General features: G+C 45.0%; 1 protein-coding gene across 4 annotated transcripts; it reads right to left on the bottom strand.

Moving 5' to 3' along the window:
* Positions 1 to 2154: 2154 nt before the first annotated feature.
* LOC135554153 (sphingosine 1-phosphate receptor 2-like) lies at positions 2155 to 35076 on the bottom strand. Of its 4 annotated transcripts, none has more exons than XM_064986253.1 (2): positions 34915 to 35076; positions 2155 to 5674 (listed from the first exon to the last, which is right to left on the bottom strand). In XM_064986253.1, the coding sequence occupies exon 2, from the start codon at positions 5505 to 5507 to the stop codon at positions 4386 to 4388; it is 1122 nt and encodes a 373-aa protein (XP_064842325.1). In that variant the 5' UTR covers positions 5508 to 5674; positions 34915 to 35076; the 3' UTR covers positions 2155 to 4385. The 4 variants fall into 4 exon arrangements, with proteins under 4 accessions (XP_064842325.1, XP_064842322.1, XP_064842324.1 ...); XM_064986250.1 differs by lacking the exon at positions 34915 to 35076 and adding an exon at positions 34317 to 34907; XM_064986252.1 differs by lacking the exon at positions 34915 to 35076 and adding an exon at positions 18417 to 18626.
* Positions 35077 to 50714: the final 15638 nt, after the last annotated feature.

Here is a 50714-nt window from a genome sequence, read left to right as displayed (position 1 = left end):
ATGGATAGCAGTCGGATATATTAGCCACGATTTACCGTTCTTTGTGCAGCTACAAATGTCGAACAAAGTTGGAAATTGTTACACCTCCGTCTGTAATTTTCTTCCCGCATGTTTTGCAAATTGCAATCCGTATTTTGTTGATACAGCGTCGTCTTTATACCCGAAAATAATACTTTTGGGTATCATCATTCCAAGGGCTCCATCTGAAATCACCCGCTGGCGTTCCTCTGCACTGCCACACACAATTTGATTGGCTGCTGTCCGATTCACACTGTAATCCGTTAAATTAAGAGTTGATGCGCTGCGCTGCGCTGCGCACTTTTTTTAATAGCATAATTTGTATATATTTGGGTTTGGGGAGGGTATCAAATCAGGTCGAGTCATAAGGCTCAAGTCCACAAGTTAAGTCACGAGTCATTGGTGTCAAAGTCGAGTTGCAAGTCATCATATGTGACTTGAGTCTGACTCGAGTCCAAGTCATGTGACTCGAGTCCACACCTCTGGTACATAGTGTATTTGTTGATATTAAAAACGTGTTCTATATTTAATATAACAGGCTTTTAAAATGTAATATTGGTGCACAATTTCTACTTAAAATATCAAAGAAACGCAAAAGGGACTCATTTAGTGGAACGACCAGTACACAATAGCAACATTGTCTATTGTCGAAAAACAAACCTAAATAATTGCAGGTGTGTGCAGTAAAATGTCATTAAAATCATCACAGAACCATTGAGCACATAACATAAGCCAGCATCTCTTCGTATTTATTTTGGGTAGGACAAATGGAACGAATAGATAGATATAGATCTAAAACTAAAGTTAATCATGAATGTGTAGAAATAAATGATCCATTAATAAAAAATAAAATAATATTAATACATACTCAACACATGACAAATTAGTGCTGTGAATTAAAGTGAAATGTACAAGTCAAATTAGTCTTTCACCACAAGGTGGCACTAGTTCTATACGGTTGATGTACAGTGAATTTCTTGAGGCTGAGCGCATATGAGCTCCTTTGTGTGTGGGTTTTTTCCTGTGATATATCTATACAGGAATGTGCAGCTGACTCCAAGTGCCTGTATGTTTTAAACTCGCAAGTGTGCAGTCTTGTTTTTCCCAATGTGGATGCCTGTTTGTGGGTGTGGCTGGCATGAGTGTGTTCATGTCTTTTTAAGCATATGCAGCTGTTTTAGTTGAGCTTAATGCACAGCGTAACCCTTTATGCCTTTTGTGTTCTTCACCTACAGGTTTCTGGACTCTGTCTTATCTTCCTGCTGAGCGCGCTGGAAATTCTTGGCCACGTTCCCAGGAGCGCAAGGTCATGGCTAAAAGGGATCCAGCTTTTGTCAAATGAACTTCTAAAGTACATTTTCGCATTTTACCAAACCCTCCTAACCTTAACCTAAAAGTCTCATAACCTGCTACGTTAATTATACTAACCTGCTGCGTAAGTTCTAACCTGCTACGAAAAGTCAAATCGGACATTAATTTGACAAAAGCTGGATCCCTTCTAGCCATGACCGCAGCGCAGCCTCCTGGGGCTGATTTAGCTAATGTTCCCACCCAGGAATCCAGGACTTCTGACAGCAACCAGGCCAGACTCTCTTTCAAGGCCACACTCCGTCAGCCTCTCCCGGGCTGTGGCCCAGAGTCTGCCCCCGAGGCCAGCCAGAAACCCATCTTCCTGGAGCTCCCAGAGAAACAGCCACTCTCTATTAAATGACAAATACTCAAAACTAAGACTGCCACACCCCATTTTCTTTCTCTCCCTCCCTGACCTCTCTTGCCCCACATGGTCACCCCTAACATTTCACACAACAGAACTCTTTCTCATGTTAGTCTGGAAGCAGTTAAAACCATGCTGTTAGATGTGAAGGCCAAGGTTAAATGGAGGAAATATAATGGCAACATTTGAATAGAGCTTTTTCATGTTGAAACAAGTATTTTTTTTAGACTTTGTTAGAGCATGTTTGGATTAAATATCAGTTTTCGATTACACCTCATGCAGCCATGTGGGATTTTGAAAGATGGCAATAGGCCTGGAAAGTGAAACGTATCAGAACATGTTTTTCTACATACAATACATGCACAAATATGAACTTTTGTGTGCACACATTCACTCGTTTAAAAACACACACACAAAACGCATTGGATTCTTCAGATATTTCATTTATTTTATAAAAAGGAATGCATTTAAAAAAAACAAATATGTACCACTATTAGTGTTTAAGCTGTACCGTTTTGACACAGGCATCGTGCTACTGGACACACAAGACATTCCATACATGAACACAGTTCTTACACACATACATACATACATACTGTACATACTTACATACATATTCATATATTTATACAAATAATACAGGGTTAGGCAACACATGAATGAAGTGATAGGTATGTTTGAGCTGTCTTTGAAGAAACCCGGGAGAGAGTAGGCAGTTATGTGATATGGAATCTGCCAAAGTGCTTTCACTATTCCTACTGGTCTGGCCTAGCCTGGAATCTAAATGTATATGCTCAGTTTATTTTGAAGTGAAACAATTGTGTAACAGAGCATATTAGTTTGGATTCCAGGCTAGGGCTCGCTGTCTAACTAGCAGGCTGTAAAAACCTGCATGGAAATATGATGAGGACCAGAAGCGTGGCCAAGTGAGAGTGAGTGTGTGTCTGTACAAAGGCAGATGAGGTTCTTCCGGAACAACAGGAACCACTTTATGAAACACAGGACTTCCTGCCGTTAGAGGAAGTAGAGTTTATTTAGGCATCTAAGAGAGTAAAGAGGACGACCTCTCGTGTGAAGGGAATGGAGACACGTGCTCCCCTTTAAACGGGATCTCCTCTCGTTTATGGAGAGGGATTATTGGGATTGGGGAAGATGACATGCGTCTACTCTGGACTAATCCCATGTCTTCCTGTGTTGAACAGGACACTGTACTATTTTTCAACCATTCTACCTGGACTGGCTTGGGGGGTGATGTTCCTGTTATTTTGTTGTGGTCTGTTTTTAAGACTTCGCAGTGAGATTGACCTACCCTGTTAAATCCCACTCTCTGCACATCAATGACAAGTCAATGATCAATAATACTGTCAAAAATAGAGCGGTCTCGCTCCAAACACTTCATACTTACATTCAGGCCCATTCCCCTGGAGCAACAACCAATAATAACAGAAAGCACACTGCCACTGCATTGCTATAACGTCGTTAAGACAACAGTCCTGTTGGTTATGGGCTGCTGGGTAGCTGTCATTGAGTGAAATTTATCAGGGCCAACTCACTTCAGGAAATGTGTTTTCTGATTGGGCCTTCCTCTTAGGAAACGTTAGTTACAAAAGACAACAGTAGAAGCGAGAGGGACAGATTTGAGAGAGAGAGAGAGAGAGAGAATGTTAATGAACAAGCTGAACTTACTGGAGTACACCAATACACATTAGTTCTTACAAAGGAGTTAGAATGTCATGCAATATACGTAAGCAGAGTACTTTTGTTTTTTGCAGTTAATCAAAGGGATCTATGCAGGTTAATATATGAGGATATATAGCCCTGGTTTAGAGGGGTACTTGTAAGGGTTTTGGCCTGCATGGAGTGCAGTACTGAGTGAGGACTAGTCACTGCCTGGGTGCCTCACGTCTCTCTATATGAGCAATGGCCTATGAGTACTGTATGTATGGATACATATATAATTCACTCAGGGAAATGTCTGTGGTTTAACCTTTCAAGGGGGTGACAGCCATAAACAATCACACAACGCTTACATGTCTACAAAGTGCAATATGTGAAAGCGTTACCATTATCAGGGCGCAGTAAAACACTCCAACAACTCAGCATCACGATTATGTATTATGCATATGGTGTCTGTGGATTTGGCTTTCCATAAGAGAGTCCGCATACATGTAAAACAAGCGGACATGCAGAACATGAATTCATGTATCGTTATAATCGAGACTCCCTCAACAAAGATTGTGACTCCACCCTGTGAAAGTCCCTAAGAAAATGTTTAAAAACATTGTTAAAAGAAAGAAAAAAAGGCTCAGCTATGATTGTGAATTCATTGAATAATAGTGAATTCACTCGAGGATGATTGTGTTATCACGCTCTTGTGGTGAATCGGTTGAATGCTGATTGTGAATTCACACAGGTATGATTGTAATGAGAGTCAACGATGTTGTGACATCTCTCCAGACAAACGGTCTTCTATGTGGCAGGTCTGGAGTGGGGATGGGGGGGGGGGGGGTTCACAGGTGTGCTTTCCTCTAAGTCTCTTCACCTGCACACAGCCCCATCACACACACTATCCCTCTCACACACCCAGTCTAACAGACATGCACACACACACTTTCACATTCAGAAACACACACTGTGTGATTATAGCATCGAGTCAGACACAGGTGGTGCACTCTGCCTGCATGATGGGCGTGGTCTGGTGTTCGTGTTTGTTGGTACAGTGCTCCATAGAGCTGGAGCTCTTGAGGGGCACCAGGCATCGGTCAGTGGGGCGCCCGCTGGTCAGCAGCCCCCAGCAGCACAGCACACGCAGGAACTCTTTTCTCATGTCCTTACTGCGTAGCGTGTAGATCAGCGGGTTGAGTGCCGAGTTGAGCGTGGCGATGCCAAAGAATATGTCTGCCTTGGAGAGGACGGGGCAGTCCATCCTTCGGCAGGAGGTGTCCAGGAGGAGGACGGTGAAGGCGGGCAGCCAGCACACGATGAAGACGCCCAGCACGATGGTGACCGTCTTCAACAGGGCGTAGGCCGGAGAGTTGGTGGCCTCCTGGTGGCTGGAGCGCACAATCAGGTAGATGCGCACGTAAAGGATGCCGATAGAGAGCAGGATGATGCTGAAGATGGTGACCACGAACAGGATGTACTTCTTGGAATAGAGGGGCAGCAAGGCCGAGCACTCAGGCAGGTTGTTGATGCAGTTCCAGCCGATGATGGGCAGGCCCCCCAGGAGGATGGAGGTGACCCAGCACGTCCCGATCAGCAGGAACATACGACACGTCCTGTTAGAGCCGTAAACCCTGACCTTGGTGATGGCGATGTAGCGCTCGATGGCGATGGCCAGCAGGCTGAAGACGGAGGCGGCCAGCGCTATAAAGGCTGTGCCCTCCCGGATGAACCACTGCACCGGCACCAACTCAAAGGTCCTCGGCCCTGATAGGAAGATGTTGGCGATGTAGGCTGAGCCAGCCAGCAGGTCGGAGAAGGCTAGGTTCCCGATGAAGAAGAACATGGCGGTGTGAAACTTCTTGTTGCGGAACACGGCAATGAGCAGCAGCAAGTTCTCCAGAATGATGATGCTGCAGATGATGACGAAGACGATGTTGAGGGAGCTGAGCTGGGCCTTCCCGTTGGTGCGCTCCTCTAACTCCTCCCAGGTCATGTCCTTGGCAAACACATAGTAGGCATGGATCAGGGTCCGGTTGTAGTACTGGGAATACTTGCTCTTCATGGCAACAATGGGGTGGCAGAGCACGGTGGCTTTTCGGCAAAGAGTCATTCACACAGTGGTGTGGTGACGGTAGAGCTGGTCTGGGCCGATGGTCATTCTCTCAAGAGGAGACGTCTGGGAGACAGGGGGAGGACGCAGGGCAGGCAGGCTGAGGGGAGGGACTGTGCCCGTCCCAGAATCACGTCTCAGTGGCCCAGGAAGCCTGGTTGGGTCACCTGCAAAGAATCAGAGAGACATGGTCAGGATTAACAACAGGGCATATAGTGTGTATCGTTTGATTTTAATCAATTATGAGTAGGCATTGCCTACTAATTGGTTGATGATATCATTGGAAACACTTTTTTTACTACAAAACATAGAAAAGCACAATTTCCACATATGTTGATGTTGGGGTTGTGCTGGAGATGATGACTATGAAGCAGAATTTATTTTTTATTTTTTTAAATGTCCCTTTAAATAGACATTTTAAAAGAGGGGAAAAGGTTGATTCAAGTGTCGACTATCTAGGGGAGACAAAGTAATGAGTTGGTCTGTTTTACAGTGAAATAGTTTAAGGTCAGACTTGCTTAAGACACAAATCACAGCAGTTGTGTGTGTGATGTGTGTGTGTGTGTGACTGCTTTGGCCTGTGAACCTGGGGTGATCAGACATTTCTTAGGGTTCAAAAATAGATCCAATCTGGACAGATCTGGCATCTGCCTTCAGGCACAACTCTCCCCTGAGCATTACACAGAAAGGACTGTGTGTGACCACATGTGCAACTGCTGCAAATACACTGTGTACTTTGTCCCTTTGCTACATCTCCAGCTAAGCACCCACACAGGCAGACAGTTGCTGCTTTTGTCAGTGCAACAGGATTAGAATGGCAGTAAGGAGATAGTTTATTAGTGTTGAGCATTGAGAGACTCAAGGGCAAGGTTTACGTCATCATAATAACCTATCATGAAGAGTTCCACTCTTTGACCAATCTGGAACTGTAATTCCTAGGAAAATCAGTACGAGGAAACATTGGAAACAGAGATTTTTCTTCCAGAACAGTAGCCTAGACAGAGATCACCTGTAGGCTGTAGCCTCAGAACCTAATGGTCCATCAGGCTAGAACAGACAGCAGCTAGGTCTGTCCGTCTACCGAGGATATTCCGCTCACCATTTCTAAGCACCTTGCTGTCAACACTCTGCTCCGTCGCACCATCGTTGTCCGGACTGAGCAACATTTAACTCCATTGAAGTCCCTCTAACACCAGCATAGCAGCATAGATCGTGGATCAGCCAGACTAGGGCCAGGGGCAGGCCACAACGTGATGTCCCCCAAAACACTGGAGGGCATCTCACACCCCTACCAGTAAGTAAACAACAGAAAGATGGGGACTTTCCAGACTTGTGGGAAGTATATTATTAACCAATCTAAAGTGAAAGAAAAAATCTATTCTCATGATCATTGGTTAAGATAGTTGTAAAAAGCCACAGTTGGGTCATAACATTTTAATTAGCAGATGTGTGTCACTGGTTTTCAGATCCACTCTACCCTTAAACATTTACATTCAATAATGAATTAAAAATTAAGCCGTTTGTTCATTTGAATGGTACAGTTTAAAAAATAACTTTCAAACAAATGCATGCAAATAACACACTGGTCCACAAAGAAAGCTTGGAATCAGTAGTCAAAAGTCAAAACAGTGTTGAAAGCAAAAGGAGGGTCTGTTAAAACAAAAATAAAAGCTGTCCAGCAGTAAAGAGGTTCTGGAAAGCTGATTAGAGTCTGAGCTCTTAAATACGTCGACGGTAACGAGATGCCACTGGAGAGCAGCTCATAGTAACCTGATCCTGATGCTTTCACTGCACGCCTCCTCTCTACAGCCGGAGCTGCTGCTGCCTGCCTCATTTCCCTAATCTAAACGGTTTTACTGCTGTTTAGGTAGCTAGCTAGGTAGTCTAACTGCCGTCCTGTCTACTGGGCTGTGACAAACCTCATTGAGGGTGGAGAGAGGGGCTGGGGAGAGTGGAATGAGCGGCGTGCCCATGTGGAATGGCATCTGGACACAAAGGCAGGAATCTGAGACGTCGCTGTGACGCACACAAAATCCTCATGCACTCGTGCACACACACACACACACACACACTGATACCAGCACACACAGTCCCCCACATATAAGCTGTCATGGAAATCTTTCAACGTCATGTGCCAGTCCATGCACCGTACACAGGAATGAAATGTACTGAACATAGGCCTATACACTCTTTCACATACACACACACCTAAGAGTATATACACTCAACACAGAGAGCGGAGGAGAGCAGCACACGAGTCCAGCTGCACACACACATAGGTTGAACACACACACAGCTGCTCTTGGCTACCAATAATAACCAGCATGCTCTGCTGTTTCCTCAAGCAGGAACAAAAGAACAATAGCCTCCTTCGGCGTGGAGCTGCTCTGCCTTCCAGCCTGAATAACACAGCCACACCAAGCCATGCTGGAGTCACTCCCTCCCCGGTCAGACTACTCCCAATAGGGCTGCTGCAACTGTATTAGCCGTTGGACGTGTGCTGATGTATGCGCATTTTATGCTGGGGTCAAATCCAATGTCCCCTCTGTGGAACAATACAGTTGATTCAATTCAATTAATATATTCCTATTTCCTTATCGGAATCATAGCATCAGGTCTCCGCCCGTCCCCCCAGTTTCCTGTGTCCGTAAGTAGAGAGAAATCAGGGCTTGAGGCCGAGTGGCTCTGCCAGCCGCACCAGTGTAATTACATCAGGTTACATTACTACTGCAGACGGTAATGATGTTGTTATTGGAGGAGTCAATATAAACCAGCTCTATAAAAACTGCTGAGATTGAACAGAGCAAAGAGGACATGTGGTGTTTTGGAAGCAGCTTCTTCTTTCCTCTCAGCTCATCTTTCAGTTAGTTCTCTTCAGATTTCTAAGGAGAGTTTCCCAGACTGTTTTCCGACTTGGCTCGTAGACAGCAGCTCAAGTCCCCGTCAGACTGTGCATCACCGTGGAGACCTTGGCGTGCCACGTGACATCTCCGTGATCAGGGGATTTGACAGCGTGTGAAACCTGATGGGCTGGTTTACCTGCAGTGCTGTTGTCTCGCCCTTGATCTGCCCTGTGCCACACAGGCCCAGACGTCTCCACGGCAACTAGCTGACAGACAGTACAAGCGAGCAGCAGACTTCCTGCTCCACTGCTCTGTAGTCCAGAACATCATATGGCACGAGACAAAGCTGTGCACTGTGTTGACCCCTCATACATCACACATCACTGTCATATCCCTGCTGCTGTAGCCCTAACAGATAAACGCATGCTCAGCACCAAGACACACCTGCCACGATTCCTTCCTTCCCCCCCCCCCCTCTCTCCCTACCTTCATCAACAGGATCTGATGAGAGTGACTGAGTTTATCCATTACACAGAGGTAGGCCGAGATCCAATGAGAGAACAAGTCTGTGTGCCATGTGAGATTCATGTGGCTCCACTGGCAGGTTTTACACTGGTGCAAGAAGCTAAAGCCTGAGGCTTCTGTATTTCCATGGCTGAAGGCCCTACTCTAACCCACATTAGTGTTCAATGGTCTACTGCAGGACCAGGAACCTTGGTCAAACAGTACAGGCTGGAGAATCGTGTCTCCATTGTGAGTGTGTAAGAAGAGAGAGCGAGAGCAAGAGAGAGAGAGATGGAAGGATGGATGGATGGAAAGAGTGAGAGGAAATAAGAGATAAAAGGCAGCAGTGAGAGACAGGAAGACAAGCACCAGACATATATTTCTCAGGTGTCATTCAGAGAGACAGGAAATCAAAAAACGCTTCAGGGAGCACATTTACATCAAGATAGGAGCCGAAGACGAATCACCAAATGTGTATGCTCATGCTGCATAGCCTAGATATAGGGTCATTATCAAAGCTATGTAAACTCGGCAAAAAAAGAAACGGCCCTTTTTCAGGACCCTGTCTTTCAAAGATAATTCGTAAAAATCCAAATAACTTCACAGATCTTCATTGTAAAGGGTTTATACACTGTTTCCCATGCTTCAAATCCAAGTGTATTTGTCACGTGAGCCGAATAAAACAGGTGTAGACTTTACAGTGAAATGCTTACTTACAGGCTGTAACCAATAGTGCAAAGAGGATGAACAATAGGTAAGTAAAGAAATAAAACAACAGTAAAAAGAAAGTGAAAAATAACAGTAGCGAGGCTATAACAGTAGCGAGGCTATATACAGACACCGGTTAGTCAGGCTGATTGAGGTAGTATACATCTGCACCATTGAGAGCATCCTGACTGATTGCATCACTGCCTGGTACGGCAATTGCTCGGCCTCTGACCGCAAGGCACTACAGAGGGTAGTGCGTACGGCCCAGTACATCACTGGGGCTAAGCTGCCTCCAACCAGGAACACTACACCTGGTGGTGTCAGAGGAAGGCCTTAAAAATTGTCAAAGACCCCAGCCACCCCAGTCATAGACTGTCTCTCTACTACCGCATGGCGAGCGGTACCAGAATGCCAAGTCTAGGACAAAAAGGCTTCTCAACAGTTTTTACCCCCAAGCCATAAGACTCCTGAACAGGTAATCAAAATAGCGACCCGGACCATTTGCATTTTGTGCCCCCCACCCCTCTTTTTAAGCTGCTGCTACTCTCTTTTTATCATATATACATAATCACTTTAACTATACATTCATGTACATACTACCTCAATTGGGCTGACCAACCAGTGCTACTGCACATTGGCTATCTGCGTTGTGTCCATCCCACCACCCGCCAACCCCTCTTTTACGCTACTGCTACTCTCTCTTCATCATATATGCATAGTCACTTTAACCATATCTATATGTACATACCCTTTTGAGGATCTCAGGACCCATGCCAAATCTTTTTAGTTTCCTGAGGGGGAATAGGCTTTGTCGTGCCCTCTTCACCACTGTCTAGGTGTGTTTGGACCATCCTAGTTTGTTGTTGATGTGGACACCAAGTAACTTGAAGCTCTCAACCTTCTCCACTACATCCCCGTCAATGAGAATGGGGGCATGGTCGGTCCTCATTTTCCTGTAGTCCACGATCATCTCCTTAGTCTTGGTTACGTTGAGGGATAGGTTGTTATTCTGGCACCACCCGGCCAGGTCTCTGACCTCCTCCCTATAGGCTGTCTCATCGTTGTTGGTGATCAGGCTGTTGTGTTGTGTCGTCTGCAAACTTAATGATGGTGTTGGAGTCGTGCCTGGCCATGCATCATGGGTGAACAGGGAGTACAGGAGGGGACTGAGCATGCACACCTGGGGAGCTCCAGTGTTGAGGATCAGTGTGGCAGATGTGTTGCTACCTACCCTCACCACCTGAGTACGGCCCATCAGGAAGTCCAGGATCCAGAGGGAGGTGTTTAGTCCCAGGATGCTTAGCTCAGTGATGAGCTTTGAGGGTACTATGGTGTTGAACGCTGAGCTGTGGTCAATGAATAGCATTCTCACATAAGTGTTCCTTTTGTCCAGGTGGGAAAGGGCAGTGTGGAGTGCAATAGAGATTGCATCATCTGTGGATCTTTTTGGGTGGTATGCAAGTGGGTGGGAGTGGGTCTAGGGTTTCTAGGATAATGGTGTTGATGTGAGCCATTACCAGCCTTTTAAAGCACTTCATGGCTACGGACGTGAGTGCTAAGTTTCTGTAGTCATTTAGGCAGGTTGCCTTTGTGTTCTTGGGCTCAAGGACTATGGTAGGACTATGGACTATGCTTGAAACATGTTGGTATTACAGACTCAAATCAGGGACATGTTGAAAACGTCAGTGAAGACACCTGCCAGTTGGTCAGCACATGCCTGGAGCACACGTCCTGATAATCCGTCTGGCCCTGTGACCTTGTGCATGTTGACCTGTTTAAAGGTCTTACTTACGTCAGCTACGGAGAGCGTGATCACACAGTCGTCCGGAACAGCTGATGCTCTCAAGCATGCCTTAGTGTTGTTTGCCTCGAGGCGAGCATATATGTGACTTAGCTCGTCTGGTAAGCTCGTGTCACTGGGCAGCTCGTGGCTGTGCATCCCTTTGTAGTCTGTAATAGTTTGTAAGCTCTGACACATAAGATGAGCGTCGGAACAGGTGTAGTATGATTTAATCTTAGCCCTGTATTGACACTTTGCCTGTTTGATGGTTCGTCGCAGGGCATAGCGGGAGTTCTTCTAAGCTTGCGGGTTAGAGTCCTGCACCTTGAAAGCGGCAGCTCTACCCTTTAGATCAGTGCGAATGTTGCCTGTAATCCATGGCTTCTGTGGGGACGACGTTCTCAATGCACTTATTGATATAGCCAGTGACTGATGTGGTGTACTCCTCAATGCCATCGGAAGAGTCCCAGAACATGTTCCAGTCTGTGATAGCAAAACAGTCCTGTAGTTTAGCATCTGCTTCATCTGACCACTTGTTTTATAGACCGAGTCACTGGTGCTTCCTGATTTCATTTTTTGCTTGTAAGCAGGAATCAGGAGGATAGAGTTTGTCAGATTTACCAAATGGAGGATGAGGGAGAGCTTTGTATGCGTCTTTGTGTGTGAAGTATAGGTGATCTAGAATTTTTGTATGCGTGGAGTACAGGTGATCTAGAAGTGTTCCCCCTCTGGTTACACATTTAACACATTTAACATTTGGTAGAACTGATTTAAGTTTCCCTGCATCTGGGTGAGTGGTTCCCTGTTTGCTTATTTCCTTATACAGCTGACTGAGTCCGGTCTTAGTGCCATCATCTGTCGGTGGTGGTAAATAAACAGCCACGAAAAGTATAGCTGAAAACTCTCTAGGCAAGTAGTGTGGCCTGCAATTTATCACAATATACTCTACTTCAGGCGAGCAAAATCTAGAGACTTCCTTAGATTTCGTGCACCAGCTGTTTACAAATTGGCATAGACCGCCCAACCCTCGTCTTACCAGAGTGTGCTGTTCTATCTTGCCGGTGCAGCATATATCCTGTTAACTGAATATCCATGTCGTCATTCAGCCACGATTCCGTGAAAAAGGATATTACAGTTTTTGATGTCCAGTTGGTAGGATATTCGTGATCGTACCTCGTCTAATTTATTGTCCAATGATTGCACGTTGGCGAGTAGTATTGACAGTAACGGCAGCTTTCCCACTCACCTTCTGCGGGTCCTCACGATGGCATCCGGCTCTTTGTCCTCTGTACTTGCATCGCTTCCTCTTGCAAATAATTGGGATGTTGGCCTTGTCGGGTGCTTGGAGAATGTCCTGTGCGTCCTGCTTGTTGTAGAAAAAAATCTTAGTCTAATCCGAGGCGAGTGATCGCTGTCCTGATATCCAGAAGCTCTTTTTTTGCCGTAAGATACGGTTGCAGAAACATTAACTACAAAATAAGTTACAAATCACGCAAAAAATTATTCCGGCACCATTTTGAGAATTATTCAATGAACCATAAACAATTAATGAACATGCACCTGTTGAACGGTCGTTAAGACACTAACATCTTACAGATGGTAGGCAATTAAGGCCACAATTACAAAAACTTGACACTAAAAGAGGCCTTTCTACTGACTCTGAAAAACACCAAAAGGAATATGCCCAGGGTCCCTGCTCATCTGTGTGAACATGCCTTAGGCATGCTGCATGGAGGCATGAGGACTTCAGATGTGGCCAGGGCAATAAATTGCAATGTCCATACTGTGAGACGCCTAAGACAGCGCTACAGGGAGACAAGATGGACAGCTGATTGTCCTCGCAGTGGCAGACCAAGTGTAACAACAACTGTACAAGATCGGTACATCCAAACATCACACCTGTGGGACAGGTACAGAATGGCAACAATAACTGCCCGAGTTACACTAGGAACGCACAATCCCTCCATCAGTGCTCAGACTGTCCACAATAGGCTGAGAGGCTGGACTGAGGGCTTGTAGGCCTGTTGTAAGGCAGGTCCTCACCAGACATCACCGGCAACAACGTCACCTATGGGCACAAACCCACCGTCGCTGGACCAGACAGGACTGGCAAAAAGTGCTCTTCATGACTTTTGTCAGTTGCCAACCAGGGGTGATGGTCGGATTCGCGTTTATCGTTGAAGGAATGAGCGTTACACCGAGGCCTATACTCTGGAGCGGGATCGATTTGGAGGTGGAGGGTCCGTCATGGTCTGGGGCGGTGTGTCACAGCATCATCGGACTGAGCTTGTTGTCATTGCAGGCAATCTCAACGTTGTGCGTTACAGGGAAGACATCCTCCTCCCTCATGTGGTACCCTTCCTGCAGGCTCAACCTGACATGACCCTCCAGCATGACAATGCCATCAGCCATACTGCTCGTTCTGTGCATGATTTCCTGCAAGACAGGAATGTTCAGTGTTCAGCCATGGCCAGCGAAGAGTCTGGATCTCAATCCCATTGAGCATGTCTGGGACCTGTTGGATTGGAGGGTGAGGGCTAGGGCCATTCCCACTTGAAATGTCCAGGAACTTTCAGGTGCCTTGGTGGAAGAGTGGAGTAACATCTCACAGCTGGAAAATCTGGTGCAGTCCATGAGGAGGAGATGCACTGCAGTACTTAATGCAGCTGGTGGCCACACCAGATACTGACTGTTACTTTTGATTTTGACCCCCCTCTTTGTTCAGGGACACATTATTCAATTTCTGTTAGTCACATGTCTGTGGAACTTGTTCAGTTTATGTCTCAGTTGTTGAATCTTATGTAAATACAAACATCTACACGTTGTTTGCTGAAAATAAATGCAGTTGATAGTGAGAGGACATTTCCTTTTTTGCTGAGTTTATATTGTCACCATGTCACCCATCTTGTTTGTCTCCAACACCAAGGTTGTTTTACATCCACAAATGATCAGAACTAAAACAACCAGATAATAATCTGTTTTACATCATCAAAGCTGCTCAAAGTTTATCACGAAATGTGTATTTAGTACGATATTCAAATTAACCATGCTGAATATTCACAAGTCCGAATAATAAAGATCTTCTGAAACCTTGTCCTCTGGGACCTCGGGTTCGACTAGTACATAGAGCCTGGTAACACTGTGCAACAAAGTGGGACTTGAAAGGGGGTTGTAGTAGATGGGACTTAGAAAAATAAATGTTCTCTCTCATTAACCAGCCCAAGTGGTTCTGAGTTCAGGCACATACATTTTAAATGTGAAAACTATTTCTAAGATGCGCACTTTCAGATTTTCCAATCTCACCTGCGTTGCTCACACTTTGAAGTCCACAATGTAGAGGGGAGGTTCTAAGGGTTATCCAAATGATGATGATGGACAGAGAGATCCGCCAATTATTACTGAGAGATCAGCCAATGTTTCGAGACCCGTTCTGAGGCTCTGTAAAACCAGACGGTTCGACAGAGAGCCGGCTGGTAGACAAAATTATGTGGTTCCTAACCCCACACTGAGACAAACCCCCTCCTCGCACTGTGGTCATGTGACCAACTGATAGCTCCCTGCTCTGCTCTCACAAAAGCCCCAGGTGGCGTTTTCCCTTTCCCAGCAACACCTGATAAGCCCCAATTAGCAGTGTCTGTGTGTGCCTGCTGCTCCCCTCCCAGATAGCTGCTCCATTACCCACCTGCTGTCACTGCAGCACTCACAGCTACCCAGCTCCACTTTCTCCAGCTGCAGGGGAAACCAGTGAACCTAGACATCAGTGTTTGAGATTCCTCAGACACAACATCGTCTTGTATAACTGTACTCAGTCACATGGACACACGGAGACGTACATACATATACAGTACCCTGGGGGTACAAAACATTAGGAACACCAATATTGAGTTGCACCCCCATTTGTCCCCAGAACTTTCTCAGTTCGTCGGGTCAAGGACTACAAGGTGTCGAAAGCTTTCCACAGGGATGCTGACACATGTTGACTAACTTGTTTCAATTGGGCCCTCACCAATGAGCTTGGAATAGACACAGCTGTATTTGCACAGCGGAGGTAGCCTATTTCATGGGATCAGCCAGTGGCGGTTCAAGCTTTTATGGCTCACAGGGCGAACCCCCCCAGCAAAAAAAAAACAAAACATTTGGAACACCACAAATAAATAATAACATTTAAAACTATATAACTATAAAAATATGACTCAAATATCAAAAATAAGTAATAAAGACAAACAGAAACATGTGTGTTGATTTGGCACTCGAGCATCAATACATCACCCAACATTGTCAACCAAGACTCAAGACTAAACCAGTTCACCTTGGTGGTGTGCAGACTGCTTTTATATTATTCTTTACCATTTCACACAAACCAGACAAAAAATGCAACAATACGTCTGTGAAACTATATATTCACAGTACTATGAATGAATTGTGGTTTATTTGGTAGCATTTCATAGTGTGACTGATTTGACTAATTTCATTAGTAGTGTACAAAGTTAGAGGTGTGCTATTTGATAGATTCCCCTGCTCCCCCTACCTCAGGTTTCCAGTGGGGAGACCTGAGGTCAACCTACCCCCGCTCCCCCTACCTCAGGCTTCCAGTGGGGAGACCTGAGGTCAACCTACCCCCGCTCCCCCTACCCCGGGCTTCCAGTGGGGAGACCTGAGGTCAACCTACCCCCGCTCCCCCTACCCCGGGCTTCCAGTGGGGAGACCTGAGGTCAACCTACCCCCGCTCCCCCTACCCCGGGCTTCCAGTGGGGAGACCTGAGGTCAACCTACCCCCGCTCCCCCTACCTCAGGCTTCCAGTGGGGAGACCTGAGGTCAACCTACCCCCGCTCCCCCTACCCCGGGCTTCCAGTGGGGAGATCTGAGGTCAACCTACCCCCGCTTCCCCTACCCCGGGCTTCCAGTGGGGAGACCTGAGGTCAACCTACCCCCGCTCCCCCTACCCCGGGCTTCCAGTGGGGAGACCTGAGGTCAACCTACCCCCGATCCCCCTACCCCGGGCTTCCAGTGGGGAGACCTGAGGTCAACCTACCCCCGCTCCCCCTACCTCAGGCTTCCAGTGGAGAGACCTGAGGTCAACCTACCCCCGCTCCCCCTACCCCGGGCTTCCAGTGGGGAGACCTGAGGTCAACCTACCCCCGCCTCCCTCCCCATCTCGTACTTCTGAGTGGGAGACCTACCCAGGCAGTAGCCTGCCTAGCTCACAAACTAGAATCAGGGCGCCCTCTCCGACAAGGTTAATTGACCCACAGTCCCACACGGTGACATGATATCATTGACGTGACTTGCAAATGAGCAATAGAAAACCAATCACGCAAATGTCCCCATTCCTAATTTTTATGCGCGGCCACCCAAGTGGCAGCCCCAGCGGCTGCCCATGTTGCCTATACCTAAATCCGCCACTGGGATCAGCAATATGCCGCTATTTCACACCGAGGTTACTTAAGCTCAAGAAGGAGTGTTGGAAAGATTATTCAAATATAGTGAGGAACTATGGTCATTCCCAATGAATGTACAACACTCTGTTGGCGTTCTGTGTGAGGTGATGAACAAAACTACTTTGAGAAGCTCCGCAGCTCATAAGTTGTGGCGAGTTAAGACAACCAGAAATGGTCTACTATCAGACATTCCCAAATGGTAACCTTTATATGCCTACATTTGCGCACATCTACGTTCAAGCTAAATATATAAACATAAAAAACACGTCACATAATGAAACAATGAATGCGCACAAATTAACGGGAAACAGAGCGCTTATTCTGGAGAGGGGGACGCGCCTATAGTGCGTTTTTGCCACAAACCCATTCCCTTCTTGTGTCGACATTTTTAATTCGGGATGTCATTTATGAAAATACTAGGCTGTAGAGTGTAGACCACAACTCAATTATATTAGATGTAGGCCTACAACAGAAAATGCATGTGAAACATTAACATTTCAGTTTTATAATTTCAATATGAACCTTACACCTGACTCTTCCAAAACGTGTGTTTTACACTCTAGCAGTACTCACAGGCAAAAGTCATAAAAGACAAACTTTTGAGCATTTCATCCTAAAAGCGCCATGACGGTCAAAATGACAATATCATATTTAACAGTAGAATAGCGGGGCCTCTAGGAGTACCAATTGCCACCAGTCTAATAAATCCATTGAACTAGAAAAGCTTGGCCTCATAGAACCCCCCCCTTCGTGCCAATGTAATATGGTTGTGTTTATGAAGGTGTTCGGTAACGATACAAAATGTAAATATTTGAAAGAACATAACATTTTCATTAGTGTATGTTCCTGTAGGCTAGATGTAAAACAAACACTAAAAACACAGAATGGACCTCTAAGGATGATATGGAATAAGCACTATTTGGTAAACTCCTTGTTTCTTTGTTAATGAAAACACCCATCCCCATGCTGCGAAATGCATCTTGCTGTGTTGCGTTCATAACAATTATTATTATAGGTGTAGTTTCACTATATTATAGGTCTAGTTTGGATGGGTCTTAGTGGGCAGGCAACTTGTCTTACAGTCAGAAAATACACTATCATTTTTTTTTTGTATTTACAGTCTACGTGCTTCTGGATCAAGAAATACATTTTCTGACTGATTATAATTTGCATTTTGTGTCCTGATGTTTCTTATGAGATATTTTAACATAATAAATGCATTCATTTAGCAATTCATTATTTATTCTGGAATATTTAAACAATTGAAATATCAAATGGTCAGAATGACGCTGAGTGTTCATGTTCACTGCCTGCCTGTGAAGTCAAAGACATTCTGCTGGCATGCGCAGTAATAAAGCTGCATTCTTTTAATCTTTCGGCTCCATTTGCATCCGATACAGACCTGACCCAATTTGGATCCGATTCTCTGACATATTTTGGGTCATATCTGGTCCACCTCGGATCCGAAAATGATGGGGTATTGATTTTGCAAAAAATGTCAGATGGGAATATCACAAATCCAATGCGATTTGGATCTACATTTCCAGATCTGAGATGACCTCTACTTCACACTACCTCTCTATCACATTAAAGCTGTTGTGTTATCATCAAAGCACCAGACAGATGCAATCTTACCTCTGTGGTAGAGTAATCTCTCTCCTCCTCCTAGCTAATCTCTCTCAGACCTTTAGAGCAGCCAGAGGGTTATGGGTTATCATTATCCATCATAGTCCCACGCTGGGTAGGACCGCTCTCTGCTGTGATTGGATGCCTTGTCGGGTTCCATTTTTGGCCCGTCTAATGGTGTTGTGAGCATACTCCTTGAGAGCTCTGCTAGCTGTCTGGAGGATTGTTTCATTCTGCACTCCCTCCCCTTAACGCCTCCTCCCCCACCCCGGTCCCTGACCACAGGTTCTCACTCTTGACGCCAAGTGCCATGGTGTCTCGAAGGGATCAACACAAATGCAGTGAGATGGAGCATTAAAGATGTCAGTGCAGGAAGGAAGAGAGATTTACATCATCAGCAGAACTGTGACACACAATGCAGTGTATAAAGTCAAGAAGCAATGGGGCTTGAAACATACATGATAACAGACGTACAACATACAGTGCCTTTGGAAAGTATTCAGACTCCTTGACTTTTTACACATTTTGTCATGTTCCAGCCTTATTCTAAAATGGACGAAAAACACAATTCCTCAGCAAAAACAGAAATACCTGATTTGCATAAGTATTCAGACCCTTTGCTATGAGACTCGAAATTGAGCTCAGCTGTTTCCTGTTTCCATTGATCATCCTTGAGATGATTCTACAACTTGATTGGAGTCCACCTGTGGTAAATTCAATTGATTGGACATGATTTGGAAAGGCATGTCAGAGAAAAAAACAAGAAGCCATGAGATCGAAGGAATTGTCCGTAGAGCTACGAGACAGGATTGTGTCGAGGCACAGATCTGGGGAAGGGTATCAAAACATTTATGTAGCATTTAAGGCCCCCAAGAACACAGTGGCCACCATCATTCTTAAAAGGAAAACGTTTGGAACCTTTCTGAGCAACCGGGGGGAGAAGGGCATTGGTTAAGGAGGTGATCAAGAACCCGATGGTTCACAGTCAGGCTATAGTGGGACTGAATTTGCTGTTGATAGCAGGTGGCAGCAGTGTGTCTCTGCTCTCTATCCACATCCCTGAGCCCCAGGGCTCCCTCCATGACATGAAGTGATTTCACAGCCATCACTGCAGCATTGATCACCCTCAGTCAGTTCCCAGAGCAAGGCAGAAGCAGAGGCAGAGCATTCAAGTTCACAGAAGGGGTTCTATATGGAAAATACATACAACATTAACAACCCAATTGTGAGGCGTAAATGAAATAACACTAACTGCTGCATTAACCCAGGGTAAGTCTTCAGGGCAACAGTCATGAGGTCGGTTGTTGGTATCAGTGATGATCTGGGAGTGAGTGAGTGAGAGATTTCAGTGAACCTCCCCTGGCCTTCTTCCTCTCTGGTGTTCTCTCCTCTAGATAGGCTCAGTGTTGACAGGCAGGCTGATAACACCCACAACCCCTCAGCCATGCAGACAGGGCTAAAAGCCACACCAAGAGAAAAAAACACAGACGCAAAACTGAAACGACACAACAACACACGTGTGCTAGCGGACCAGACAGAGATACACACAGACACCTACAAAATGCCAAAAGGACAATACTATCACTCGCAAAGACACACCAGCATAATCTTATCTATATGCATACCACTTTGACACTGATATTCCCAAATGTTTAGAGCTCAATTTCCTAAACAAAGGAAATGGCTATGGTGAAATCTCCACGAGCAGTCTCTGGACTTTGGACAGTAGAGTGAGAGTGAATCACTTGGTCTGTCTGTGATTTGACCTTTGACATACAGTTCAGTAGCACTGGGCCTTGTAGAGCTGGCTACAACGTGGGCCGACTGATTGTGGGGGAGTGAAACTCAGGCTCAAGAGAGAAGAGGCTCTGTCATTGAGAGACTTGCACTGTTTATATGACCAGCAGGCAGCTAAATTAAGAAAAAACAGAAAGTGGAGAAAGAGGGGGTGGTTTTGTGTGTGTGTGTGTGTGTGTGTGTGTGTGTGTGTGTGTGTGTGTCTGTGTGTGTGTGTGTGTGTGGGGGGGGGGGGGGGGCTGTTTCTTGTATTGTAGAGAGGCCGGACGGACCAGAGATATGAGATGGAAGCCTGCAATATCTCAGTTTTAAGCTTTAAGAGGAATTCCACAGGGGAACTTAATGCACATTCAGAGAAAGATGAAAAAAAAACATGCTGAAATTTTTTATTTGTTGCTTGCTTTGTGTAAACTTGCCAAACCAGGACCCAGACATACACATTCACATTCCTCTGGCTCTTCACTGGGACATATTGTTTAGATTAGTTGTAGTGAAATATTAGTCCAGTAATGATCATTGAATCAATATTTACATGAATGCGTTATCACTGCATAGCTATAGTAGTACAGAGTCAGACAGGCATAACTTCTACTGATGCAGAAATACATTTTGTTACATACTGTGTACACCCCCTTCTGTTTTTTATTACAGAACTCTAAATTTGCAGAGATGCTGACTACTTCCCTGGAAAGGCACACATGTTTTTTTTAGCTTCAAAGACAGAACGTGTGTTCCTCTCCCCCTTTGTCGTATGGTGTGGGGATTTTATCATTCTGGGAGGCTTGTTAAAATCTTGCTGAAGCTGGCAGATTATTTAGGAAGTGTAATTTTTGTATTATTTTTTTTAAACACTGAATGACGGGTAATCTTGTAATTAGGGATTAACCTTCCCCTCATCAGCAGATGACAGTTTGAGCACAGCCTCTTTTGGGGGTCTAATTTCTGTCTGCACAGTTCGGTCAAGAAGCAATGTTCACTTTCACTGGCTGTGTGCATCATGCCAGGCATTCGTTCGCGCTTTCGACTCGCTCCCTCGGAACAAAGGGACAAGTGAAGAGAGCATCGTGCAGAGGAGCCCCCCGCAGCGATTGGTAACCCACATGATCGACAGCCCCCCCAATTCGCCCAACGGGAGGGGCCAGGCATCAGAGGGAGTGGTGCCTTTGAGGCAATTACTGTAATACATTCACCCTCAGACCATTCCTGTCAACCCCTGTCCCACGGGGCACACTGCCAAAATTATTCATATTCTTACATCGCACTATTCTGCATATTTCTCTTTCATCCGGCGTCCTGATTTAAAGGGACCACATTTCCCTCTGTGTTCCCCCTCCTCCTCTGGTATACTTTACACTTACCACAGAGATCAAAGCACAAGGGTACGAAGAGGTGATTAAAACCCCCATCAGGAAGGGTTGATTTAGAACACATCTGGAGCAGACATGTTCTTATAGTTCCGTATTAAGGCCTCATTACTCCATATTCTATTTAAAAGGAACCACTCTCTGGTTTGAGCCCGTTCATGAGTCTTACCAGCAGCACCATGCAGAAACTGTTTCAATTGGACACCCTGAGCTATCTTAACCCCACATCTTACCAACACTCATTTCACATGAAAAGTTCGCAACAACCTGAGCAGTTCTACGTTGTTCACGAGATCACAGTAACTAGGTTTCCATCCAATTGGTGTCAGATTTTCATGCGAATAGTCTAACATCAGCATAAAGAAAATTCTCACCAGTAGCGTGTTTCAACCAAACGGACTTGTCGCGGATAAAAAAAAAAGCAGTGCGATGACATTAGATTTTTATTTGGTACAAGCAAAAAACAAACAGTTAAATGGGTTTCCATTACATTGTTCAACTCTACCAATAGTTTTGTCACAAAATGTTTTGTTAAATAGCAAATGTTCCTACTCTAGTCTTGGCATGTGGTCCCTGGCCAACAGATCCCAGATACAGTGAGGGTAGGGTAGCCTACATGATGAGATTATGGACAAGAGAGAGAATATTTGTATTTGTCAAACGGCAGTCAAGCATCGATCATCAATCATGTCACCAGAATAAGACCCTCAATATTTATTGGAAAGGAGCATCAAGATCACCATGCACTTTCACCATCCTGTGAAGTTCGCCATACCTTATTTCATCTGTAGCCTAATAAACGGAATGATTTCCTGAGTCGTAATGGGAGGACCACACACCATATCATTGCGTGACTCAGAGTTTACTTCGATATGATGGTTATTATATCAATATTTGCACATAAAAGGTGTTTCCACCTCCATTTCTCGCATAATACATTTTACAGACACAAAAAGATCCCACCATGTCAAAGGAACAAATTATCTGTCTGCATTTTTTTGGGAAATGTACCTACACTTTGTTTCCATCATAGCTGTCGTGATTTATTTTTATAAAACGTATGACTTTGCTTGCATAAAAAAAAACTGTGGACGGAAACGTGGTTAGTGTCACAAAGGAAGCATGGTGGTGAAAGCTAACGGCATGCTAATGTTCTCACGGCACTAAGACACGTACACACTAGTCACATTACTGTTAAACCACAGAGGCAAGGCTCGGAATATTTACACTCAGCCCGGAGGCCTGCTTGTCTCCATCCAGCTCTGAAACTGAAATGAATGCGAGCGCAAGGCTCAGTAGAGTTACAGCAGGCCAAGTCAGTCTCGAACCAGTATCCTGGCCCGCTCAGAGCAATGGGTGGGTGGGTGGGGGGGACAAGGAGCTCTGTTCTGCTGTTGGACCTGAACATAACCGGTTGGTCTGGATCAGAACCCTTCAGTTTGGAACAATGTGTTCCATTATGGGTCAGATCTGGAACTAACAGCTGAGCTCAAGGGAGGATGAGGTGTGCTAGTTTTCAGGTTTCAGCAGTGCTGCTAGTCTCACACATCTCCGTGTTGCTGTTTAACACAGTGAGGTATTCCTAAAGGAATAGGCTTTGAATGCACATTCACCTTTTCTTTGTCGCGGCTCCCTGCTCCTATTCTGAAGGGATGCTAGAACTTGGACTCCAACCCTACTCCGGTCCTATTCTATTGCCTGGCTAGGATATTGTGTGTAATGAAGGTTTGGGATAGCGCACAGCATCAGCATGCATGTGATCTTGCATGTGTGTATATGCATCATGTTAATGAATGTAAGCACTATAGAAGCGGATTCCAAATGCTTTGAGGCATCTCTGTATGTGTGTGCAATATTAGTTGTGTTTGTGTGTGTGTGTACACAAATTGGTGGTGAGGGTGCAAGCAGTGACTGTGACACTACAAACTGCATGCTTGTTCCTCTGATGTTCCTGTGGTCTTTCTATGCATCAATAACAGCAGACTGTTACGGGACAGAGAGCTGGGAGGCCACAATGTAGGCGAGGGGAATGGTGCGAATGAAAGAGATGTGAAATGTATTAAAAAAATATATGGTAGCATCTATAGGTGCGAACAGAGGGGGACAACGCAGTTCTGATTGCTTTCAGCCTCTATTTAGATGCTGCATTGAGACCTTCCGTATTTTATTAATACAGACCAGTATTCAGAGCTTTGACGTCAGAAAAATACATGGTTGCCTAGTGAGAGAACATTCTACAAACATTCAAAGTTTTAGACAGGATGACATTTTCTTTAAAAAACTAACAAGAGCTAGCCAATGTGTCTCCTGAAAAACAACGAGGATATTTCGACATCCAGAGACCTCCCGAGCACTGACATAAAAAGAGAGCGAACTGAAGTACTCATGTAACATACAGTTACAGTACATGGTAAAAGCAGACCACATACAGAGGCACAGTGAGCTGTACGGAAACAACCCAAGAGGTTCAGTTTCAAGGCACACGCACAAGTACAGTGAAATGCCTTCCTTGTTAACTCAAAGCCCAACAATGCAATAATCACTAACGATGTATTACTAGAAGAAGAATAAATATGAAATACACAATAAAGTAAGTAAGCAAGCATTCTATATACAGCAAATATTTAAAAAGTCCATTCCAATACCATATTCACATGGGCAGGGATACTGGAGTGATGGAGGTAGATATGTATATGGATAAGGTGACTAGGATACAAGATAAACAGAGTCGGAGCAGCTTGCATGTGAGTGGGAGTGCGGGTGTGTAGAGTCAGTATAAATGTATGTGTATATTATGTGTGAGTGAGTGAATGATTGAGTGAGTGTTTGTGTGTGTGTGTGTGTGTGTTGGAGTGACAGTGGGTGTGAAGAGCTCTGTGAGTGTGCATAGACAGTGCAAATACTGAAATAAAAGGTAAATAAAGATACAAGTTAAACTCGGTCCATGTAGCTATTTTGTTAGCTATTTATCAGTCGTATTGCTTGGGCATAGAAGCTGTTCAAGAGCCTGTTGGTGTCAGACTTGATACTCCAGTACCTCATGTCGTGCGGCAGCTGAGAAAATTGTTGTCATGAGAATCTTCAATCCCAATGATAATAACTAACAATCAATAAGCTTTGACCAATCCCCGAGGTTTGTAAGACCCTGGGTTTAATGATAATTAGGCAAAGACTCAGCTTATGCGAAAGGTTCGTAAAGTTTATTCACGAGAGCGCTCTGACGACCATTATACAAAGACATCCATTTTATAATTCACTCCCTACTTACGCACATACCTCCACACAAACAGTAGATATCCTATGCACATACATACAAACAGTAGGTGAGTTGTATCCATTGGTTATCACTACCAAGCCGACAGTTCCATTCCCCCGAGATTAGAGGAGCCTTGAAAGGACTCCCTGTCCTATCGTAAGTTTCTCATAGTTCTAGCCAGGTCGGGTCATGCATAGTCCAATTGTTCTTGGTATCTCCTTAGTCACACACACACTCACACATTTCTCTCCCTCACATGTCTCTACCGAACCTTATTGGACTTACGTTTAGTACTTTAATGATTCATTATACATGCTACATAAACTAATAATCACTAATAGTTACGTTTCAGGGTGGAATTCTTTAATCATTACCTTTAAGCATATAAATACCCTTATCACTTGTCTATGGCTTCGGTGGTTGGGATCTTTCATGATTTTCCAGGCTCTCTTTTCACACTTCCTAATATAGAGGTTCTGGATGGCAGGGAGCTCGGAGCCAGTAATGTACTAGGCTGTCCGCACAACCCTATGTAGTGCCACGCGATCGAGGGTGGTGCTATTACTATACCAAGCGGTGATGCAGCCATTCAATATGCTCTCAATGGTACACCTGTAGAACATTTTGAGGATGAGGGCCCATGCCAAACTTTTTCAAACCTCCTGAGGGGGCAGAGGCGAGGTTGAGCCTTCTTCACGACTGTGCGTTTGGACCATTTTAAGTCTTTAGTGATTTGGACAATGAGGAACTTAAAGCTGTCTACCTGCTCCACTGCCGGCCTGTCGATATGGATGGAGGCGTGGTCAACCCTGCCTCCCATTTCCTGTAGTACACGATGAGCTCCTTGGTCTTGCTGACATTGAGGGAGAGATTGTTGCTCAAACACCACATTCTCAAGTCACTGACTTCCTCCCTGTATGCTGACTCATCGTCGGCGGTCATCAGACCTACCACCATCGTATTATCAGCAAACTGATAATGGTGTTGGAGTCATGCGTGACCGCACAGTCGTGGCTGAACCGGGAATACAGGAGGGGACTAAGCATACACCCCTGTGGGGCCCCTGGTCAGCGTGATGGAGGTGATGTTGCCTATCCTCACCACCTGGGGTCGGCCTATCAGAAAGTCCAGGATCCAGTTGCAGAGAGAGGTGTTCAGACCCAGAGTCCTAAGCTTGGTGACAAGTTTGTAGAGGATAAGTGTTGAACGCTGAGCTGTAGTCAATTAACCGCATTCTCACATAGGTATTCCTCTTATCTAGGTGGGGGAGGGCAGTGTGGAGAGCAATTGAGATCGAGTCATCTATGGATCTGTTGGGGCAGGTTGCCAATTGGAGTGGGTCTAGGATGGTGGAGTTAATGTGTGCCATAACCAGCCTCTCAAATGATTACAGAAGTGAGTGCTACAGTGCGGTAATCATTGTAGCATGAAGTTCTTAGGAAGAGAGATGATTAAAACGTGGGGAATTACAGGCTGGGACAAAGAAAGATTGAAAATGACTGAATATGCCTGCCAGCTCTTCTGAGCATGCTCTAAGAACAAACCCTGGAATACAGTCAGGGCCCGCGGACTTGAGGGTGTTGACCTGATTAAAAACCCTTCTCACGTCGGCCTCAGAGAGTGAGATCCACCAGTCCTCTGGGTCGGTGACGGCCCTCACACCCGGATCAATGTTGTCAAAGCGTGCATAACATGCATTGACTTCATCTGGTAGAAAGACATTGTTGAGCAGATCACTGTTGGGTCTTCCTTTGTAATCCGTCATAGACTGTAGCCCCTGCCACATGCGGCGGGCGTCAGAGCCTATGTAATATAATTCCACCATATTCCTATATTGTCATCTTGCTTGTTTGATTCTGCGGAAGTCATAGCGGGCCTTCTTGTACTTATTCCGGTCTTCGGCCGTAGCATCTGGGTTGCCCATCTTCGGCCGTAGCATCAGGGTTGTCTGCGATAGCTCTGTGTGTGGTAGCGCCAACCCCAGTGTTAATCCAGGGCTTTTAATTGAGGAAGCAGCGAACCCTGACTTTGGGTACAACGTTGTCGATGCATTTTCTAATGAAGCCATTGACGAAGGTGGTAAGATCATCGACGTTAATCGGTGGAGTCTCAGAACACATTCCAACCAGGGCTAGCAAAGCAGTCCGGAAGCATATCTTCTGATTCTGGTGACCATTTATCAACAGAGCAAATCACGGGTACTTCCTGTTTCAGCTTCCGCTTGTAAACAGGAAGCAAGAGTATGGAGTCATGATCTGATTTGCCGAATGGCAGACGAGGGAGGACATTGTATGCTTGCTTATGGGTAGAATAGCAGTGGTCTAGGACTTTCTCCCCTAGTGGCGTTGGAGACGTGTTGATGGAAGTGGGCTATCGCGTGTCTTAGTGATGTCGAATTAAAATCGCCGGAAACCAGAAAGGTGGCCGCTGGGTGTAGGGTTTCCTGCTTGTTTATAGCCTTGTACAGTTTGTTAAGCGCCAGTTTATTATTTTGATTGGCCTGAGGTGGTATGTATACAGCAGTCACAATAAAAGCTGAAAAGATTTGGGAGTTTGGGGGATTTTGGGCCATGCTACAACTATTTCACTGCCTTGCAACCTCTCTAAAAGTCCCTTGATGGAACAGTTGTATGTGTATACATTTGTGTATGCATAGTATATATTATTATGAGCAGGTCTGAAAGCACTCTGTCATGCTGTGGGGGTATGTTTGAGGGCAGTGAGAAAACGGCTACTTGACTTTGACTGGGAGCAGAGAGATGATCTCACAATAGTTACAACATTTGACCTGTTGTCACATTTGGTTGAGACAAACATCATCCATTTCCAATTGATCTGCCAACTCCTATAAAGCATTCTGAACTGCTGCATGACCTCAATCCAGTTCAGTTACTCGTGGTGTGTTTAAATTTGTGCAGTTCACTTAAAATCCCATTTCAGTATGTCAGTCTGTTAATAATGAGAGGAAGTAGGCCAGCCAATACAGAGTCTGTCAGTCTGCCACATCCATCTTTATTCATAATCACACATTAGAGATGTATCAATATGTTGTTAATGGAACAGACCTTCTTTCAGAGTTCTAAGTCTCAGTAAGCGGGTCCAACACTGCTCGAAGAACCTTAATTTGAGAGGCCTGACTCCAACTCCTCGTCTCCCTCCTTTTCCCTGTGGGGGGTTGAAGAAGCCCAGCTTTTCTTCCAGCTGCACAAACAAAGCCAGCTCAGAATTACAATGGCTGCCAGAATGGAGGGATGAGGAGGGTGGGGTGGGGGGGGTCCAAACCACACATCTCCATGTGTACCTGCTCCTACATCACTGAGACATGACCACTGGCTGGGTTCGACCAGACACCAAGAATCCACTATCTGACCACATTGATTAACCATACTCCCTCCCTAACGTAAATCACAGTAGAATAGTGTTCGTACACTGTACAGTTTTCAAAGTGTTGTCGCCTTCTTCGAAAGCCACAAAGCCAAAATGAAAATGTTGAGGTGGTTTGTTACGGTTTCATGTGCCATGGATGAAAGATCCAATACTGCAATCCAATAACCTTTCTTAGCCTAATTACTTAGACTGGCAGAAGGTTTCTCTAAGTTTATGGGTGGTCCAAGTTAACAATACTGTATGATACAGACATGCCTTTATCACAACTGTGAAGGATGATTTGAACCAAATCCCTTTAATGATATGTCAGGCATGCTGGTATGTTGGTGAGGGTATTAGGGTGCGTAGCCATGGATACTTTTATGGTTAAGTGACTAGAGAAGACGGGAGATGTACAGGACCTTTTAAAGCTGTTGGATTTGCTTAAGGAGTTTAAACATCATCCTGGACTGAAATACACCAAACCTTTTCCCTCCTCCAAATGTCAGCACAACTAAATATTTATAAAGTATTCCCAAGGGCATGTCTGAGTTAGACATATTATGTTTTGATATAGTTTCACGTGTCTGTGTAAGATGTTGGGAATGAGGGAAAAAAGCAGAGCAGGCCATATATTTCCTGATTGGAGACACTCCCAGTTCTTGGCTGTGTATCAGAAAGCTACATGCTGTCAGCTGTTTGTTGCAGCTTGTACTTCTGCAGCCTGCGAACAGAAGGCACTTATTTTGCTACAGCTGCCACACCCAGGAAAAGTGTTTTTCAGGCTAGCGGAGATTCTCATTTGGGCAAAAGACCATCCTCTCGTTGACTTCTCCTTCCTCTCTCCTCCATGACCCGGTAAAACCGATAAGTAGTCGAGTGTCAATTCGTTAGTAGGCGAAGGAAGAAGGCTGCTCCCCTCCTCGATTACCAACTTCGACAGAGGATGCACAAGAGTATCCACACCACAGGAGGTTGGTGGTACCTTAATTGGGAAGGATGCAATCGTAATGGCTGGAGGGGAATGGTCTCAAATACATCAAACACATGGTGATTCCATGTGTCTGATGCCATTACATTCGCTCCATTCCGGCCATTATTATGAGCCGTCCTCCCCTCAGCAGCCTCCACTGATCCTCACGGCATGTAGCGCAGAAGTGTTTTAATACCCGCCACACCCTCTTTGAGTCAGCTGATCTTTTCCCGAAGGAGAAGAGCATGCAAACATTTATAAATTATATGCTACTTATCCCTTTATCTAGAATATTGCACTAACTACATTTGTTTTGATCACTTTATACACTTTTTTGGGGATCCACCCCTGTAAAGGCATTACACACATTGGTTGTAGGATACATTGTTAGTCAGTGCTGCAGCTCTTATCTGTAAGTAGGGGATTGACACGTGACTGTTTCCTTTTAACCCTGCCTGTACAAGCCAGAACGTTGTTGCACCCATTGTTCCCTTCTCTGATCTTTCCGATGTTCGTACCCCTTTAGAAATGGCTGACTAAAGTAAAGTGGTTGTGTGTAGTAGACAACAAGAGGCTTCAGCGTCCCTAAGGATAAAGCCTTCTCACTGCTTCGTATTAGCGGCCTCGCTCTCCCAGGATTGGAGCTGAAACATGAGCATCCTTTAGGGACAACCCCACCCACATCTCCCTCCGACTTTAACCCCCATGTGACCCGGCTTCCGACCTGGCCTAGAAATAATCCCACACATCCAGTTCCCACTGCCGAATCAATTTATTTAGCCATCTGTTTACTTTCAACATTGGTTTATTTATTTGTCCATTGATTTCACTTGCATTTCTCACGCGCTACTTCTCCTCGCAGTCTTCCTCCATTCAGTAGGCTTTGGTGACCCTGGGGCTCACGGGGTCTTTAACAGTAAGTCCGCCTGGTTACACTGTGTGGTTGCTGCTGTCATGTCTGCCTGGTTACACTGTGTGGTTGCTGCTGTCATGTCTGCCTGGTTACACTGTGTGGATGCTGCTGTCATGTCCGCCTGGTTACACTGTGTGGATGCTGTTGTCATGTCCGCCTGGTTACACTGTGTGGATGCTGCTGTCATGTCCGCCTGGTTACACTGTGTGGATGCTGCTGTCATGTCCGCCTGGTTACACTGTGTGGATGCTGTTGTCATGTCCGCCTGGTTACACTGTGTGGATGCTGCTGTCATGTCCGTCTGGTTACACGGTGTGGTTGCTGCTGTCATGTCCGCCTGGTTACACTGTGTGGTTGCTGGTGTCATGTCCGCCTGGTTACACTGTGTGGATGCTGCTGTCATGTCCGCCTGGTTCCACTGTGTGGATGCTGCTGTCATGTCCGCCTGGTTACACTGTGTGGATGCTGCTGTCATGTCTGCCTGGTTACACTGTGTGGATGCTGCTGTCATGTCCGCCTGGTTACACTGTGTGGTTGCTGCTGTCATGTCCGCCTGGTTCCACTGTGTGGTTGCTGCTGTCATGTCTGCCTGGTTACACGGTGTGGTTGCTGCTGTCATGTCCGCCTGGTTACACTGTGTGGATGCTGCTGTCATGTCCGCCTGGTTACACTGTGTGGATGCTGTTGTCATGTCCGCCTGGTTACACTGTGTGGATGCTGCTGTCATGTCCGCCTGGTTACACTGTGTGGTTGCTCCTGTCATGTCCGCCTGGTTACACGGTGTGGTTGCTGCTGTCATGTCTGCCTGGTTACACTGTGTGGTTGCTGCTGTCATGTCCACCTGGTTACACTGTGTGGATGCTGCTGTCATATCCGCCTGGTTACACTGTGTGGTTGCTGCTGTCATGTCCGCCTGGTTACACTATGTGGATGGTTGACTGCCGGTGTGTTGAAGCTGTTAACAGCAGCACTCCAGCACTCCTGTCACTTGGGCCAGAGATGAGAGTGTGTGAAGTGAACGTGTGTGAAGAGGGTTGGCAGAGGTCAGTGGTGGCTGCGGCGTGGCGGGTTTTGTTCTAGTGTAATGAGCCATGAGGTCACATGGTCCCAAAGCAGACGGCCAGTCGCCTGGATCAGGTTATATCTATCTCCAGCCTGTCGGCCAGCCCCCCCTCCTCCCTCTAGCACAGGCGTCCCATCCACACCCGAAACAACCCACAGCACCACCACAACATCCCAATCTCACACCTGATATTATTCTCCACCTACATACACTGAGTATACCAAACATTAAGAACACCTCCCCACCTTTAACCTCAGAACAGCCTCAATTCGTTGGGGCATGGACTCTACAAGGTGTCGAAAGCTTTCCACAGGGATGCTGGCCCATGTTGACTCCACTGCTTCCCACAGTTGTGTCAAGTTGGCTGGATGAAATTTGGGTGGTGGATCATTCTTGATACACACAGGAAACTGTTGAGCCTTAAAAACTCAGCAGTGTTGTCGTTCTTGACACAAACCGGTGCCTTGCACCTACTACCATACCCCGTTCAAAGGCACTTCAATCTTTTGTCTTTCCCATTCACCCTCTGAATGGCACAAATACACAATCCATGTCTCAACTGTCTCAAGGCTGAAAAATCGTTCTTTAACCTGTCTCCTCCCCTTCATCTACACTGATTGAAGTGCCATTTAACAAGTGACGTCAATAAGGGATCAAAGCTTCCACCTGGATTCACCTGGTCAGTCGATGTCATGGAAAGAGTAGGTGTTCATAATGTTTCGTACACTCAGTGTATGTCCCTCTCCCACCCACCACCCCTCTCAAATTATGTTATCATGGAGAAATGTTTGCTCGTCTTTATTTGGGGCTTTTTGTCTGGAGTGGCTTACATGTGCATCAGAGCATTCAGTTAGTTTTGCACTTTGTTGCCATTGGTTAAGCATGAGCTAATGTCATCAGGAGCTTTTAACATTTTAGAGAGGCTTAATGACCAGCACACTGAAGAAAGAAAGAAAGAAAGAAAGAAAGAAAGAAAGAAAGAAAGAAAGAAAGAAAGAAAGAAAGAAAGAAAGAAAGAAAGAAAGAAAGAAAGAAAGAAAGAAAGAAAGAAAGAAAGAAAGAAAGAAAGAAAGAAAGAAAGAAAGAAAGAAAGAAAGAAAGAAAGAAAGAAAGAAAGAAAGAAAGAAAGAAAGAAAGAAAGAAAGAAAGAAAGAAAGAAAGAAAGAAAGAAAGAAAGAAGCTGAGGAGAGAGAGCGAGAGAGCGAGAGAGCGAGAGAGAGAGAGAGAGAGAGAGAGAGCGAGCGAGAGAGAGAGCGAGAGAGAGAGAGAGAGAGCGAATGATGGATGGGTGTTTTTATCAGGTAATAAAACACTAGTTCCTCCTCCTTATCAGCTTATCTTGGTGTTTCTCTTACCATGAATAGATTACCGACACCTTCATTCTGTGTGGGTGTGTCTATGTAAGGTGTTTTTGCATAATGCTACTCTTTCAAAGAGCAGAAACATGCAGGGTGCATTATGTTTTTCATTGTCAGTGTGACCCAAAACTGTGCCCCTAACAAACACTATTTCATTCATCTTGGCCAAGGTGCAGAAAGGTCATAAACTCACAACACAGCAGTCACCTAAATCCATACAACCCAGACAATTATGTGTTCCACACATCTTAATCCACATATTCAACACGCTGAACTGTAATGTCAAGCAGTGTCTGACGAAGACCCTAAAAACCGTCAAAGACTCCAGCCACCCAAGTCATAGACTGTTCTCTCTGCTACCGCCCGGGAAGCAGTAAAGATGCACCAAGTCCGGAACCAAAACAGCTTCTACGCCCAAGCCATAAGACGGCTAAATATTTAAACAAATATCTACATTGAACCTTTTTCCACTCTCTTCTGACTCATCACACACGCTGCTGCTACTGTTTATTATCTATCCTGTTGCCTCGTCACTTCACAACTACCTATAATACATATCTACCTCAATTACCTCGTACCCCTGCACCTCAACTCAGTCCTGGTACCCAGTGTAGATAGACAATGAGTATCGATAACTTGTCTATTTTTTCCTTGTGTTATCATTTTTTCCTATCATTTTTAAATGTTTCTCTTTTCATTGTTGGAAAGGGCCCGTAGAATACACCTGTCGTTTACAAAGCATGTGACAAATAAACTTTGATTTGATTTTGATGTCAGTTAAGACCTCAGCATATAATACATGTACAGTATGACAGATAGGTCAGCCTAATGTAATGGTTTGTGAAAGTGTGCAGCAAGAAGGTCAGGGCTTTTACAATAGAATTATGAACAGTTTCTTTATCTTTTAAGATAAAACTGAACAGTGTTGCTAAAAAATATATATATTAGCCTTAAGTCATTTTGGAACACTTGAAAACATGTTCGAATGGAAATCAGGTTTAATCCACCAGGCGCTGCGGTCCCCGATCCCGCGAGTGTCCACCAAGCAGCTCCGCTCCGGTGAGATGGTATAATGGAGCCTTTTGTTTTATTAAAACATCCTTTCAGGACAATGCGCCCTTTACAGTGACGGATGAGCGGACCTTGACAACACCCGAGGGGGGAACAGCGGGTCTCGGAACCGCTACAAGACGTATAGAAGCCCCCCGCGAAGCTAAAGACAGGGGACCACAGCACCACCCCCCTCGACAAACTACAATACACATAGAGCAGTAGTGGATCCGCCAGCAGCGGGCACCGTGGCTTGTTAATATTTAATGGATCATGTTACTCATTAAACACAACGTTCCAAAACATCTGTTATTTATTGACGGATCATTTTATGGTTGTTTGATTAACCATATAATGTACAACCTTGAGGAACACTGATAATGTATCACCCAAGACACCCATACGCTTCTCTTAGAATTTGTGTGTGGTTTCCTTTTACGTTATATACTGATAACCTCTCAACACGTTTGACTGCATCATGATAATCATTCATGCTGTCATTAAGGCTACTTAAACAATCCTGTGTGATTAGACGTCAGTGGTTGACACTAAATACGTGCAATTGGTCTTTGGGTAGGTTAATATAAAATAATAAGCTATATCTTCCCACAGTGGGCGAAGTTCATAACCGCCCTCGTGTGTTGCAGACTCGCTGCACATTGTTCATTGATTGATAGTGTCTTGGTTTTTCAACAAACGGCACGATTAGAGTGTACACTTTCCACAATTGTACAATTTGGCTGGTAGGTCGACACATGAAACCACTTACCCCATGTGCGAAGTCGGCGGGTGCAGCAAAACCAAAGTAAGCCGATGTAGTTGTGGTTGTTGTCGACAAAAGTTGTATCATGTGGCTACCTATCTCCAAATCAAATGCATTTTCAAAAGTTCACTTGATTTGTGAGCGATGTCTTCTTCTGGGTCGAGGGTAATGAGGACAATCAAAAGTTCGGATGACGACTGGACAGCGTTGCTCGTCTGGTCAGAGATAAATCCATAGCTGGAACTATTCTGTCTCAAAAAATATATATACTGCGAAGACTGAATGATTCCCAATACAAAATACTTTAAAGACAATGCCTGAGACTTCTCGTTAGGCTCATACTTTCTCCTTTGTTGCTCTATTCCCAGTGTCCGTGTGGTTGTTCCTTCTCTAACACTGAGAACAACAGCTCCACAGGCTATGGAACAACAGGGAGGCGCGCGCACATTACGCGCCGGTCACACATATATTTTCCAACTCAAAACCACTGTCGAAACGTCCTACAACAGAATATGAACACCAGTCCCGTTTTCGGCTAATGGTTAACACTTATAATGTTCAGATAAACCCTCAACCTTTATTCATAGTCACTAATTAGACTTACAGGATATCAGATAGCATTTCCATTGTGAGTTTTTCTCTGTCCAGTGGACAAATGAAGTCCAGATATTTTAGTCTTTAATCTTCCACCACCTCACTTCCGGAGCCCTCGCGCACCCTGGATAAACGTGAGTCCAGTGCTCCTTCAAATCTAAACTTGCCTGAAATCGCAGGAGTCTTCTGACTGACTACAGGACTAGAAATACTGTCTCTGGTATACAGCCTATTCATATACTGAAGAATTTCAGTGTTTCCCGTACATTTATTTTTATTAGATTTTACTATAAGGGAAGGTTTTTTGGGGGCAATGCATTTGCATTTCCACTTTGATATGTCTCATGGTAAAACATGTAAATACACTGAGTCAGTTGTTCATGTTGACTCATTCTTGTTTTTGTTTTGAATCAATACATCACTGCATTTGGTCTGCTGTCAGTCAAGAAGGTAGGCGAGAGGTGAGTATGGGCATGTTCTGTTAGCCATTATCAAGCCAGAGGTCTAGCCTAGCTACTGTAAGGTGATTAAGAGTGACATCAATGTAATGGTGTCGTATACGGCAGACCAGAGACCACATGACACATTACACACATCTTGGTGGCAAATGAAACTAGGCATTGAAACTCACACAGATTTAACATATAGTCCATAAACTGTCTGCTTTCTCTCCCTGTGTTGGTGAGTGAGTTGAGAGTGAATAGAGCTGCATAGTAAGAGGAGACAGGCAGTGATTGGGCAACCCCCCCACCCACCAACTGTAGTCATCCTTCCTACCTTTCTTCCTTCCACCTCTCCTCCTCCACCAGCTGCGTGGGAGGTGTTCTCTCAGAAGTTGGGGAAATTGTGAAATTATCTTGAATAGAAACACACTGTATATTTGGGAGAAATCAAAAAGAAACTCAAAGTAAACGTTCTGTTTCTCTGGAAACTGTGAAAGGTTCTTCAACATGTGGGCGTACCTACCCTCTAAGGTGCCAATACTTGTCGTACCTCCATGTCAATGACGTCCTCCACTTAAGAGTTGGCAGTTTGAATGGACCGTGAGTACGCTGGATGTCTAGCAAGCACTCATTATGGATTGACTGCACATTGTCAGGGAGTTTATGATGGAACAAGATGTTTGAGAGAGAGTGCCCAGCAGAGCCTCACAGAGGAGAGAGGAACCCCCAACTTAGCTCAAGGGAGTGGTCAAGAGCCCTGACCTCACTTCCTGTTGGGGCTACTCACAAGCATTCCATTGTCTGTGAGAATGTGACTGGAATCTTGAGACTCTCCACATCTGGCAGCTGTTATTGCGGCCCCTGCATGGTGAAACATCTGTTGATGTGCCCTTGAGCAAAGCTCAATCCTAATTTCTCCTGAAAGTCACTTTGGATAAGAATGTCTGCTAAATGACAAAATAAATGTAAATATAGTGTCTTTCTTGTAAGTGAACATGGATTGTTGTGACGCAGTCTGTGGTTACCTGACTTGTCTCTAGACCTATGCAGTTATGTGAAAGTGAGAGAGAGCCAGAGACAGACAGTCATTTAGAGAAACAAAACCATTTCTCGTAATGTCTAGCAAGCAGACCTGGGCAGAAAAAGTTGTATTTTGTAGTTTACTAGAAAATACAGTGCCTTGCGAAAGTATTCGGCCCCCTTGAACTTTGCGACCTTTTGCCACATTTCAGGCTTCAAACATAAAGATATAAAACTGTATTTTTTTGTGAAGAATCAACAACCAGTGGGACCCAATCATGAAGTGGAACGACATTTATTGGATATTTTAAACTTTAAAAAAAAATCAAAAACTGAAAAATTGGGCGTGCAAAATTATTCAGCCCCTTTACTTTAAGTGCAGCAAACTCTCTCCAGAAATTCAGTGAGGATCTCTGAATGATCCAATGTTGACCTAAATGACTAATGATGATAAATACAATCCACCTGTGTGTAATCAAGTCTCCGTATAAATGCACCGGCACTGTGATAGTCTCGCTTGACCCTATCCCCTCCTCTCTTCTCCAGACCATTTCCGGAGACCTTCTCCCTTACCTCACCTCGCTCATCAACTCATCCCTGACCGCTGGCTACGTCCCTTCCGTCTTCAAGAGAGCGAGAGTTGCACCCCTTCTGAAAAAACCTACACTCGATCCCTCCGATGTCAACAACTACAGACCAGTATCCCTTCTTTCTTTTCTCTCCAAAACTCTTGAACGTGCCGTCCTTGGCCAGCTCTCCCGCTATCTCTCTCAGAATGACCTTCTTGATCCAAATCAGTCAGGTTTCAAGACTAGTCATTCAACTGAGACTGCTCTTCTCTGTATCACGGAGGCGCTCCGCACTGCTAAAGCTAACTCTCTCTCCTCTGCTCTCATCCTTCTAGACCTATCGGCTGCCTTTGATACTGTGAACCATCAGATCCTCCTCTCCACCCTCTCCGAGTTGGGCATCTCTGGCGCAGCCCACGCTTGGATTGCGTCCTACCTGACAGGTCGCTCCTACCAGGTGGCGTGGCGAGAATCTGTCTCCTCGCCACGCCCTCTCACCACTGGTGTCCCCCAGGGCTCTGTTCTAGGCCCTCTCCTATTCTCGCTATACACCAAGTCACTTGGCTCTGTCATAACCTCACATGGTCTCTCCTATCATTGCTATGCAGACGACACACAATTAATCTTCTCCTTTCCCCCTTCTGATGACCAGGTGGCGAATCGCATCTCTGCATGTCTGGCAGACATATCAGTGTGGATGACGGATCACCTCAAGCTGAACCTCGGCAAGACGGAGCTGCTCTTCCTCCCGGGGAAGGACTGCCCGTTCCATGATCTCGCCATCACGGTTGACAACTCCATTGTGTCCTCCTCCCAGAGCGCTAAGAACCTTGGCGTGATCCTGGACAACACCCTGTCGTTCTCAACCAACATCATGGCGGTGGCCCGTTCCTGTAGGTTCATGCTCTACAACATCCGCAGAGTACGACCCTGCCTCACACAGGAAGCGGCGCAGGTCCTAATCCAGGCACTTGTCATCTCCCGTCTGGATTACTGCAACTCGCTGTTGGCTGGGCTCCCTGCCTGTGCCATTAAACCCCTACAACTCATCCAGAACGCCGCAGCCCGTCTGGTGTTCAACCTTCCCAAGTTCTCTCACGTCACCCCGCTCCTCCGCTCTCTCCACTGGCTTCCAGTTGAAGCTCGCATCCGCTACAAGACCATGGTGCTTGCCTACGGAGCTGTGAGGGGAACGGCACCGCAGTACCTCCAGGCTCTGATCAGGCCCTACACCCAAGCAAGGGCACTGCGTTCATCCACCTCTGGCCTGCTCGCCTCCCTACCATTGAGGAAGTACAGTTCCCGCTCAGCCCAGTCAAAACTGTTCGCTGCTCTGGCCCCCAATGGTGGAACAAACTCCCTCACGACGCCAGGACAGCGGAGTCAATCACCACCTTCCGGAGACACCTGAAACCCCACCTCTTCAAGGAATACCTAGGATAGGATAAGTAATCCTTCTCACCCCCCCTTAATGATTTAGATGCACTATTGTAAAGTGGCTGTTCCACTGGATGTCAGAAGGTGAATTCACCAATTTGTAAGTCGCTCTGGATAAGAGCGTCTGCTAAATGACTTAAATGTAAATGTAATGTCCGTTAAAAGCGCAGAAAGAATCATGAAGAACAAGGAACACACCAGGCAGGTCCGAGATACTGTTGTGAAGAAGTTTAAAGCCGGATTTGGATACAAAAAGATTTCAACAAGTCTTCCAACAAGACAATGATCCAAAACATAAAACAAACTCTACAATGGAATGGTTAAAAAATAAACATATCCAGGTGTTAGAATGGCCAACTCAAAGTCCAGACCTGAATCCAATCGAGAATCTGTGGAAAGAACTGAAAAGTGCTGTTCACAAATGCTCTCCATCCAACCTCACTGAGCTCGAGCTGTTTTGCAAGGAGGAATGGGAAAAAATTTCAGTCTCTCGATGTGCAAAACTGATAGAGACATACCCCAAGCGACTTACAGCTGTAATCGCAGAAAAAGGTGGTGCTACAAAGTATTAACTTAAGGGGGCTGAATAATTTTGCACGCCCAATTTTTCAGTTTTTGATTTGTTAAAAAAGTTTGAAATATCCAATAAATGTCGTTCCACTTCATGATTGTGTCCCACTTGTTTTTGATTCTTCACAAAAAAATACAGTTTTATATCTTTATGTTTGAAGCCTGAAATGTGGCAAAAGGTCGCAAAGTTCAAGGGGGCCGAATACTTTTGCAAGGCACTGTACCAACTTTTCAAATACTTGAGGTAGTCCAACAGTAGTCAGATATAGAAAATCAACTACAGGCAATTATTTCCTTTGATATTCAAATATAGGTCTCAGAAAAACAAATCACATTTGAAACTATTTTGAATACCTCTCAGAAAAACACATACTATTTTAAGGTATTTTATGTGCAAGTTATTAAAATATTTACAGTTGAAGTCGGAAGTTTACATACACTTAGGTTGGAGTCATTAAAACTCGCTTTTCAACCACTCAACACATTTCTTGTTAACAAACTATAGTTTTGGCAAGTCGGTTAGGACATCTACTTTGTGCATGACACAAGTAATTTTTCCAACAATTGTTTACAGACAAATTATTTCACTTATAATTCACTGTATCACAATTCCAGTGGGTCAGAAGTTTACATACACTAAGTTGACTGTGCCTTTAAACAGCTTGGGAAATTCCAGAAAATGATGTCATGGCTTAGAAAGCTTCTGATAGGCTAATTGACATCATTTGAGTCAATTGGAGGTGTACCTGTGAATGTATTTCAAGGCATACCTTCAAACTCAGTGCCTCTTTGCTTGACATTATGGGAAAATTAAAAGAAATCAGCCAAGACCTCAGAACAATAAATTGTAGACCTCCACAAGTCTGGTTCATCCTTGGGAGCAATTTCAAAACGCCTGAAGGTACCACATTCATCTGTACAAATAATAGTACTCAAGTATAAACATCATGGGACCACGCAGCCGTTATACCACTCAGGAATGAGACGGGTTCTCTCTCCTAGAGATGAATGTACTTTGGTGCGAAAAGTGCAAATCAACCTTGTGAAGATGCTGTAGGAAACAGTTACAAAAGGTATCTTTATCCACAGTAAAACGAGTCCTATATCGACAACCTGAAAAGCCGCTCAGCAAGGAAGGAGCCACTGCTCCAAAACCGCGGTTTGCAACTACACATGGGGACAAAGATTGTACTTTTTGGAGAAATGTCCTCTGGTCTGATGAAACAAAAATATAACTCTTTGGAGGAAAAAGGAGGGGGCTTGCAAGCCAAAGAGCACCAGCCCAACTGTTTTTTGTTGTTGTTGAAATTTTACCCCCTTTTTGTGGTATCCAATTGTTGTAGTAGCTACTACCTTGTCTCATCGCTACAACTCCCGTACGGGCTCGGGAGAGACAAAGGTTGAAAGTCATGCATCCTCCGATACACAACCCAACCAGCCGCACTGCTTCTTAACACAGCGCACACCCAACCCAGAAGCCAGCCCCACCAATGTGCAGGAGGAAACACCGTGTACCTGGCAACCTTGGTTAGCACACACTACACCCGTCCCACCACAGGAGTCGCTGGTGCGCGATGAGACAAGGACATCCCTACCGACCAAGCCCTCCCTAACCACGCTAGGCCAATTGTGCATCACCCCACGGACCTCCCGGTCGCGACAGAGTCTGGGCGCGAACCCAGAGTCTCTGATGGCACAGCTGGTGTGCAGTACAGCGCCCTTAACCACTGCGCCACACGGGAGGCCACACCATACCAACTGTTAAGCGCAGGGGTGGCAGCATCATGTTGTGGGGGTGCTTTGCTGCAGGAAGGACTGGTGCACTTCACAAAATAGATGGCATCATGACAAAAGAAAATTATGTGGATATGTTGAAGCAACATCTCAAGACATCAGCCAGGAAGTTAAAGCTTGGTTGCAAATGGGTCTTCCAAATGGACAATGACCCCAAGCATACTTCCAAAGTTATGGCAAAATGGCTTAAGGACAACAAAGTCAAGGTATTGGAGTGGCCATCACAAAGCCCTAACCTCACTCCTATAGAAAATTTGTGAGCAGAACTGAAAAAGCGTGTGCGAGCGAGGAGGCCTAAAAACCTGACTCAGTTACACTAGCTCTGTCAGGAGGAATGGGCCAAAATTCACCCAACTAATTGTGGGAAGCTTGTGGAAGGCTACCCATAATGTTTGACCCAAGTTAAACAATTTGAAGGCAATGCTACCAAATACCAATTGAGTGCATGTAAACTTCTGACCCACTGGGAGTGTGATGAAAGAAATAAAAGATGAAATAAATAATTCTCTCAACTATTATTCTGATATTTCACATTCTTAAAATAAAGTGGTGATCTCGCTGACCTAAAACAGGGCATTTTTACTTGGATTAAATGTCAGGAATTGTGAAAACTGAGTTTAAATGTATTTGGCTAAGGTGAACTGTATGTAAACTTCCGACTTCAACTGTATACTGAACAAAAATATAAATGTAACATCCAACAATTTAACTGAGTTAGTTTATATAAGGAAATCAGTCAATTGAAATTAATTCATTAGGCCTTAATTAATGGAGTTAGCATATTTAAAACTAGCAAGCAAAATGTCCCATTGAGTAAGAGCAGATATTGTGACTCTTCAACTCATCTCCATTCCTCCTCTCAGACCCAACAAGGCAGAGTGGTATTAGAGGATCTGAGGATCTGCATTTCCTTTGTTTCTACTTTTAGATGCTGGCCAGCCTTCACTAGGGAAGTCATCACAGCAGTCAAGCGTAACTGTTCTCATGCTCTATTTCAGTTAAAGGGGACTTTCCATGGCTAAATTATATACATTTAACCTATTTTCTACGGTGTTTACAGATGCAAGGATGTCGTCAACATCGTGCATGGGAATTTCAATTAGGGTTAGACTGGTCTGCACAAAGAGCAGGCGAGACAATACTAAGAAAATATTCTGTTACTGTTCTTTTCTGCATGAGGATTGCTGGGTGAAATCCACTGTGTATTCCTGTAAATATAACCTTGTTTTGATTTGAAATAGAGATGTAAAAGAGAAATGCAGGGGAAGGATCTCTTACATCACTTCCTCTTCTGAAATCAGAGAGTAGCTCCACAAGGCCTGGACAAAAGCCTTCCTCTTTCTGCCACAGATGCTCCAAAGTACCCAAAGTTAGACTTTATATTTTGAGCACTGTGAATGTTCCTTAAGTCATGTGCATCTGTAATCCATTCTTGTGATACAATGAGACCTGATGGTCACAATGACATGAATAATGATACTCTGAGTGTTCACATTCAGGTCAAATGATGTGGGACTGATTTTGGTTCTGTGACACTTTTGTCTCTGTAAGTCTCCAGAGCGACACTTGTCTCAACTGATGATTGAGACAGAAGGGGTGCAGTGTAATTTTTGCCTTAGCTCATGGCCTCATTTTAGTTTAGGTTCACCAGTAACTTTTCTAGCGCAAATATGCTTTACCACAAAACAGTTATACTACATACAATACTTCTATTTTTGGTTCTACCTTGGTACTAAGGTAGTGCTGCAAACAGTCAGAATATGAGAGAACAGGACACAACTGAAATGGCTTTGCATGCTTGCATGTGATCGTGGTTCAGCACCATATTCTGCACTCTATTTTATGAATACAGCATAGGGCATGTTCTGAGAATTGTCAATATGAGTTCTGGATGTTCAAATCAATAGTGTTACTGTAGATGAGCAGGCATCCCAGCCAGAGGCCTCAGCGACAGCTGCTTCCAGCCACTCTGAAAAATCATTAAAACCTGTGCCATTAACCATCAGCAAGTATCCTGAGGTGCTGTGTGATTCAATACATGGAGCAATGGGACCGAGTGGCGCAGCAGTCTAAGGCACGAGTGCTAGAGGTGTCACTACAGACCCGGGTTTGATCCCGGCTGTATCACAACCGGCCGCTATTGGGAGTCCCATAGCGCGTCGCACAATTGGCCCAGCGTCGTCCGGGTTAGGGGAGGGTTTGGCCGAGGTAGGCCGTCAATATAAATAAGAATTTGTTCTTGGCCTCCCCGGGTGGCGCAGTGGTTAAGGGCGCTGTACTGCAGCGCCAGCTGTGCCATCAGAGACTCTAGGTTCGCGCCCAGGCTCTGTCGTAACCGGCCGCGACCGGGAGGTCTGTGGGGTGACGCACAATTGGCCTAGCGTCGTCCGGGTTAGGGAGGGCTTGGTCGGTAGGGATGTCCCTGTCTCATTGTGCACCAGTGACTCCTGTGGTGGGACGGGCACAGTGCACGCTAACCAAGGTTGCCAGGTACATGGTGTTTCCTCCAGCACATTTTTTTATTTTACCTTTATGTAACTAGGCAAGTCAGTTAAGAACAAATTCTTATTTTCAATGACGGCCTAGGAACAGTGGGTTAACTGCCTGTTCAGGGGCAGAACGACAGATTTTGTACCTTGTCAGCTCGGGGATTTGAACTTGCAACCTTTCGGTTACTAGTCCAATGCTCTAACGGTTAGAGTCTAACCACTAGGCTACACTGCCGCCACATTGGTGTGGCTGGCTTCCGGGTTGGATGTGCGCTGTGTTAAGAAGCAGTGCGGCTGGTTGGGTTGTGTATCGAAGGACGCATCACTTTCAACCTTCGTCTCTCCCGAGCCCGTATGGGAGTTGTAGCGATGAGACAAGATAGTAGCTACTACAACAATTGGATACCACGAAATTGGGGAGAAAAAAAAAGAAGAAAAAAAAGAATTTGTTCTTAACTGACTTGCCTAGTTAAATAAAGCTTAAATAAGAAAAATAAAGACAGCAGGCTGTGTGTGCTGCTGGTTGTGTGTGTGTGTCATTGCCAGATGTTTTTGTTCCCCCCATACCCCTTAACAGACAGAGTAAACATTGTCGGTTGGACATCTGCTGATCTTCTCCTTTCTCCAAATCACCCATTAGCGGCTTAAATGTTGGTCATGCCACATGTCTCTCTCTCTCTCCCCCTCTCTCTCTGTCTGTTTGTTGTTCACAGGTTATGTGGTAAAACAGGTCCCCCTGCTCCCCCTCCTCCATAAATACCTCAAGTGTTAACTTCCCCTCTTATCTCTAACCTGAGCATCTAGTGTTCTCTTACTTACACAGTAGACTTGTAGTTGTTAGAAACATTTGATCTCTTCGTTGTGGGGTGAGGTTCACCTCATTGTCCACACCACATGGAGGGCGCTTTGTTTCCCCCCACACAAATGAAACCGTATGTGCTTTTGTTAGTTGTGTACATGAGGTGTACATGAAGCCATGTGAAGCCACTTATAACACCAGATTTCATTACAGCCACATTACTATTAGACATATTTTATAACTGCCAGGCCTTGTTGTAGCCATCTTCTGTTTGCCTCATGTGTGTCCTTTGTTAGTGTTTTCTCTGTGTGCCTTTGTATTTTCTCTCTGTGTGGCTGTGTGAGGGGAGTCTCTCTGAACGTATATGATCTGTCTATTTATTTTCCTAGCAGAGCTCTCTGTGGGTATGAATGAGATGGTTCCGTGGTGCAGTGGATCTCCGTGTGTAGTCAATGTTAAATTAAAGGGCTCCACCCCTTCTGCCCAGGAATCTCTCACAGGAGTATAGAGTTACCTCGATTATTATAGCCTGGACTCAATAGACTGTTCCACTTTATTCATGTGTGTGAGTGTGTGGATGTGTTGTTGTGGGTCTGTGTATTGGTTACTCTGCAGTTGTATTGGGTCATATCTATTATGTTCCATTTCAGTGTGTGTGACTCTGCCATCACCTCTCTCCCTCTGACAGGGTGGAGAAAGAAATGAGGAGGGCAGGGAGGTCCAGAGCGCTCCAAGGTGAGGGACGGTATGGACATGGGGATTGGGAGATGAGAGACATGAGGTAGGGGTTGGGGGGTATGGGTTTTGGGGCTTCCTGGAGCTTAGGCCCTGTGTTTACAGAGCCTTGCTGAAGTACCAGTATGAAAACACATTCTTATCCGCACATTCAATATTAAACTAGGCTCTATGAACATGATAACTCAGGGATAATGTTTTCCAAAACAGGACCTGTCATTTGTGCTGTCATACACCTCTTGTCAGTCAGCTTAGATTCTCCATCTCTATGTGTGTCTGGTTGAAACATAAGTAAATGTACATAGCGGAGGAGGCTGGTCATTGGAAACATTTAACATTTTTAGATACATCTATGAGAAATATCTGTTTAAAAACACTGTTCTGAAATGGTCTAATCTCAATAGCACCCCCCTCATGTGAGGATGGCTATTTTTAGTCCTCCTCTAGAAAACACACCCAACTCTGTTTATTTTTTTTTGTAAACAACGTCAATAGACAGCCTATAAGTATGGCATACCACATAGGACAAATGAACAGATAACAAATCAGATATCTTGCAGTAGCAATATACATTTTTCCCATCCAATCAAAGGATTAAATAAACTCTCATACTGTAGGCATGTGCGATTCTGGAGATTTTAATGAAGAACTGATTAACATTTTCAAGGCCAGCTAAGGATGCTATAGCAAGAATGTTTCACATTAGAGTTATTAAATTAACTACCAAAAGTTAAGCCTTTGTGTTTTTAATTGGGGTGACACTATACACACCTGAGCTTGTCAGCTATCTACTAGCCAGCTCTGGTCCAGAGCGTTACTTACGTGCGAGATGTAAACAAATAATTCCTAACAACTGGAAAAACAACAGATGTATCTCCTCAGTCATTTTCACCTCCTCAACTTCTCAAGTCAGCTAAACAGGAACAACAGACTGAGATTAGGAGTCAGTTAAGTGTGAGAGGTGACAGTCATGGATGGGCTCTATTATATCCCGAAGCATCAGAGAGGACAAGGGCAAAGTCTGAAACCACATGGCAGCCATCAGCGTCTCCCCTTGTCATTGGTAGAGAAACCCGACACTGACATTTCCAGCTAATTATCTGACCTGTGTGTGAGTTCAAATGCTTAATATTCTCGAAGGTTTAGATCAATGGTTATGCCGGTGTGCCTTTCTATCCCCCGTGTGTGTGTGTGTGTGTGTGTGTGTGTGTGTGTGTGTGTGTGTGTGTGTGTGTATGTGTGTGTGTGGACGTGTGGGTGGGTGTGTGTTTGATGTGTAAGATTGTCACTGAATAGTGTTTTTCATGTTCTCCCGCTCCAGCTGTGCAACATCTGGACCCATAGGTTGAACTGCAGTATGTAGCCCATTAACAGGATGGACAGTCTTAGAAACAGCTACAGTTGAAGTCGGAACTTTACATACACCTTAGCCAACGACATTTAAACTCGGTTTTTCACAATTCCTGAGTAAAAAGTCCCTGTCTTAGGCCAGTTAGGATCACCACTTCATTTTAACAATGTGAAATGTTGGAATAATAGTAGAGATAATTATTTATTTCAGCTTTTATTTATTTAATCACATTCCCAGTGGGTCAGAAGTTTACATACACTCAATTAGTATTTGTTAGCGTTGCCTTTAAATTGCTTAACTTGGGTCAAACGTAGCCTTCCACAAGCTTCCCACAATAAGTTGGGTGAATATTTGTCCATTCCTCCTGACAGAGCTGGTGTAACTGAGTCGGGTTTGTAGGCCTCCTTGCTCACACACGCTTTTTCAGTTCTGACCACAAATGTTCTATAGGATTGAGGTCAGGGCTTTGTGATGGACACTCCAATACCTTGAATTTGTTGTCTTTAAGCCATTTTTCCACAACTTTGGATGTATGCTTGGGGTCATTGTCCATTTGGAAGACCCATTTGCGACTAAGCTTTAACTTGCTGACTGATGTCTTGAGATGTTGCTTCAACATATCCACCTAATTTTATTTTCTCATGATGCCATCAATTTTGTGAAATGCACCAGTCCCTCCTGCAGCAAAGCACCCCCACAACATGATGCTACCACCTCCGTGCTTCACGGTTGGGATGGTGTTCTTCGGCTTGCAAGCCTCCCCCTTTTTACTCCAAACATAACGATGGTCATTATGGCCAAACAGTACTATTTTTGTTTCATCAGACCAGAAGACATTTCTCCAAAAATTATGATCTTTGTCCCTATGTGCAGTTGCAAATGGTAGTCTGGCTTTTTTTATGGCGGTTTTGGAGCAGTGGCTTCTTCCTTGCTGAGCCACCTTTCAGGTTATGTCGATATAGGACTCGTTTTACTGTGGATGTAGATACTTTTGTACCTGTTTCCTTCACCATCTTCACAAGGTCCTTTGCTGTTGTTCTGGGATTGATTTGCAATTTTAGCACCAAAGTCTCTAGGAACCCCTTCCTGAGCGGTATGACGACTGCATGGTCCCATGGTTTTGATACTTGCGTACTATTGTTTGTACACATGAACGTGGTACCTTCAGATGTTTGGAAATTGCTCCCAAGGATGAACCAGACTTGTGGAGTTCTTTCTGAGGTCTTGGCTGATTTCTTGTGATTTTCCAACGATGTCAAGCAAAGAGACACTGAGTTTGAAGGAAGGCCATGAAATACGTCCACAGGTACACCTCCAATTGACTAAAATGATGACAATTAGCCTATCAGAAGCTTGTAAAGCCATGACATCATTTTCTGGAATTTTCCAAGCTGTTTAAAGGCACAGTCAACTTTGTGTATGTAAACGTCTGACCCACTGCAATTGTGATACAGTGAATTATAAGTGAAATAATCTGTCGGTAAACAATTGTTGGAAAAATGACTTGTGTCATGCACAAAGTAGATGTCCTAACCGACTTGCCAAAACTATATTTTGTTAACATGACATTTGTGGAGTGGTTGAAAAACAAGTTTTAATGACACCAACCTAAGTGTATGTGAACTTCCGACTTCAACTGTACATGCGTACTCAGATAAAAGAGAAAGAAATTGGAGAACAGATGTTTCACAGCATTGGCACAGCTCAGCAGGACACCCGAAGAAAGAAACGCTTGGGCTCCCAAATGCACTCATGCAGACTGTTGCTACCCTGAAGATTTTGGGAAGGAGAGGATGGAGGGTGGTGTTTTGGAGGATAGTAAATGATGTGTGAGAATGGGGGAGCTGAGGGAGTTGGGTGAAAAAGGTCAAAATAGAGTAAGGAAATAGAGGAAGGATGGATGGATGCAGAGGAGTTGAAAGAAGTGGGTCAGTAGAGTGTAAAATAAGCTTCCAGAAAGATGATTTAACCTATTAGAAATCCCTTCTAGGAGATTGCACACACACTGCTGGGTTGAGTGTGTGTGTGTGTGTGTGTGTGTGTGTGTGTGTGTGTGTGTGTGTGTGTGTGTGTGTGTGTGTGTGTGTGTGTGTGTGTGTGTGTGTGTGTGCGTGTGTGCGTGTGTGCGTGTGTGCGTGTGCGCATGTGCGCGTGTGTGTGTCTTTCTCACTTTGTGCATATGTGACAGGGATGACTGCATGCAGGATTTGTTTATATAAGCGTGTTTACAAAAGAGTGTTTGCCCCGACACGTGTCAAACACACACATCTCTCCCCTCTCCACTTCCTTATCTTCTATTCTCTCCGGGCAGGATTGACTGGTTGACTGCAGGGGTCAATGTTGGGGTCATCAGATAACAAGTATCAGGGTCAGGCCATAACAAGAGCACAGCTTTAATCTCTCTCTCTCTCTCTGCTGTCCAGACCAGACAAACCCCCTCTATGGCCCCCATGCACTCTCCTTTACACCCTGGTCCTTTTCACACTATTGTGCCGTCCTGCACTGTGCTTGCTCGGATATTTCCTTTCCACTCTGTCCTTTCCAGCACAGTTCCAGCAACTGTGATGGATGGTAACCAGGCCAGTGAAGTACAGCTCAGCTCAGTAGGTTAATAAGAGTACTTCAGTTAAGAGGGAAAACAAATGTGAAGATGACTAAGGGATATCTATGAGTGTGTGTGTCTATGTTTGCCTGTGTGACAGACAGAGTGACAGGGTGGTGGAATGTGCGTATCGTAAAATAACAAAGGTTGTGAGAGGAGATGACAGGGAGACAGTGAGGGTCTAGATCTCACACTCTGCCGACAGCCTGGAGCAGTGCAGTCTACAGACAGCTCAGACACACTGCAGGGGCGGAACACAACGCCAGACATTCACAATCACCTAGACAATAAAATGGCCACAAAGGACACCAATTGTCCAGCTGAGTTCGTCCATGACACAGCTATTTCAGTTTTACCATCCATGTTCATGATCAGTTGATATATAAAATACAATTTTGCCTTCTTTTCAGTGCAGATTGGTCTTTTGATGTGCAGGTCTCGGCACTCAGCAGTTTACCATGAAAGGGACCATGGTGTTAGCTAGCCTCCACCAGGGATCTGGGAGTGGTGTTGTTATTGTAAATCACAGTTGAAACACGCTTGAAATTGAGCAAAGATTTACTGACTGTGCAGCGGTAGCTCCCCTGCTGCACCACAACACACCACCACCACCACCCTGGGGTCTGGTGCTTTGATCTCCTACACACTCTACACATTCTTCCCTTCTCCATGTCACTTCACTTCCCTCTCCCATGTTTATGAGGGGCTGGCAGACAGGAACTGAACACTGGTCCAGTTGCCCAGACCTCTGTCTTCAAGGTCACCAAGGTCACCACAACGGTCACCCTGACAAACCACCGCTGCTGTTGGCCAAAAAAGTGATGGTCTTTTCCGACTCTCATTTTCATTTCACTCCTTTACGCAATCACAGGAGGGAGGGAGGGAGGGAACGTATTGCGCAACATTGGAATCACCACACAGCATTGTAAATGCTCACATGAGATAGTGGCTATTTTCATAGTCAATAATGGCACTGTTTATTTGTTGCACGAAGGTCAGGAGTTTTTATAGCATGGGACGGTGGGAGATCATCTCTCTCTCTCCCTCTCTCTCTCTGTCTCCCTCTCTCTTTCTGCCTCCCTCTCTCCCTCTCTCCCTCTCTCTCACTCTGTCTCCTTCTCTCCCTCCCTCTCTCTTTCTCTCTGATCTCTCTCTCTCTCGCTCCCTCTCTCTCTCCCCCCCTCTCTCTCTCCTGTACTCTCTCTCTCCAGTACTTTCTTTCTCTCTCTCTCTCTCTCTCTCTCTCTCTCTCTCTCTCTCTCTCTCTCTCTCTCCTTCTCTCTCTCTCCTTCTCTCGCTCTCCTGCTCTCTCTCTCCTGCTCTCTCTCTCCTGCTCTCTCTCTCCTGCTCTCTCTCCTGCACTCTCTCTCCTGCACTCTCTCTCTCTCTCCACCTTATCTCCACAGTCATCATCAGGTTGGGTCTGTTGTGTTGATTCTCCTTCTGGTTCCTGCTGCTGCCTCCACTCCTCTTTCCTTCCCATGACCTGGTAACTGGGTTTTGAGCCAGTGAGCAGGGAGCAGGAAGGCTGCAGACCAGAACAGGCCAGGCCAGGGAAGGGAGACCAGAGTGGAGGATGGTTGAGGGGGATGGATGGAGGAGGGGAAGGAGGGTTTGGCAGAGTTTGGTGATGTTGATACAGCTGTGCCGTAATTACATTATGACCTTACCGGTCACATCCAATCAAAACTGAAATAACACGGCGGCCACAGCCAATCAAAACGGCAAACACATTGGCAATTCAAAGAAAATGAGTGAAAGACTAGGAGCCCAAAGAGAATAGAAAATTTAACGCCAGCACCCTTATTAAATACTCTATAGACACCACTGTATAAAAACTATGTTGACTGTAAACACTCACCTATTGCACAGTTTGCTCTAAATCGTCAAAGCTAAGATTCCACCCACACATGGTCTACTTAAGCAATAAGGCCAGAGGAGGTGTGATATATGGCCAATATACATACCATGCTAAGGGCTGTTCTTACGCACGAGGCAACA

Source organism: Oncorhynchus masou, chromosome 14, assembly GCF_036934945.1.
Source record: "Oncorhynchus masou masou isolate Uvic2021 chromosome 14, UVic_Omas_1.1, whole genome shotgun sequence".
Lineage (NCBI taxonomy): Eukaryota > Metazoa > Chordata > Actinopteri > Salmoniformes > Salmonidae > Oncorhynchus > Oncorhynchus masou.
This window is presented reverse-complemented; position numbering and strand designations above follow the sequence as displayed.

What these genes read in the sequence shown, in the direction of transcription:
- LOC135554153 (XM_064986253.1), bottom strand. Translation starts at nt 5,507, where the DNA reads ATGACTCTTTGCCGAAAAGCCACCGTGCTCTGCCACCCCATTGTTGCC.